The following is a 53,130-nucleotide window of genomic DNA, read 5'->3' as shown; positions in this document are numbered from 1 at the left end:
CTTGTTACTGCAATGCCTCCATATGTACCACCCAGTCTCTAGTTACTGCAAGGCCTCCATATGTACCGCCGAGTCTCTTGTTGCTGCAATGCCTCCATATGTACCAACCAGACTCTAGTTACTGCAAGGCCTCAATATGTACCACCGAGTCTCCAGTTACTGCACGGCCTCCATATGTACCACCGAGTCTCTCGTTACTGCAGGGCCTCCACATGTTCCGCCGAGTCTCTAGTTACTGGAAGGCCTCCATATGTACCACCGAGTCTCCAGTTACTGCACGGCCTCCATATGTACCATGTACCACTGAGTCTCTGGTTACTGCAGGGCTTCCATGTGTACCATGTACCACTGAGTCTCTGGTTACTGCAGGGCTTCCATGTGTACCATGTACCACTGAGTCTCTAGTTACTGCATGGCCTCCATATGTACCATGTACCACTGAGTCTCTGGTTACTGCAGGGCTTCCATGTGTACCGCCGAGTCTCTAGTTACTGCACGGCCTCCATATGTACCACCGAGTCTCTATTAACTGCAGGGCCTCCATATGTACCACCGAGTCTCTTGTTACTGCAAGGCCTCCATATGTACCACCGAGTCTCTAGTTACTGCAAGGCCTCCATATGTACCACCCAGTCTCTAGTTACTGCACGGCCTCCATATGTACCACCGAGTCTCTAGTTACTGCACGGCCTCCATATGTACCATGTACCACTGAGTCTCTGGTTACTGCAGGGCTTCCATGTGTACCGCCGAGTCTCTAGTTACTGCACGGCCTCCATATGTACCACCGAGTCTCTAGTTACTGCAGGGCCTCCATATGTACCACCGAGTCTCTAGTAACTGCAAGGCCTCCATATGTACCACCGAGTCTCTAGTTACTGCAGGGCCTTCATATGTACCGCCGAGTCTCTTGTTACTGCAATGCCTCCATATGTACCGCCGAGTCTCTATTTACTGCAAGGCCTCCATATGTACCACCGAATCTCTCGGTACTGCAGGGCCTCCATATGTACCACCGAGTCTCTAGTTACTGCAGGGCCTCCATATGTACCGCGGGACCTCTTTTTACAGCCGGCTCTTCATATTTACCACCAGGTTCCAATTTGAAGTCGTGCCTGCGTTATAAATATGGGAACTTGCTGAAGATATGGGCGTTTATGAGGGTAAATACGGTACAGCATCACCCCAACCGTCATTTAATTGTTTTGGACACCTTCTAGCCAACCGGAAACCAGTGAACAATTATCACAAAGCCACTAGGTAAAGGGAAATGTAAAGTATCAAATTAAACGCATAAGACAATATTTATTCCAGCTGCGTGACGTCGGTCTGTAAATAATCGAGTCTAGACGAGCAAATCCAGTGTTTAACATATATCATGAGCACCGATCTACGTAATTGGGATACGATGATATGCATCAATCAAGTCGTTGTTGTTGTTTGTTGTTTAACGCCGCACTCAGCGATATATTCTGGCTATATGACGGCGGTCTGTAAATAATCGAGTCCGGACCAGACAATCCAGTGATTGACATCATGAGCATCAATCCAAGCAATTGGGATACGATGACATGCATCAACCAAGTCAGCTAGCCTGACCACCCGATCCCGTTAGTCGCCTTTTTCGGCTGTCAACCAAGTCAGCGACTCTGACCACCCGATCCCGTGAGTCGCCTCTAACGAAGATCAGTTCTTACCCGGATCTTCACGGGTTCCCCATTTCGGTCGCCTCTTACCTCCAGTAATTAAGAGCTGGGGACATTTGTCCCCGGGTCCGGGGTATTTAAAGCTGACTCAAATCTAGTGAGTGAGTGTGAGTGAGTTTGGTTTTACGCCGCTTTTAGCAATATTCCAGCAATATCACGTCGGGGGACACCAGAAATGGGCTTCACAAATTGTATCCATGTCGGGAATCGATCCCGGGTTTTCCGCGGGACTGGCTACGGCACTGATCTAGACCTCTACCCCTCCCAACTCTTTTGAGAGGGGGGCGGTCGGGTAGCCTAGTGGTTAAAGCATTCGCTCGTCACGCCGAAGACCCGGCTTCGATTCCCGACATGGGTACAATGTGTGAAGCCCATTTCTGGCGTCCCCCGCCGTGATATTGCTGGAATATTGCTATTAACGGCGTAAAACCATACATACTCGCTCGCTCTTTGAGTGGACAACGCACAATTGATTGTTCCTGTAGCGGACAACCTCACCTGCACAAACGACCCCGGCAGAATGAAATAAATCTATTAAACAAAGGCAAAATGTTTCTATCGGCTGGGGAATATATGTATTTTAGGAAAAGAAAACAACAGGATTATAAAAAACGCCAGCCCGGCCTGCTCTATTTCACAGCATAAGGAAAGAAAAGTTGGTTGAAATAAATGCATTGTATCATAAAATATTTCATAGACTGTATTTTGTTTGTCTGGTCAAACAGGTACCGACGGAGAGGTTTTATATCAATTTAAAGTGGCATTAACGTTGACATTTATATAGCGTTTCATTTTGTACTACAAACCAGCATAACATCCCACTTAGCTTAGCAATACAAATTACAATGTACTACTCCATGAAACATTGTCACACACAGAGAAACAGCAATGAAGCTTCTTTGCAGACATATGCTATATTATAGCACCGAACTGTTAACACTGGGACATATATACGTTTTTATAACAACTTTTGCCACTGGGTGTTCTCGAGTTCATTTTTGTCACCAATGATGGTATTGTATGTGACTTATATAATAGATATCACGCATCGGATTCCTAGACGAATATTTTCAGTAAATACAGATGCATGTTTTGTTCCGTTTGTCATCGAATTTTGTTACTCGATCAGTTCCATAGCGTGCAATTTTAATACTTTTGTCATTTTTATATTAACTGTGTTTAAAGCATAATCAGTTGAAACTGAGACAAACAACGTTTCACAAGTATTGGGATCTTGGCATCCTTTCGATCCAAATCAACACTGTGTGCGTGTGACATTTCTAGGCAGTCGTAAGGGAAACACTTTGCCGCGATTAGCATAAAGGTTAATGTAAAGATGGTGACCCTAATGCAGGATACGACGTACGCGATACACACGGAATTATAACAGTGAAATTACCTTCGTTTGGGGAGTGTTGTGTTCAAATAACATATTCCCTTTATGTTTGCTGAATGTAAAGTAAGTATTCTGATTTTTGTTCCGTTTCACTTACTTTTGAGTCACATATTCACGATATTATATTTTTGTTTGTGACGAGGTTAAATGTATGTCGCGACAAGTCACGTTGACAGAACCGTGCAGATATGTTAAGCGACTGAAATTTATTTCTTCCGTCGGTTTCTGGTTTGGAGGCAGCATGAAGATTCTTTTAACCATTTGTGTGTAAAGGAGGGTTACAAAGGCATGTTTCGACTTAAGATAGGCCATGACAATCGCATAATTGTCAAATCTGTCGGCAGGTGAGAATTTGTATTGGGAATACGTCACTTGTTCGAGGATGCTTTTACAAAGGAAGGCATGGTGTAATCTACGTCTGGTATAGGTATATCGTCTGATTTATCCCAGTAGATGATATTTTATCATACTGGCAGCAGTTCGTACGATGTTTTGATATTTTGAAGGAAATACCATTATATCGCGTTATTATTTCAAAGCGGCCATTTTAGAACGGTATAGTGGGAAATCCTTGACCTGATTTGACTATCTAAGTATACATACACACACACACGTTTATATCCGTGGGACGGAGTGCATTTGATAACAGTTTGTGATCGCGAGGAAGGGAACTTATAATTATTGTTATATCATAATCTTATATGTTTATTTTGTTTCTATTTTGTATTTTTCAGTGTTATTTGTGTTTAGTGACAGTGGTGACAATGGTCCTAAGTTATTTGTGTCAGTTAAAATATGATCTCGCTCTGTATTATTCTCTTACGGCTAGGCACAAACATAACTTGTCGAAACCATTTAAATCATATCATGGAAATGGGTAATCTAGTAATTGTCTCACAATGATCTGCAGAAAGCAGCTGGTAAGATGTGGACCAGTTGGAACTCACTAATATGCACATGATGCAAGTTGTCCACTGATGGGAACATCCACTTGTTGCAAAACATGTGTTTCATTATGAGACAATTTGAAAAAGTCTATGTTTTAGTATGGGAGTGATGACTGTCTTTGCGCTAAGATGCGAAACGGGATGCAAGGAAAATGATGTATGATGCTTATATTTTATTTGGGATGTGGGTGGGGGGGAATATATTAATGATCAGCATTAGGTACCAGATTATCTTCTGTTCAAAGGAAGTCATATCAATGTAGTTCGAGCCCCGTGACACACCCCATCCCCACATCCCTGTGTCAACAGATTAACTTTGGGAACACAGTACTATTCCGCCTCTGCTGGATTTGAAACTGTTGCGGCTGAGTCCAAACTTTTTGTCTTGTGTAACAAATTTTTGTAAAGCAATCCTGGTTGATAGCATGGATTTTGAATGTTGCCATGTGAGCAGTTTTATTTAATCTTGTTTTGGTGGGTTTGCAGTTTAACCTATTGTATTTGCAATTGTAAGAACATGGGTTTGTGCTTTTTAGATATGTTTCCCCACATTTTATTATTTGGGGATTGACAGAATTCTTAGTGTCTGAAAATTATAATTCTTATACAATCTCATTTGACTTAGTATCCATGAATCCTGTAGGAGTTGGTCTTCAGCAATCCAGGCTTGCTGTAAGAGGCGACTATGCTTGTCATAAGAGGTGACTGACAGAATACTTTAGGTGGTCAGGCCTCCTGACTTGGTTGATGCATGTCATCGTATCCCATTTTCCTAAATCAATGTTCATGATGTCAATCACTTGATTATCTGGTCCAGACTAGATTATTTACAGACCTCCATTTAATGGATGGACTATTGCTGAGTGTGATGTTAAAGAACAAACAAAACGGTATTAAGTCATTCTCAGTGGTCTGGGAGGCAGACTATAGTTGACAACAAAAAACATTGAACTCCGATCTTAGTTACAGCTAAACAAGATCCAAGGACAACCCATTACATTTCACGTCACAAACTTTGACTGACCAATAAATGGACTGACAAGAAGCCGACATAAGCCAATCAGAAAGCAGCTTTCTTGAGAAATACGGCACATGTTTCAAAATGGCGACACCCATTCATGTCAACGCTCGGGTACAATGTCGGGTGTCCCCCTCCATTATATTGCATGAATATTGCTAAAAGCGGCGTAAAACAATGCTCACTCACTCACTCAAAATTTGAAAACTGAACATAAAAAATTCTGGAATGTCTTGTACTACAGATGGCTGAGATTGCATGGCAGTTTTGATATCATTTAAAATGAAAAGGAGCCCCAGTGTGATGGGGGATTCTGAACCTGGAAAACATTTGGGAAAATAATATGGTTGTGGGAAAGGCGACTATGCTTGTCGTAAAAGGCGACTAACGGGATCGGGTGGTCATGCTCGCTGACTTGGTGGATACATGTCATCTATCCCAATTGCGTGGATCGATGTTCATGATATTAATCACTGGATTGTCTGGTCCAGACTCGATTATTTACAGACCGCCGTCATTTAGCTGGAATATTGCTGAGTGCGGCGTTAAACAACAAACCAACCAACAACAGACCGCCGTCATATAGCTGGAATATTGCTGAGTGCGGTGTTAAACAAAAAATCAACCAACCATGTTCTCCAACCAGGCCATTGTGTGTTATCTGTAGATGCCCGGCTGCCTGTGTGTTTACTGTGAATAGATCATAACATCTCTGTACTGGGCTGCTCTGACCCAGTTTAAATCTAGGCCACAACACCACTGATCATGCTGATAAGAATAGGATATTGTGAGCAAATACTGAACAGTGTTTGGGTAGCTCCTGTACAGTTCACAGAAATGTCTAAGACTGTGCTTTGTCTCTGAAAATGTATAATTTTGACACAAACAAGCGCCTGTACTTAAATTGAAAAGGATCCCCAGTGAGATGGTGAAAAATCTAGACTTGCTTCTTTTTACATGTAGCTTTTTGGTAAGGGCTGGGCGGAAGGGAAAATAATATGGTTTAGGAACTGTGAGACAGACTAAAGATCTTGCTGCAATTCTAAGAAAATGTGTATTTAGAAGGATCTTAAATGGTAGTGAATTGTCAGCAGGTTAGAAACTTGTGGTTAGTAGATATTTCCAACTTCTCATTCGTTGGTGATCTTGTCCAAAGTAGTGTCATATTACTAGAAACAAGCAGACCAGTTAGGGACCAAAAGTTTGATGTCGGATAAAAATCTTAGATTCCTTAAGTTTACGGGTGGGCGTGTTAATGGCCCCGCAAGCCTTCTATCTGACAGGGGGGGCACGGGTGGCCCAGTTGTCTAAGGCGCTGCGATTCGCTGTTCAGAGTTGCGTCCCTTGGGTACGCCAGAAATCTATGATTGTGGGTTTCGAATCCCGGTTCGCCCCGATTAGGTTTGTCAGCACCATACCCGTGCTCATGGGTTTCACCGAAGTGGTAAACGTCTGAGACCTGCATCACTTCGGGCTTTCCTCCCACATTAAGCTGACACGCCGTGATATAACTGGAATACTGTTAAAAGCGGTGTTAAACCCAACTCACTCACTCACTCTATCTGACCTGATTTCTCAATGTTTTATGTAATAACTGAACTAGACCAATCCTATTTTCATCCATATTATGTTTAGTGTTGTCAATTAAGTACATCCGTTCTTTCCACAAGGTAGGGTTTTATCATCGCCATCTTGTGCAGTGCATAATATATGATGACAGATTTGATCCATAAAAACACTACAAATGATTGTCAAGACCTAGTAAATAAACTTCATTTAATACACATTCTGTAAAAAACAGGGAAACACGATAATGTGGGACAAAAGAGGCGACTAAACTTGGAAATTCATCATTTTCATAATTTTTTAATTGGGTGTGTGTGTATGTCTCAAAACTGAGGTCTTCATTTTTTTATAGACATCGACCTTTTGAATTGGTCCCTCAGAGGTACTAAGACTGTATTACACAAGTTTAACTTGCACGGTTCAAAGCACTCATACTCCAGTAATCCAACACAATATTATTTCTTAATTAAACCTCACCTTATTGTTTGCTTATTAATAATATTATGATGTTTTGTATTTGTTTATAGATCTAGCTGTTTGCTTTTCAGATTATTTTTTGTTTACTACATATATTTATTGTATAATTGCTGTTTAATTAATGTTTACTTACAATTATTATTTTTGTTTACTTATTGTAATTTAATAGTTGTCTAATAATGTTTACTTATGGGAATATTTTGGTTAACTTATTGCAATATTGTTTTTTTTGTTTACATGTTGTAATCTAATATTTTTTTCTGTTTGCTATCAAAATATATTTTTTGTTTACTTATTCAGGGTTTTACCATGACTTACAAAACTGGGGGTCCAGGCGACCCCCAATAATTACTTTAAGGGTCCTTGCAGGCAATATGAGGGTCCTGTAAAGTAACGTAATGGTGAAGTGCACTGTATGTTTAGATAATTACTTTAGAGCCCGGACTGAATCAAGGATCAAGAGACAGTGGTCATGATTGATGGATAGTCGTCACGATATGGCTGAAATATTGCCGATGTGACGTTAAACTTTAACTCACTCGCTATTGTTGGATGAAATAACAGACACCAATCACTGATCTTGATGCACTGTAACTACAGTGAATATTATTGTGCGTCCTTCGGGATGCAGTATATTTGTTTTCTGCATCCATTTTCTACATTTGTGCGTACTGGATGAACATTTGTGTTGCATGTGAAACCATGCTTATTGTAAATGTAATACCTTATTCAACGTAATAAGCGCCCCGCTCTAATAAGCGCCCACGGCGTTATTTGCTAAATTATTGGCTAGTGAACAATCCCAATTGACACCCCTTCTGATTGATCAATGTGCACAAGACTTATATTTTTCGCGTATAATGTGCACTCGTGTGTTATATGCACCCTTAATTATGGGCAATTAAATTCTGGAAAAATATATCTGTCGTACCTAAACATTTCAGGCTGTCAGCATAAACCACGAAATTTATCTTTCAATCTCTTTTTTTCACCAAAATAATATTCTAATAAGAGCCCCCTATTTCTAATTTTGAGAGCGCCCTGGGCGCTTATTACGTCGAATACGGTAGTTTTTAATGTTAATACATGGGCTTCTATGCTTATTGTAAATGTAATAGTTATTATTTTGGTTCCAGCTTACTTCCGTGGACCCATTATGTACAGGGGTTACAAACTACCTGAAGACAAATCTAAACCAAGTTCTTCAAACTATGGCTCCCTGGCACAAGGGTAAGTAGCAGCCATTGAGCAGCACATTTAGGGGTGGAAAACTATTCGACTGCTTTTCAGAATATATCTGCATAAACATCATAAGATACAGCATATACTCTTCATAAAAAAAAGATAAAAAAATTATTGATAGTGTGATAACACTGTTTGGATTTTCAACATTGACATTAACTAGAATTATGGAGATTTCATATTTTTTTTTAAATCATTGTTGCTGAAGTCTTTTTATTTATGTTGCCTCAAGTTGCTGTGGTGACGTGCGGTTGTCGTAATGGCATGTCAGATACTTCGGTGAGGTCACATTTGAATGGGTATTGATGTCAGGGTGGGGCGGTCGTGTAGCCTAGTGGTTAAAGCGTTAGCTCGTCACGCCGAAGACCCGGGTTCGATTCCCGACATGGGTACAATGTGTGAAGCCCATTTCTGATGTCCCACGCCGTGATATTGCTGGAATATTGCTAAAAGCGGCGTAAAACCATGCTCACTCACTCACTTGATGTCAAGGCATGTTAGTCATGCTCATGTCTGCAGCTTTAGCCACTAATCTGAAGCCAAGAGTCAAGTAAAATTCTGTTTGGACTACACATCAGCTATATTGTCCATATTCGGTGATATCACTGAAATACCACTGTAAAACATCAAATCTACTGAAACTGGTGTTGAGAGCCATGTAGAGCGAGTAGAGGCAAAAGGTTTTGGCTCAGACTGCATACTGTAAGGTTTTGGTTGATATGACTTTGGGCCTGAACAGTTAGATTGAGTTAGGATGACATCATTGGTCACATCTGCCCCCCAGAAATCTCTCTTGGTTGATATATGGCGTAGAGATTCTTCAGTTAATCAGCATTGAGGATCTCCCTTCAGGTGTGTACGGAAGCAGACGGCAAGAAACGTATGACACAAATTCAAAAGCAAACCAGACATGTCCAAATTCTACAAAGCTGTTTACATGAACTGTGCTGTTTGCAGCAATCAGATATTTCTGTCAGTCGAAGACAAAGCCATGTTTGTTTACTTGTACCCCAGTTCACAAACAAACTTGAAACCGACCCAACATATTGCAGCCAATGGAGATAACATCTTGAAAATCTACCAATAGGGTTGAAGGAAGTTGTTGACAGGAAATTATGTTGTTGGTGTGTATTGTCCGAGGCATGGAAGCCTGGTATAGCTGTAATATTGACATACACGGAGACTGCACCAGTCAGATGGCCCCTGCACCAGTTGCCTTGTGGGGTTTGGGCGGGTTCAGTCCATTCTTTGAGCCTTGGAGTCTATCTTCCTTCAGTCATGTCAGTCACAAACCTGTATACTGCGATAGGTGTACCACAAGAAGGCTCTCAAGATTTCCTGGTTCAGCGAAATCAGCAGTTTAACGATTATCAAGCATTTGCCAGGAAGGAAACTTACTTACTCTGGTTTGGAGATGACATTGGTGACAGAAGCTGAGACTTTTAATGGACCTATATTGAGTTGAACCATTGGATTTCTCCCACTGCTCTTCTGGAAATTTGTGACAATTTGCGATCCTTGATCATAATGGCAACTCAGATTGTGTTTTTCTTTACTTGTTTGTGTGTTTCCAATGGAGTTACCTTTTGAAAGGAAACACACTTGATTGGACTTGTCTTACTGGGACAAAACTTCAGCATATTTTTGAAACTTTAACTTTGCCATCTAACTTTGGTTGGTCATTACAATATAACTTGGTCAGTGACATTCCAAGACTTGATGATGACCGGTGTGTACCTGTTGGAGAGGGTGTTGTCCGACCGCGAAGATTCCACATCTTGGAGTTTTCACTCCGAATATTCAACCAGGTAACGCTGTGAAACTTCCCTTCTTGGCTCCTAGCCCAGGAGTGCATGTGCCACTGTCACGTACCAATTTTCTGTCTGATTCTTGTTCTTGTAAAACGAGTTCTGTGAAGATCCCGGGTTAGAATTGATCTTCAGCAAACTATGCTTGTAAGAGGTGACTAATTGGACCAGGTGGTCAGGATCGCTGACTTGGTTGATGCATGTCATCGTATCCCAATTGCTTAATTCAATGCGAATGATTTCGATCACTGGATTGTCTGGTCCAGACCTGATTGTATACAGACTACCGTCATATAGCTGGAATATTTGCTGAGTGCAGCGTTTACTTTGCAATTTGGATATGATGCAACTTTTCCAAGCTTTTTACACTTATAGACTTACACTTTCATTCACTTTTACACAAATATATTTGACAATTCTATTGTATTGATTATTAACAAGCTAATAAATTAATACCTGACAGCCCCTATATTTACTGGCTGCTGACTAATGCCCATCACCCATTTGAACCCTCCTCTTCAGGCCTCAAAGTTTAAATTTTTACCAAGTAGCCATATGGCTACAAGTATTTTTTTGCCAGGTAGCCAGGGGTAATATCAAGAAGTCAAGCCAATATTGTAGGTAGCCAAAAGCATTTGAAATTATCTTTTATCAAAAAACTATTTCAATATGTACAAGTTATAACACTATTCTTGGAATTGTATATTAGTGGAAACTGTACTTGACTTTTGTTACTAGTGACTCAGCAACTTATGTTACTAGATTATATAGGTATATCCTTGCTTATCCAATGAGCATTGTCAACTAAAATAAAGTACTAATTACATTAATATTTATGTTATTTCGATTCATAGTCATCTTTAGGAGGAACTTTGCGAGCACAATTATTAGCAGGCGTATTTCTAAGATCAACTGTTAAATATTTTTGTGTCTTCAGATGTGTAGAAATAGAATTTAGTCGCCACAAGATATTTTTCAAAATAGCCATTTGGCTACCTCTGAATTTTAGACAGTGGACAAATTGAAATTTAAGTTGCCTTGGCGACCATTTTAGTCGCAACTTTGAGGCCTGCTCTAACAACAACACTCCTGGTTTAAGAACTGTTTATTGATATCTATTTCTGTGTTATCTCCCACCTTTGTCAAGCGGGCGACACAGTATGAGATGTAGATGAACTGTTTTTTTACAAACACAAGATCATCCAGCGCATGAGAAAAACAAGGGCTTGTCTCCTGGAAACAACTTTCTAAAACAAACTCTTCTTTTGCAACAACCATGGAACCAAGGATGAGGTATTTATTTAACTGATTATGGCGGTAACCATGGCAATGGTAAATGTGATATATACTATTCAAAAGAAGAACACCCCATTCTTTCATATTACCATAGTTAATCTGTCATGCCAAAAGAAGTTTAAGAACACCCAATTCTTTCGTATTACCATAGTTAATCTGTCAGGCCAAAAGACAATGTGCACATTCCTTCTGACTTTTAAAGACAAAGCTTCAGTCAACTTCAGTGTATGTACAATCTGATTGTTTGTTACCATATCTAAACAATTTTTGTACCGAAATTAACGGGTCAGGTAATAGGGGGTCAGGTAACCGGGTAATAAATTTGGACTCATCCCAGCCCTACCCAGCAACCTATGCTGGTTGAAAGAGGCGACCTAATGGATAGGGTGGTCAGACTCGACGTTCTTGATCTTGTTTCATCGTACCCGACACTATTGGTCATAGCTCACAATAATGATCACTGGATTGTCTGGTCTAGAATCAACTATTTACAGGCTGCGTCATAAAGCTTTACAATGCTGAATGCGGTGTTAAGCCAAAAACAAAACCTGTAACAATGCATTCATTGGTTATGATCAATTGTGAAGAAATGTGTTATTTGATAAATAATGTTTGTTGAGATGAGATTCAAGTTTTTTAATCCTGATATTAATAGGTAGTTTGACATAGAAAATAAGTATTGATACACTTTGTGCCAAAAGCGTTTGAGTCTACAAGCCCGCTCATTGCATGAATGCATCATTGTCAATAGAGTTAATGTTAATGTATGGATCATAAGCTGAGGAAAACAGAATGTTACTGGACTCAGGCTTTGGACTAGCTGACTGATCTGTTTGATCAATGATGAAAGTAATTCTAAGTATGAATTGTGCCAAATAGCAGTGAGTATAAGCAGTGAACTCTGGGACTTACTGCTGAATTACAATAAATCGTGGAATTTGCCTAGTTTTAATTTTAAACTATTTTTCAGGATTTTCAAGATTTTCTATCAAGTTTTGCACATGGAATGATGCCAAAATATTGTATGCAATTCAAACAGACAAAAGATGAATCCTACAATAAAAAGAAATTTGAAAGAAATAATTCTCACTTTTAAACATTTTTGTGGTATTATGACTACATACCATGTTCACATCTTACCATAAATGTTTGTATATGAATTTTTGAGGAGCAAATGGAATTTACATTTTTTTTAAATAGTCTTATCATCATGGTTTTTGGTAATTTTACAGCAGAAGTGTGATATTTCACCACAGAATGTGTTTGGCATGACATGCTCATGCTTTGAATCAATGTTATATTGTCATTGCCTTCAGGTCAATTTTGGAATGTCATAGTTGGCAAGCTTTTTCACTACTGTTTTTTACTGTTTTCACATTTAGATAATTAAAATGTTAAATAATTCACAACATGGATTTAATGACCAGTTGATTACTGTATTCAATGTAATAAGCAGCCAGGGATCTCTCAAAAATAGAAATGGGGGCTCTTATAAGAATATTATTTTGGTGGAAAAAACAAGAGTTAAATTTCGTGGTTTATGCTGACAGCCTGAAATGTTTACGACAGATATATTTTTCCATAATTTAATCGCCCATAATTAAAGGTGCATACAACACACAGGTGTGTATTATACGCGAATAAATAAATTGGAATCGGAAGGGGTGCTAATTGGGATTGTTCACTAGTCAATATATTAGCAAATATTGTTGTGGGAGCTTATTAGAGCGGGGCGCTTATTACGTCAAATACGGTATGAGACTAAGGCTATCCAGGTCAGACGGGACTCCCTGATGGGCCACCTTGATAAGGGTCACTAATCAGATAACTTTCCGGACAAATCGGGAAGTGTCAGATGACATTGATTCTTTTTATATACCATACTTGGTAGTGTTGGGCCTTGGTCTTAATTGTCCCAGCCATGTGCATGACAGTCTGGATAAACGACACAAGATTTAAAATGGTGCAATGAGAAAAGAAAAGAGAAATGTTTGGGTTTTTTTTCAAAAGAGATTGTATTGTAAAACTGGGTTCAAATCAACAACTCCAGGGAATAACACGTCTAGATTACCTGCGACCCAATTCTATTTAATCTTAAAAAACAAAATAGTCATGAAAGTTATATGAAACGAAAACTCATAATCAGTTATGATGGCCTGCATGACTGGTAGCATCCACCATTCACACAATTTGCCCAACAACGTTATTGTTTGTTTGTTGCCAGACAAGTCAAATACAACTGTATCTCTGAAATGTAGCTTGCCTTTAAATTGTAAACATGTCCTAGTTTCTATATTTATAGGCATAGCAAACAGCAGACACTATTGTGTAAACATCTCAAAATAAGCCACACTGCAAGGCAATACAATGCACACAGACAGACATTGAGCTGTCGGTCAACAATATGTTTCAAAGCCTTTTCGTGAATGAGGCTATTAAAAACTAGGAATTTCAACTGTGTTGAAACAAAATTCAATTCGCCTTGTGAGTGATGGTATTCCTTGTCGTTACCGAGTTAACATTAACTTAACCTTTATCAATGGTAAGTTGCGCAGTTGCTTTGCTCATGGGTAAAGCTGGTAACGAAAATTATCGCGACCTGTTATGATGTTATTTAATATGACCACTTCGCTGTGTTTACATAGATATGCAAATGCAGTTATAACACCTGCTCTCTCGCGGGTATGAGTCAATATTGGCTGTGTGTGTGATTTGTAATTACTGCTTGCAGTACAACTGCTGATAAGTGCTAGAGCTACGATTGGCTGTTTGTGTGTTATGCAAATGCTGCTTGCAGTACTGCTGTTCATAGTGAAAGATACAGAGACATTTCTATGTACGAAACATTGATTGGAACAGTATTATGATATGTTCTGACATTTCTATTTCATTTTCTACTGTTACAAAATCTATCAAGTTTGTCTTTTGAAATACTTTGGAACTTTATAAGCAACTTCATATTTTACCTTGGCACAGGTGGCCCAGTAATTTGAGGCCATTTTGGATGATCTGCATTCACTGGTTTAAGGTGGCACACTTTACTGTGCAGAGTTGTGTCCCTTAGATGTGCAAACACCTATGATTGTGGGTTTAAATCCCGGTTCGCCCTGGTTATGTTTCAAGGTTTGTAAGCATACCTGAGGGTTTCACCAAAGTGTTAAGCGTCTTGACATGCATCGTTTCAGGTTTACAAGCTTAAGCAAAGCAGTGTAACACCAAACTCATTCACTCTCTTTCACTCATTCACCATGTTTACAGCGAGGTGAAATTTCAAATGTAAACAAACACATTATAGTACCGTACCTCAGCCATGAGAGAAAATATCTCCTTTCCCGCATCACGAGAGAAGAGGAACAAGCTATTTCACGAGACACACTGAATATCCCTATTTATTATGTACTTTGTGTGTAGTTTATAAATACACCGTATTCGTGCGTGCGTGATTCCCGTGCACCCTTTCGAGTTGTCTTTAAATGTAATATCCAGTTATGTATGACTGTTTAATAATCTCATACCAACTTTGACTGGAGTAGGTCCGATAGTTTTTCAGATATGGTAGTAAACGTCGGAACCTTAAATTACCTTCCAGACTATAGCTTGTGATGTGAAGGTTTTGAGTTTGGGTGATAAACGGTATATTTTTCAACACCGCATAGTCAATCATGCTAATGGTGATTATATCATTTTTCCTGTTTATCACTTTCAGCTAGACACTGAGTTTTGATGGAGGTAGTCTTTGTTTTTGTCTTAATGTTTGAGCTAGAACATGCAAGGCTGTTTAGACTGAAACTGGGGCACTGTCTGTGAGGCAGAGCAGAGTTGTGTCCCTTAGCCATGACAAAAACATGGGTACAAATCCCGATTTACCCTGACTATGTTTCCAGGTTTGTCTGCACCATGGGTTTCACCAATGTGGTGAGCATCTAGGACCTGCATCTCTTCGGGCTTTCCTCTGACATCTAACTGAAATGTCCATGTTATAACTGTAAAACTGTTCAATTTAACTCACCAAACACACTCACTCTCGTCTTAGATTGATACTGACAACTGTATTTCTTCTTTTGCAGTAGTAGCAGCAGCTTAAGTTTCTCCTTCAGCAGTATGGACGACCAACCTTCTACAAGCGGCTGCAGGTAAGACAAGAGAGACAACTCTCAGAGAATATCGCTCTATGCATCCATATGTCCATTTTCACAAAAAAAATTCAAGGTACCGTATTTGATGTAATAAGCGCCCAGGGCGCTCTCAAAATTAGAAATAGGGGGCTGTTATTAGTATAAAATTTTGGTGCGAAAAAAACAGTTGAAACATCGTAAATTATGTGGTTTATGCTGACAGCCTGAAATGATACAAAAGAAAAGTGCATATTATACACGACAGATATATTTTCCAGAATTTAATTGCCCATAATTAAGGGAGCTTATAACTCACGAGTGCGTATTATACCCGAACAAATGAGTCTTGCGTACATTGATCAATTGGAAACGGTGCTAATTCGGATTGTTCACTAGGCAATATATTAACAAATATTGCCGTGGGCTCTTAATAGCGCGGGGCGCTTATTACGTAGAATATGGTAATGCTAAAACTATGAGGGGAAGTGACTGTGGTCGGAGGCCAGAAGTCTCTTCTAAATGTGGCCATTGCAATTGAGATAGGCTCCTAAGATATAACACCACCACCACCACCAACCACTACAGAAGTCTCTCCCATTCATACAGGGGCAGCTCCCTTCGGCATCAAATTGAATACATGTTATTTGATTTCTGAAATCAACATTTTGCAGTGTGACTATGTATTATCTGAATGCCTCTCACGATACAAGTTCATATCAGAGTAGACCATGGTAGACACAGTTTACGTATAACATCTTTTATGTTAAGACTGTCTTGCTTGATAACAGTATTAGGATCTATGCTGAAGTGTTGTTCTTATGCCAATAGTATTTTGAAGAAGTAGTTATCCATAAATTGTGTCAAGTTTGTCTTCCGTCATCCCACAACTCAAGTGCATTTGGCAGACCATCTGACACGCATGTTTTAAAAGTTGACACTCAAAGGTGGCCCATCTAGGACAGTTGGGTATTATGACACTGGTTACAAATGTAGCTTATGTGACCAGTAACTTTTCACTCATAGTAGCCCATGTATTAACATTAAAAACTACCGTATTCGACGTAAAAGGCACCCAGGGTGCTCTCAAAATTACAAATAGTGGGCTCTTATTAGAATATTATGTTGGTGGAAAAAACAGAGTTGAAAGATAAATTTCGTGGTTTATGCTGACAGCCTGAAATGTTTATGTACGACAGATATATTTCTCTAGAATTTAATTGCCCATAATTAAGGGTGCATATAACATATGATTGCGTATTATACGCGAATATAAAAGTCTTGTGTACATTGATCAATCAGAAGGGGTGCTAATTTGGATTGTTCACTAGCTAATATGTTAGCAATTATCGCCATTGGCGCTTATTAGAGCGGGGTGCTTATTACGTCGAATACGGTATTTAGGATATCGTTCCAAGGTTTGTCAGCACCATAGCCGTGCTCCTGGGTTTTACCAAGATGGTGAACCTCTAAGACCTGCCTCACTTCACTTTCCTCCCAGATAAAGCTGACATCGCATAATGAAACTTGAATACTGGTCAAGTTAGGGCAGGGACGGGTAACTCAGGTACCCGGGTAGTAAATTTGGACTCGTCCCAGCTCTAGTTTGAGTTGCATTAACCCAACTCACTCACTCGCAAAATGTTGCAGATAGGTGAGTGGTAATGGACTCAAAAGTATTTGGCACAGATTGTCATTATGCAATCAAGGACCCAAAACTTTTGAATTGTGGGAGTTGATGTTATTTTGTTTAACATGTTTCGCAGTGCAGAGTTGCGTCCCTTCGGCACGCCAGAAACCTATGATTGTGGGTTCGAATCCCGGTTTGCCCCAATTATGTTTGTAGGTTTGTCAGCACCATACCCGTGCTCGTGGGTTTCACCGAAGTGGTAAACGTCTGAGACCTGCATCACTTCAGGCTTTCCTCCCACATTAAGCTGACACGCCACGATATAACTGGAATACTGGTAAAATATATTAAATCCCACTCACTCACTCACTCACTCACTCACTCACTCACTCACTCACTCACTCACTCACTCACTCACTCACTCACTCACTCACTCACTCACTCACAAGCATGTTGTAAGAGCGACCACAATGATGATCAGGGTCTGTGTTGTGTTGTGACAGATTGAGTGCATCATTCCTGACTCTAACGGATGCTGTGATGAAGCTAGAATGTTGGTGAATTTGTGAGAAACAACTCACTCAGCTTTGTTTGTTTCTTTTAACAGCAGCGACATGGCGTATGGTGCCCGCAACAGCCAGATGAAGAAGGAAAAGGTTAAACAATACTTAAAAACTCTGGTGTCCATGGTTGGCCCGTCCAACCGGCGCAAGATGAGCACTCTGTCTACACTACAGCATGTAGTTGACAGTGTCCGCAAGATCACTGGTGAGTTGTGTCCCTTGACCTGAGTTATTTCCCTTGTTTAATTTGATCAATTTTACTCAGTTATCTCCCTTGTGTAATTTAACCAGACGGCCTATTCTCGAAGCTGTCTTTGCTGAGAAAAATCTTAGCGACTATCCATAAGAATTACAACTGCCATATGAGCTATTTTTGAAGCTGTCTTAAACCTTTCACAATGTTATCTTACTGACAACACAAGTCTTAGCTTAGACAGTGAGTTCTTTTGTGACAGAGGTAACAAACTTGGGTGTTTCAGTGTGACGTCATTGATTAATCAGGTTATTCCCCAGATTGACCCATACTGTCAAATTGTTTTCTTAAACATGCCGTCTTTTGGGTGCCATTGTACCTGTTGTGAACTCCTAATTAGAGTTGTAACGGCTTCAAGATTTATTTTACAATGACACCTTTACGGTAATCTTAGTGCTATGACAGCTTAGTAAATTGGCCGCCAGAACACATTCATGTAAGTACTCCGTTGAAGTAATCTTAGCTGAAAATTCAAATATTAAGAGTAAATTGAAAAATAATGGTATGGTTTGTGGATAATCAAAGTTTACAACTACCAATTGACTATTGCAGATCTTGTTTGTTTGTACATGTACAACTTGTGTATTGTTAGAATGATGTTTGTCGACCACAGTTTCAAACTGTATGAATGTTTCACAGACATGAAGAGTGTCCCAACAAGCCAGATGTGTCAGAATGAACATGTCAGTCTGCCCACCCCCAAGATGGACAGCAGGCTGCTCACAAAATCGGACGTAAGTACCGAAAACTTTCTACACCATGAAACAGGCACCATGGTGTAGCTCATATAGTGTCTGGGGCGGTGGGGTAGCCCAGTGGGTGAAGCGTTTTCTCAGCCCAACTGAAGACCTGGGTTCGGTTCCACACATGGGTACAATGTGTGAAGCCCATTTCTGGTGTCCCCCGCCTTGATATTGCTGGAATATTGCTAAAAGCGGCGTAAAACCATACTCACTCATTCATGTAGTGTCTGTCTAGTGGAAGGTCGGGTGTTAATGCCTCCAGCCACATCATACCAAAGAGGGGGCACAGGTGGCCCAGTCGGCGAAGGCGCCGCGATTCGCAGTGCAGAGTTGCGTCCCTTCAGCGCGCCAGAAACCTATGATTGTGGGTTTGAATCCCGGTTTGTCCCAATTATGTTTGTAGGTTTGTCAGCACCATACCCGTGCTGGTGGGTTTCACCGAAGTGGTAAACGTCTGAGACCTGCATCACTTCGGGCTTTCCTCCCACATTAACCTGGCACGCCGTGATATAACTGGAATACTGTTAAAAGCGGCGTTAAACCCAACTCACTCACTCATACCAAAGATGTCAAAAGATTTTACCCAATCTGGCGCTCAGACACACCTGAAACAAATATGGTATAAATTTGACAGAATTCAAATTTGTTAGAAAGGGTTTGAAATGGGATTTTGTCTTGATAAATTGCCTACTACGGCAAGCTGGTTGGGTATGGACAAAATTCATGTTTTAAAATATGACCTGATTCAAGGGAGTTAACTCTGTGTTGCAGCATGACCTCATCATCCTGATTTCCATGAAGAAGCATGTCGTGCACCAGGTGACGCCCTCCTTGATGCTGAAACTGGAATATCCCATTGTAAGTAAAACTAAACAATTATATCAAGAGGGGTTAATTCACGAGAGTGTTTTAATGACGATCTGATAACAGGAATAGAAATGGTATTATGCAAGCCTTTTGCAAGAAAAATACACATCTTCCATTCCTAATACTGTAAACTACGTTAATATTTTTTTATTCCTTGCCATTTGCTGTATATATGCTCATGACGAATTACGGTTATAACGAACTAAAATTTTGTGGTCCCTTTGAGTTCGTTTACTGACATTATATTTACATTACAGATACACACAAGGATAGTAATCTCTTTTAACATAAAATGTCGTTCTTAAGTAATAGAAGTATAAGACATTTGTATCCTCCACAGCAAACAAGACAGTCAGGCAGGTGACCCATAAGTGTTGCCCGCCCATCTTCAAAGTTAACTGCTTGCATTCAGGCATTATAAATATTGAAAAATCACAAAAACTAAGTCAAATCTTGTCTTGATTCTATTGAAATAATGCAAACAATTACTTGATAATCGACCCGTGAAGATTCCGGGGTGGAATAGGTCTTCATAACCCATACTTGCCGTAAAAGGCGACTATGCTTGTCGTAAAAGGCGACTAACGGGATCGGGTGGTCAGGCTCGCTGACTTGGTTAATGCATGTCATCGATCCCAATTGCGAGGATCGATGCTCATGATATTAATCACTGGATTGTCTGGTCCAGACTCGATTATTTACAGACCGCCGTCATATAGCTGGAATATTGCTGAGTGCGGCGGCGTTAAACAGCAAACAAACAAACAAACAAACTTGATAATCTTGTAATAAAACCGAATACCTAAGTTGTCCTGTGTTATTTTGGACACCGGCCTTAGTGAACTGCCCCATTTATGAGGCCAAATAGTTTACAACATGTCTGTTAACATTGAGACACCTCCATCTAAACTTTTTGTGAACATGGTAGTTGATTGTGTGTACAGCCTTGTTTATGAAACAAATACACATGGTAATTTTAATATCTGCATATAAAGCAATGCCTAGCATAACAGGGATACAATTGGAATGGTAAACGATCAAGTCTAGTGATATTTTATTTCAAATGTTGGAATAATGCTGGTGTCTGACAATGGAGGGGCGCCCTTGGTCCCCAAGGCCAGCAGCATCACAAGGGACGGCTGTATGTGTTATTACTGTAAAAAGGGGCCATAGTTTCCAGATGTACCCTGTTTGTGGGAATGGTAATGGTGAGATGATATTTCACGTGTCTCTAACTGGGTTGTTTGAGAAATGCTGAAATTCTCTTTCTTATTCGTCCTTGATACAGGTAGTTGTAGATACAGTAGAACATGGATATAACGAACTACAAGGTACCACAAAAATCAGTTCGTTATATCCGTTGTTCGTTATATATGTTTTCGCTCGGAAACGTCAGCCATCTTGGATAAAACAAAACTCAATACACCTTATTGCAGCATTGACTTGTAGTAGCAGTGATCACTTCATAGCAATTAATTGATAACATTTCATAAAATTCATTAAAGTTGAACAAGGTTGATCCGTCACCGCTGATTGTGTTGATTTGCTGCGATTGTGTTGATTCATCGCTGATTGCATACAGCCAATTGTCAGTGACACTTGACACTGAGTGAGATTTTTTAGTTCGCTATACACGTCACTAATCAGTGGCAGATGGGCTTGTCGGTGATCAGATATCAGTTTGCAGTATCCGTTAGTTCGCTGTAGAGGGTTTGTTATATACGTAAATTTTATATGATATTATATGGGAGATAAATCGGGGATTGTTTAACAGTTCGTTGTATCCGTTTGTTCGCTGTATCCGTGTTCGCTATATCTGTGTTTTACTGTAATATCTATATACTCATTTTTTCAGGATTTCTGGAAGGGACGTATAATCACTGACTTCATCTACAGACGTGACATCCTGACTTTCAACAATAACTTGATGGTGGACTTCGACGTAGATGAACTTGCTCAGCTGTCAGGTACGGTTGATACGGCAATATAAGGGCAGTTTGAATCCCAGATTCTCACCGATTTCTGAGACAGCCATCAGATATTCTTGTGGGGAGGTGACATGGGATTTTTTAATATTATGATTTGTGTCAAAAATGCATCATTAAACAATTTATCACCCGCCAACATGAATCGTTAATTGGACATGCTGGATTGTGTATTGTGGTGAAATATATATATATTTCCGAGAAAGCCAAATGTATGTTTTGAAGCATGGTTGAAACAATATTCTGTTGCAAGTGAACATCCTTGGTTTGTCAGCACCATACCCATGCTTGTGAGATTTCCTGAAGCGGTAAGGGTCTGCTTTCTTCCGACAGTGAGTTGGTATAACTGAACTACTGTTCAAATCATGCTGTGGTGTGCAGTGCTGGAACAATGCAGAGTTGCTTCCCTTTGCTTGCCAGATCTGCTGGTTTTGGGGTTGATTCACATATTTGTCTCAATCATTATCAGTTGTCTACTAGCAGCAGACCCATGAAGAATAGGTCTTCAGCAACCCATGCTTGCCATAAAAGGTGACTATGCTTGTCGTAAAAGGCGACTTCGGGATCGGGTGGTCAGGTTCGCTGACTTGGTTGATGCATGTCATCGATCCCAATTGCGTGGATCGATGATCATCATATTAATCACTGGATTGTCTGGTCCAGACTCGATTATTTACAGACCGCCATCATATAGCTGGAATATTGCTGAGTGCGGCGTTTAACAACAAACCAAACCAAAAAAACTAGCAGCATGCAGTGCTTGTTGGTTTTGTCAAAGTGGCTAACTTCAATCTCATTGAAATCAGATCTTAGCTCTTGCTTTCGCCGAACAAATGATCTGAGGAGATCCCATAATGGGTCATGTCAAAGACCTTTCACCTGACCAGTTAGAGCGTTGCTTACAAGACCATTAATGTGATAGTCGGAAAATGTTTTCTAATCATGCAACCTTGAAAAGGTAACTTTGGGTATTCTGAATGACAACCCATGTTCTTTTGTTCACTTATTGTAATTTTGGATTGAGAACTTTGTCAAAATATTTTTCAAACAGTAGTCTGGAATGGAAGTCGCCAGTAACTAGTGCTGTCCAGCTTGAGAAAGCTGCTTTCTGATTGGCTAATGTCGACTTCTTGTAAGTCATTTCATTCATCGGTCGAAGTTCGCAAAAGGTCATTATGACGTGACCTGTAATGGGATATCATCAGATCTTTGTTTTGTGGAAGCAACCACTAAGATCTGAATTAGCAAGTCATGGATTGGGCAGTCACAGTGTGGGAACTACCCTGTTATGTGTCATTAAAAAAATTAGAAGTGATTCCCTAGCATTTGTTTGACTAACCAGCCAAATTTTTTCATCTTCCTGAGGCAAGGGAGTAAACTGACTGTAAAAGTCAAGTTTCCAACCTTGTCGAACTAGGCTGTAATTCCTGGGCTCGATGGTCGTATGAGTTACGTCCCTTCTATGTCCCTCCTGCTGTTTGGTTCAAACAGAATGGCGGCGCCCTGTGTAGACTATCTGATACATAATCAAGATCTATATTGTAATAGAACAGGTCTTACTTTGCTAACTATTAAATCATGTGAGCACCTTGATTAAAAACATGAAAAGATTCAGAAAATATCTGTTGAAGGTATGTTGACAGTACACATTCTTTGCAACTCCTGCAATCAACCGAAATCTGCAGGCAGTTGATGAACCGGACATCAAGTTCGTAACGCGATATTGATTGGACTATGCACAGACTTGTTAGTCTGGCCAAAATGTAACTCCATAATTCCAGCCGAGTTCGGCAAGGGTGGAAACTGGACTTTTATCGTCAGTTAACTTCCTTGCCCAAGGAAGATGAAATATTTTTTGTGTCTATGTGTCTGTAAACAACAACAAAATTAGTCTTTGCCCACTAAGAACTACCGGTACCATTTCCTGATTGGCTGATAATAGAATGGGCAGGGCTTGTACTGCATTACTGGTCTGAATGATGTTATTGCATGACTCCTTTGTATATATTACAGAGACCACAGAAGACAGCCAGGCTGATGCTCAGGATCAAACAAAAACATTCTACATTAGGTTTAGGTAAGCAAATGTTCAGTACAAGATTTGTTGATACAGCATTGTTAATCCCAGATATAAAATAACTGCTATGATGCTGTGACAGCAGTTTGTTATATCAGTCCCTGTTATATCAGTCCCTGTGGGGATTACGACGTAGAATAAGTCCCACTTCTCCTTGCCTGATCCATTCGAGGGGTGGTGGGATAGCCCAGTGGTTAAAGCGTTCATTTGTCACGCCGAAGACCAAAGTTCGATTCCCAACATGGGTACAATGTGTGAGGCTCATAATTCCTTTGAATACCTTACCTCTATTACATCATATCCATAAACCCACGTGGGTACAATGTGTGAAGCCCATTTCTGGTGTCCCCTGCAATGATATTGCTGGAATATTGCTAAAAGCGGCGTAAAATCATACTCACTCACTGTTCAATGCGAATGTGGGTACCATTTGCCAGTTTGTAAGGACCTAAAGACACCTTACATCAGTGTGTCACCTGCTAGTTATGTGTGCACTGTAGTTGATCATTACAACAAAGAGCCTTTGTGTTGCCTGGGTTTCCTACGTTTAATGGTGTATTGATTAGGGCTGTCACGATAAATCAAAATATCGATATATTGCTATTGGTAAGCACTTAAAGTCAATAAATCGATTGTTAAATTAGTTTCCAATCGATAATATTGATTTCAGTTAGGAATATCGATAGTTTCGTTTATTAACCATAGTTTTACAGTTTCAATAAAGTACATGCAATGCTGTTCAAATTTGTTTTTCTTTTGATCATGAGTAAGAGTAATTTACACTGGTAATGTGGAAGTTTCTTTTTCTTAAATTATTAGTGTAAAGAAAAAACAAATTAGTCATATCTCAAACTTTACTTTTTATTTGTTGTTATGGTTATCACATTCAAATAAACATCAGTTCCAAGGTTTAATTCACCTCTTAAATCCATCTAAAATGATACACTGAAAACTATCGATATTTATCGCAATAGTTGCTTGCAATATCAATAGTTATCGCAATAGTTTCTTTCAATATCAATAGTTATCGCAATAGTGATTTCCAGACCAATAGTCACCCCTGGTATTGATTCTGTTCATTTCAGGTGCTTTAAGACAATTTTGAAAGGGTACAATCTCAAGCGGCCAGCCAGTTTCCAGCCATTCCAAGTGAACATAGTTGCAACTTCAGCAAGCAAGTCTGGCAATGACTCGGTACCCAAACCCAGGAGAACCTTGATGCTAAAACTAGTGGAGCTGGAGTCGCCCTATAGAGGTGAGACACTCAGCTCATGCATATGTTTTTAAAGCAATAACATGACTACCGGACGCAATTTTGGATTATTTGTGGTTTTATTTCAGTTGAATTTAGGTCACACTCTTTGCTGTGCTTGCTGTTAAAGGGAACTCTGCTTGTCGTAAGGGGCGTCTTATGGGATCAAGTGGTCACGCTCGCTGACTTGGTTCATGCATGTCATCATATCCCAATGCGTGGATCGATGTTCATGATGTCAATCACTGGATTGGCTGGTCCAGACTCGATTATTTACAGACCGCTGTCATATAGCTGGAATATTGTTGAGTGTGGCATTTAAAAACAAAACTTGTTGTTTCACTAAAGTGGTAAATGTTGATCAAATGAAATTGGTCAGAGAAGTCAAAGGGAAGTTTTGGCATATGTCTGGATAAAGTACCAGTTTTGTGTAATGTAACAACCCATTGTCCTGTTCCACAAAGCTATCTTACACTACGTCTGCAGTAAGCTTATGTTAAAGTATGGGAGTAACAATCGCTGCGATAGCTTTGGGGAATGGCGCCCTGTGCTTAGTATGACTGGTGATGGTAATTTCTGGTGCCCTTGGAATCGCTATCACCTGACTCGACCAAACAGTAGATACACAGAGACAGGGGATCGCCATCACCTGGCTAGAAGAATGAGGCACATACTAGGCTGTGATATTGCTAAAAGCATCATAAAACCGTACTCACTCCCTCACTGTTTGTCGAGTCTTCCTACATTTTAAGGGGGCACGGGTGATCCAGTGGTCAAGGCACCGCGATTCGCTGTGCAGAGTTGTGTCCCTTGGGCACGCCAGAAACCTATGATTGTGGGTTCGAATCCCGGTTCGCCCCGATTATGTTTCTAGGTTTGTCAGCACCATACCCATGCTGGTGGGTTTCACCGAAGTGGTAAACGTCTGAGACCTGCATCATTTCGGGCTTTCCTTCCACATTAAGCTGACAAGCCGTGATATTATTGGAATACTGTTATAAGCGGTGTTAAACCCAACTCACTCACTCACTCCTACATTTTATGATTCTCTTCCAGTGTATGGCCAACTTCCAGAACAGAGGACATTCTGCATGAGACACACAATGTTCTGTGCAGTCTCTCACATCCATTCCAAGTAAGTACACTTCATTTCAGCTGAATTGTTACCCGCACAGATTCTATACTACCATCTTCCTGAGGCAAGGGAGTTAACTGACTGCAAAAGTCCAGTTTCCACCCTTACTAAACTAGCCTGGAATTGTGGAGTTTTATTTTGGCTGAACTAGCAAGTCCATGCATAGTCCAATCAAAATCATATAATGAAATCGACATCTGGTTTGTCGACTACCGTGCAGTTCGGTCAATGCATGAATTGTAAAGCATTGTGGACCGCCAATTCGGCATCAACAGATATTTTCCAAATCCCTTTTATAATCAAGGTGCACACATGATTTGATGCACTTCACGTAGTAAGACCCGTTTTGTTACAATACAGATCCTGAATATCAGGGAGATCTTCTTGTCTAGTGCTGCCATTTTGTTTGAAGCAAATGCAAGTGAAAAGAGAGTTGGAATCTGATTGGTCACTAGGAGAGATATAAAAGGGACAAAACTCGTTACAGCCAGTAGTGGCACTATGCTCAAGCCCAGAAATTCCAGCCTTGTTTGGCAAGGATGGAAACTGGACTTTTATGGTCAGTTAACTCCCTTGCCTCTGGGAGATGATACTTCAATGCTCATAATCACATGTGTGGTCTAGTGGATAGAGCGTCCACCTGCAAAGTGGAAGGTCATTTGGTTGATTCCTTGGCTGTGTCCTCCCAAAAGACTTTGAAAGATGGCACATGGTGTTCAGCACTAAATGGATAATATGTCAGTGTCAGTTGAATGTTGGTGATCCATGTTAAACTGGCATGGTATCTCAATGGGCTAGCACTATAAAACCGGCATATGTCCGGACTAGTACAAGCAACCACACACCCATGCATACACATCACTGTATAGGTGAAATAAGTTTGCAGACGGCTTTAAGAATATATTTACATACATGAACAATAGGCTGCCTCCAGTTAGGTTCCTCATTGGGATTGACATCACATACTTTTTTCTCTTACGTAATAAGACGATTATTATATTGAATAACATACTCGAATTACAGGTTATCTATTCCTCGCCAGTGATAGCCCTCCATTATTCTCTGGGTTGTTCTGTAATGTATTCAAATCTAACCATCTCTCTGTATATTACAGTGCTATTCCATTGCTTGGGTATCTGCCACAAGACATCATTGGGCTGTCAATCTTTGAAGTCTACCACCCAGATGACTTGCCGGTCCTGTACCAGATCCACCAACAAGGTAACAACATATCTATAGTGTTACACAATGTTATAGTTTAACAAGACACTATTAATGCAGAGCACAAAGATATAGCTGTAGAACAGACACCAGGATAAAGATAGTGGAAAATCATGTTTAACACAAATAAATCTTGCATTGCGGTGTGCTTGTAGTTAAATATAAGAACTTGGTAAGTTTCCTATTGAGAACATCCAAAGTGTTCTAAAACGTCCATCACTAATCTGTCAGTAAGAACAAAAACTCGGTTTCATGTAGCGTATGATATAAACTAAGATTTGGTTTGCTCATTGCAGAGTTATCTCCCTTTACTTCCAGGGTCTGCCTCTCATTGTTTCTAGACAATGACTGTTGGTCAATCAGAACCACACCTATTCTCGTTAGTTGAACCAAAGTGTTAAATGTCTACGATCTGCCTCATTTGGGCCATGTAACCAGTACCAGACACTCCCTATTGCACACTTGTCATCCCATAGTAGTTTCTTGACTATGGGGGAGGTCGGGTAGCCTAGTGGTTAAAGCGTTGGCTCGTCACGCTGAAGACCCGGGTTCGATTCCCGACATGGGTACAATATGTGAAGCCCATTTCACTCACTCACTCACTCACTCACTCACTCACTCGACTATGGCCATGAGTCGATAAGCACACACCAAAGTGTAAAACGTCTACAGCTTACGTTATTTTGGGCTTGTACGATTGGTGTTATTTATTTCTCATTCTGATCTGTCACGGGTAGGAGACAGCGGGTAGGGAATACCTATTTCGTTATACCCTGTTGGCTCTTTTATTTTGTTGAGATTCGATATTTCACGTTACCAAGTGGCTGTGATAGATTTTTTTTCCAAACAGTCTAGTTACCATGAATTTACCAATAAGTTACACGTTTCGTTTGAAATGTCTTTTCTCCCTCTCTCAGGAATTGATATTATGTGTTATCAATTTTTCTGCTGAAACCGGGAATACTTTATAGCAAAATGGGGGACAGTTGCCCTAAAATATCAAGTATCGCCCAAGATGGACCATCTGACAAGTTGTCCCCACGTTTATATGTTACAATGAGATGCAGTCGTAGTTTATACATTCAAAAACATTAACTTGATAATGATATGGTTAAGTCACTATCAGATTGATAAGCAAGAATGGATTTTTTATTATCTCTATAAAATAGGAACTAATTTACATGATAATTATCTGTGATTGTGTATGGGAATTACCTGTGAAGAGTTATTGGGTAGGTATTCCCATCCCTCGAGACATGCTCCTTCCACTGTGATATGTTGACATCGTGTGGGAAGGTTTTGAATGTATCACTTTTGTTAATCTGTTTAGTCTTAGAGTCTAAAGGCAAGCCAATCAAAGAGAGCAGAATGAGACTGAAGGCTCGGAATGGAGAGTGGATCGAGGTACAGACTCAGTGGTCCAGCTTTGTGGACCCTTGGACCAAGAAGCTTGAGTTTATCATGGGACAGCACACTGTAATCAGGTGAGAGGGGAGATCGGGTTTCTCCAAGAGAGTCTGTCGTAAACCTACTTCTGTGAATGATGAACCCAATGATTTGAATGATGAATGTTTGTATGTCTGAAACTCTATTATTTAAAAGATGAACATTTGAGGGGGTTCAAATTTGAATGAAAGATGTTTGTCAGGTCCAGACTTGATTATTTGAATGATCAACATTTGTTTGGACCAGACTCTATTATTTGAATGATTGATGTTTGCAACAGACTTGATTGTTTGAATGATTTGGACCAGATTCGATAATTTGAATGTTTCGACCTTTGTAGTGGACTTGATTAATTTATTGATTGACCTTTGGAGCAGACAAGAATGTTTGAATGATTGACCTTTGGAGCAGACTGGATTGTTTAGATGATTGACGCTGGAACTGACTGGATTGTTTGAATGATCAACATTTATTTTTCTTTCCAGTGCCCCTGCTGCTATTGATGTGTTTGAGGAAAACTACACAAATCGACGACAGTCCTCTGACCAACTCTCTGAAGCTCACAAATACCAGCAGATGATCCGTAACCTTCTACAGACAAAGGTTTGTATTTTTACTGGTTTCCTTCAACACTGAAACATCCTCAACTATCCAGGTAGATGTTTGTCTTATGATACCCGGGCCCAATAGCCACCGATGCTTTGTTTTGCGTTTGGTTCGAAGGACACAATGCTGTAAGCCATTCAAATGATGCTGTACGTTCATGATCCATTCAAGTAATGATCACTCCTGATCGAAGGGTAGCCTAGTGGTTAAAGCGTCAGCCGTCACACCAAAGGCCCGGGTTCGATTCCCAAAATCGATACAATGTGTAAAGCCCATTTTTGGTGTCCCACGCTGTGATATTGCTGGAATTTTGCTAAAAGTGGCATGAAACCATACTCACTCACATTCACTCCTTATCGAAAGCAAGAAGCTATGCCACCAGAACTTGACACTCCTGATGGCAAAATGACTTCCTTCCACTTTCTTCTTTGTCCTGGAATTATATCTTTTCCTACCAATGGTAGATTTATTGCAGTCTTTTGATAGCCCCAAAGTCACACAGACACACTCACGCACACACAGACACACTCACGCACACACAGACACACTCACGCACACACAGACACTCACGCACACACAGACACACTCACGCACACACAGACACACTCACGCACACACAGACACACAAATTGTAAATATTACTTTTAGTAAATATTTTTCTGCCATATTTTTATTTGTAGAATATGTAAATGTATTCTTTGGCTAAATTTTAAAATAATTGCCAACACCTGAAGGGATGATGTAAATCCGGCTGGGGTGCATGCAGGTAGCAAAGGTACTGTAAGTCCCCATGGACCCTAGCATGGAGATCTACCTTCAGCTGCTGGCGATCTGAAATATTGCCGATGTGACGTTAAATATTAACTCACTCACTTTGAGGTGGGGCCTCATTCTGGAAAGGTTGTTTTGGTATAATAGCTACATTGGTGTCTGCAGCAATGTGTCATTTTTATGTTTTGTTCAACTCACTAACCTAATAATTAGAAACGTTTTGGATGATCTGTAAACAAAGTATGTAAATAACGCCTATTGAACAATTCATTGCTTCTTTTTCAGAACCCACCCACTGAACCGCTGGAAATCAAGATCGAACCCCAAATCACGACCTTAGGTAAGCCCTTATAAGTCTGTGTTGATCAAGAATGGTTTGACGAATTATACAGCATCTTTGACAAACACGGACATGGGATCATAGTAGACCAAGTGTTAGCACTGAGAACTTGCATAGTGGACTAAGTGTAGGCACAGTGGACTATGTGTAAGCACAGTTGACTAGTAGTTGTACTGGACTATGTGTAAGCACAGTTGACTAGTAGTTGTACTGGACTATGTGTAAGCACAGTTGACTAGTACTTGTACTGGACTATGTGTAAGCACAGTTGACTAGTTGTTGTACTGGACTGTGTGTAAGCTCAGTGGACTAGTAGTTGTACTGGACTATGTGTAAGCTCAGTTGACTAGTACTTGTACTGGACTATGTGTAAGCTCAGTTGACTAGTACTTGTACTGGACTATGTGTAAGCACAGTTGACTAGTACTTGTACTGGACTATGTGTAAGCACAGTTGACTAGTAGTTGTACTGGACTATGTGTAAGCACAGTTGACTAGTACTTGTACTGGACTATGTGTAAGCACAGTTGACTAGTAGTTGTACTGGACTGTGTAAGCTCAGTTGACTAGTACTTGTACTGGACTATGTGTAAGCACAGTTGACTAGTAGTTGTACTGGAGGATGTGTAAGCACAGTTGACTAGTAGTTGTACTGGACTATGTGTAAGCACAGTTGACTAGTAGTTGTACTGGACTATGTGTAAGCTCAGTGGACTAGTAGTTGTACTGGACTATGTGTAAGCACAGTTGACTAGTACTTGTACTGGACTATGTGTAAGCACAGTTGACTAGTAGTTGTACTGGACTATGTGTAAGCACAGTTGACTAGTAGTTGTACTGGACTATGTGTAAGCACAGTTGACTAGTACTTGTACTGGACTATGTGTAAGCACAGTTGACTAGTAGTTGTACTGGACTATGTGTAAGCACAGTTGACTAGTAGTTGTACTGGACGATGTGTAAGCACAGTTGACTAGTAGTTGTACTGGACTATGTGTAAGCACAGTTGACTAGTAGTTGTACTGGACGATGTGTAAGCTCAGTGGACAAAGTACTAGTTATGTGAACAGTTTTATAGCCAAAGCACTGTGAAGTTTGTGTGAAAACTGTGGACTAAGTGTAGCACTGGACTTAGTATAAGAAGTTAGTAGATAGTTGGTGTTGTTTGAGTGGCTGAGATTGCTGATTTACCAAAACGTTTTGAAGATTAAGACGATTGAACACATGACGTTGGCAAGACTAACAATTTCTCTTCATTTTCAGTCCAAGACAATACTTTCTTGGTGCCAGACAAAGAGGTTATAAAGAGCAGGGTAAGTCTCTTCACCCCCTTCAGTAACACATTTTGCCCACCAATGATGACACCCCAAATGCTCAATTCTGATTTTTAATATGGCCAACATGGCAGCCATTTTGAAAAAGATCAGTTATGTTTTTACTCTTCCATTTTTATATAATGACGGGGGGATATAGCCATCAGTATGTCCGTCTGTCCGTCCGTCTGTCCGTCTGTAATCATTGTTTGTCTCGAGCATATTTCCTAAACCGTACAACCTAGCTTCCAAAAACTTGGTACACTTAACAATCAGGCTCAGTAGAAGTGCCTTTTGCTATTTGGAGATTTTTAGAATTTTATATTTTTGTCGTTTCCATGGAAATATGATGAACTTAGGAATATTTGATGTTAGTGCTCTTGTCCATGATATTGCTGGAATATTGCTAAAAGCGGCGTTAAACCATACTCACTCACTCTTTCAAATTGCCACACTGTGGTGACATGTTTGTCAACACTAGGGATTCCAATTTAGTTTCTTTTCTGTGATTTTTGCCCATTCTACATCTCACTGCATACAATTTGTTGTAAAATTTACAATTCTTACTGTGAAATACTTTGAGGGTCTTGCTTTCATCCAAACCCTAAGGGGATGGGGTGGTCAGCCTCACTGACTTGGTTGATGCTTGTCATCGTATCCCACATTGCTTGGGTTGATGCTATGATGTCAATAACTGGATTGTCTGGTCCAGACTCGATTATGACAGACCACTGTTTTATAGCTGGAATATTGCTGAGTGTAGCGTTAAACAACAAACAAACAAAAAAAACAAACACTGTACATGTTCAATATATGGCTGTTGTGTTTCAGGAAGCCAAGGAAGTGGTGAAGTCAGAAGAATCCGAGGAGGATACAACTGTCTTCTATAACCAGCTCAACTACTCTCATAACATCAAGAGGTAGACTTCATTCTCTCGTATAGTTTTTGTCCCTGTGGTGATTCCGGGTTAGACCAGGTCCCCAACAACCTATGCTGGTAGTAATAGGCAACTAAATGGATCAGGAGTCATGCCTGGTGATTTGTTCATTGCATGTTAACTCACCCAAGTGACATAGATTGTTGTTCATGATATCGATCACTGGTTTGTCTGGTTCAGACTGAGTTGCTGAGTGCAATGTAAAACAGAAACATAGCATTGTTTTTCTTAGGTTTCTTTGAATAATGACACTGCTCTTTGTACTACATTGCTTTATCAAAGAAATAATCTTGTAGTGCAGAAACTCTCTGTATGCCTTAGTATTCTGAAACACAGGGAGCTAATGGAATATTGCCCTTGCAGGTATCTGATGAGTCAGCGCTTTCCAGGGAACCTGTTCACCCCTGCAGAAGGACTCCCACACGTCTTCCCCAAATCTGAGGCCATCCCCCAAGTCAGCGAAGGATGCATGGCCCCAATTATTGAGGGTAGGTTCTGATTTTTAGGATCCCTAATTTTAGGATTTTTTACAGAGGTCACCATGCGCCACATGCTTGTCATAAGAGGTGACTTCTGAAGATTGGGTGGAATGGCTGAAAGACTATTGATGACTGGGTGGAAGGGCTCGAAGACTATTGACGCTTGGGTGGAAGGGCTCTAAGACTATTGACATTTGGTTTGTAGGGCTCTAAGACTATTGACTATTGTGTGTGTGTGTGGGGTGTGTGTGTGGGTGTGTATGTATGTGTGTTGGTGGGAGGGGGGAGGGGGGGGGACAAGTCAGTGTGGATGTAAGATAAGGTCTTCAGTAACCCATGCTTGTCATAAGAAGCGACTATGTTTGTTGTAAGAGGCAACTAACGGGATAGCGTGGTCAGGCTTGCTGCCTTGGATGATGCATGTCATTGTATCCCAATTGCGTGGATCGATGCTCATGATAGCAATCACTTGATTGTCTGGTCCAGACTCGATTATTTATACAGACCACCATCATATAGTTGGAGCAAAGCTGAGTGCGGCGTTAAACAACAAACAAATCAAAACAAATCAAATCAAATCACAATCCAAGTCACAAAGTGACCAAAAAAACACATAATAGAAGGACTTCCACAGGTTTACAGGCCAATCAGACCACTTCCATTCTTATTTGAGTAACCCTCGATCTTGCTGACTGACATTTGGAGCATGGACGACTGTGTTTGTCGGCCGCGTCATACCAAAAGACGTTAAAAGATGGTACTTGTTGTTACCCTGTCTGGCGCTCGGCATTAAGGGGCTAAAACAATTACTGGTCGGCATAGTGTCCGTATACTCTGTCTGAGTGGGGTATTCATGTTAAACTGCGGCATGGTATCTCAGTGAGCTAGCACTATAAATCGGCATCTGTCCGGACTAGTACAAATAGACACACACACACACACACGTACATGCACGCTATATAAGTGCAATAATCTTGGACGCAACATTAAACCCCATTTCACCTCACCTTCACCTGTGTTTGTCAAACCCTGCAGCCAGAGTATTGGTCACAGTTTGAACCTTCAATACATGTATTGTTTTGTTTTTCTTCAGACATCGAACCTCCAGATTTCCCAGTCAACATTAAGTTCACCAAACCTCCAAGTTATGGCAGCAGTACAATTGTAAGTAGATCATTGTTACCTTGGGTATACATTGGTCGTGTCTCTTCATGTACCATAATTCCTCCCATAGAAGCTGATCTAAAGCTGATTAACTTCCCCTTTGGAATTCTTGGTCAGAATACCGTATTCGACGTAATTAGCGCTCCGCTCTAATAAGCGCCCACGGCGATATTTGCTAAACAATTGGCTAGTGAACAATCCCAATTAGCACCCCTTTCGATTGATCAATGTATCACAATTGATTAATGTAATACGTGTGTTATATGCACCCTTAATTATGGGACATTAAATTCTGGAAAAATTATATCTGTCGTATATAAACATTTCAGGCTGTCAACATAAACCACGAAATGTATGATCTTTCAACTCTGTTTTTTTTCACCAAAACAATATTCTAATAAGAGCCCCCTATTTCTAATTTTGAGAGCGCCCTGGGCGCTTATTATGTCGAATACGGTAGGTCCCCAGTAACCTATGCTGGCCATGAGAGGCGAACAAGTGGATCCAGTAGTCATGCCTGATGACGAGGTTCATTGCATGTCATTTACCTTGACAGCGTGGATTGTTGCTCACAATATCAATCACAGGATCGTTTTGTGCAGGCTTATTTTTTTACAGGCCGCTGTCTTATGTCTTATGGCTGGAATATTGCTGAGTGTTGCAAAAGACAAACAAATTGCTGATAATATTAGTCACTAGTTAACACCATGCTGTAACAGTGTGGGGCATTGCTAATAATGACTGTTGATCCAGATTTGATTATTTACAATCCGCAGTTGGATTATTGCTGAGTGCGGTTTTATACAAGAAAGAAAGAAAATCATAGAGTAACTTATTGTCTGTTTGCAGGTGCATGTCTCTGAGCATCGTGAGGACACCATTCCTAGTCCTCCCCAGCCGGAGGCCGTTGAGGACCCCACCATACCATGGAGGGTCCCCAACATGATCCTCGGGCCGATCCCACAGTACCCCCAGGTGGAACTCACTCAGGAAGTGCTCAAGAAACACACCAAGCTTCAGGAAAAGCTTCTCTTGCAACAAGCCGAGCATGACGACAACATCCTCTTCCTAGGCAAGCAGGAGAAAGAGGAAGTGCGAGACAAGAAGCGATCTCTCTCGGGCTCGGCGTCACTAGGAAACGAGCCATCTCAAACGAAGATCTCAAAATTGGACCGTGGAAAGCCTGTTGATACCCCAGTAACATCAGGAGACGTGTTCCCATCGCCGTTCAGCTTCCCCATGTTGCCGCTATCCACTGGGAACATGATCCCCACGAGTCTGGCGCCAACTCAGTCGCACCCGATCTTCACACAAAACCCTCCTCCAGAGTTCTTGTCGATGGGCCTCCCTGGGATACAACAGAACATCCCCATGTACATGCAGCAGATTCCTATGATGCAGGTGGATCCTAACACAGGGCTGGCCACGCCCGTCATGCCGATGTACCAAAACACAGCTCCCATGGAGCCCCCCCGGTCAGCACAGGGCATGCAGTGGCCCTACTTCCAGCAGACAGGTAGAGAACAGCTTCAGTACATCTCTCAGTTAGTTAAATGTGTGGTTACAGTTCATGCTGCAAAAAAAGAAAGGTTTCTTTTCCTTATTAATTAGTTGTGTTACAGGCACTATTACTGTATTTGCCACAGTAAGCGCCCTACTTCCAGCAGACAGGTAGAGAACAGCTTCAGTACATCTCTCAGTTAGTTAAATATGTGGTTACAGTTCATTCTGCAAAAAAACGAAAGGTTTCTTTTCCTTATTAATTAGTTGTGATACAGGCACTATTACTGTATTTGCCACAGTAAGCGCCCTACTTCAATGATCAATCCTGACCATCTTCTTGACCAATCTGTACATGCTGAATATAACCTTTACATTGTTTTCAAGCAGCCGCTACTGAGACCAAAACTTTTTATGACAGTTCTTGTGTGTGCTGCTACATATTTGTTACAGAAACATATAATCACCTTGAAACTATTATTGAAATGTTTTAGTTTCTCACGTTCCCCCTGAAAACGGTATATTGGCAATTATAGCTAAAATGGATAGAATTATTATTTAAGCGCCCTCATGTAATCAAAAATGAGCAGGCCACTGTAACTTGATAATGCCCTCATATTGCTTGACGACTGGCCACTATCAAGCCCGTTGTTAGGTGACGTCATAGAAATATTAGAATAGGGATAGGTGAAGTCACGTTCAATACTGACGTCATCTGGTTTGTTCTATGATGTTTCTATGTTTGTAAAAGTGGGTCAGTGACGTTCATGTTGATTGCAGTAAATGTTTCTAAACCGATATTGTAGTTTCATTTTATTTGATAACAAATTCCATCCATTTTAGCTATAATAACGGTAATGCAGTAATAACGTTCAAGGCATTATCATTTGCAGAAGCCCTGTCTTTTCAACTGCCCTCCTTCGTCGGGCAGCTAATTGAAGGCCGAGGGTTTCTGCAAATGATAATGCCCTGAAAAATAGCAAATGTACATCCAAGTTCTGTATTGGTAGGGGTGTAATCATTCTTCAAATATTTGATGCACCACTCAAGTTGTTGCATTGAGGGGAAACACGTGGATATTGCAGATGTAATATTGGTTTTATAAATGTTTGTTCATTGAACTCTTTCAGGTGTGTCATTTGTGCCCCAAGTCATGGGGGGCTTCTACCAGACCCTCACAGGGATGTTCCAGCCGTTTCCGATGCCGAGGATGAACGTGGAGATGTCGGAGACACAGCGCCAGTCTACTCAGCCAATACCCACATCTACTTCCACGCCCATGAAGACAGGAGCACAGCTGCACCCACAGTTTCCCATGGTAACCCTCCATTTCATGAGGTCCTGTGTTGAGTCAAGGATTAAATGTCGCCTGAAGCTGCGTGCGTGCGTGCGTGTGCATGCGTGGCAGGTCCTGGCTATAATCTTTCGGCCCCCATTTAACAAACTGCAGCTTATTGCGACAAATAAATACACAATTTAAATTTACTGCAGGCCATAAGGACCCATACACCTTTGAAACTACGGGCCCGACATGAAATCTACCATTCACGAAATCTACCATTCACGGTCCTACGGGCCCGACACGAAATCTACCATTCACGGTCCTACGGGCCCCGACATGAAATCTACCATTCGCGGTCCTACGGGCAGGTGCTTATTTCAAACACTGGTGGTGGGGGTGGTTGTAGCTTGATTTTGGCCCTGGTGATCATAGCCTGATGGTGTGGATTGTTATTCCTCGCTTTCAATCACAGATTTGCCTGTTTCAGACTCGTACAGGCCATCATGAAATAGCTGGAATATTTATTCATTATGACGTCTTATGATGTTCATTTACTCACCCATTCTCATTTTATACTGGGGCCATGGGTGACCAAGTCGTCTAAGGCACCATAATTTGCTGTGTAGAGTTGTGTCCCTTGGACACGCCAGAAACCTGTGATTGTGGGTTTCGAATCCCAGTTCACCCTGATTATATTTCAAGGTTTGTCAGCACCATACCCATGCTCATTGGCTTCACCAAAGTAGTAAATGTCAGACATCTGCATAGATATGGGGTGGTGGCTTAGCCTGTAGTGGTTAAAGTGTTCACTCGTCACCCCAAAGACCCAAGTTCAATTTCCCACAATGGGTACAATGTGAAAAGCCCATTTCTGGTGTCCCTGGCCATGATATTGCTGGAATATTGCTAAAAGTAACGTAAAACCATATTCACTCACTCACTCATACTAGATATCACTTCAACTAAAGGAACAAGGCACAAATGCAGACCTGCGACTTTCAATAAAGGCAAGTTATATTCATGAGTCACAAGCCCCCCTGGTTCAGTGGGACCAAAAGTTACTTCAGTCACTATAACAGCAAACTGTCTGGTGCCAAGAACCCCCTTAATGTCTATTATAGCTAAAATGGATAGAATTATTAAACCGCCCGCATGTTATAAGAAATGAGCGGGCCACTGTGACTTGAAAATGCCCTCATAGTGCTTGACGACGGGCCATTATCACGCCTGTTGTTAGGCGGGATAGGGATAGGTGACGTCACGTTCAATAGTGACGTCATCTGGTTTGTTCTATGACGTTTCCATATTTGTAAAAGTGGGTCAGTGACATTCGTGTTGATTGCAGTAAATGTTTCAAAACCGATATTGTTGTTTCTTTTTATTTGATTTACTGTCTTTTCAACTACCATCCTTCGTCGAGCAGTTAATGGAAGACCTCGGGCTTCTGCAAATGATAATGCCCTGAAAAATAGCATTACCCTTATAATACCATTTCTTCATCGTGTTCAAAGCAAACGGTTTAATGTTGTTTCGTATGTTCAAACGAATTGTCTGTTTTGCAGGGAGAAGCTGAAGCAACACGTAACGATTCGTCGAGTCGCATAGAGTCAAGTCGTCTGGACTCCAGCACCGGCAATGACACAGATTCCTCTCTCATGTACATCCTTGAAGCATCGAGCAGCGTCAACAACAGCTCCCGAGAGGTACTGGCTGCTTCACCTGTATCTATATGTGCAGGGATGTACTTTGGATTCCAAACTAAGTGCCCTTGGCAGACAAGTTGGGGAAAAAATTCATTATTTTGCTCAATATTAGATATTTCTTTTTTCCTAAGTTCAAAGGTATCTTACCAATGTATTGTCAGCATGATAAGTGCCGCAGACTTATGTCGACTTCCTGTTAGTCATTTCATTTGTCGGTCAAAGTTCACGAAAGGTAATTCTGATATACTCAGCGGTAGCAAGAACTTACATTTGATTTTAATATGATTGAGGTAATCTAAGCATGCTCGTCTCGCAGCAAAACACCGCCCTGTGGACTCGTGGGCAGATGTCGGATTAACGAGACTGAATAATCAGTGATTTCGGTAACTTGTTGCAAATCAGGGGTGTTGGAATTGGAGTGCGAGACTGTCGGATTAACGGGTCTAAATAGCAATGATTTAATCGGTTCCAATTATTAGTGTTGGATAAAGACGACTGTCAGAGTGACGAGTGTTGGATTAACAAGACTTGACTGGGTTTTTTTTACATGAATTGGAAATGATTTTTATTACAATTTGGGATTTCTAGACATTTGCTGCAGACTTTGGGCCAAATTTTGGACTCTGGGCAGGTCCAGATAAATCCCTGGTGTGGCACATATCTGTACATTGACTTTGTTATTTCAGGTTTATCACTTTGGGTACTCCTCCCACAAAGCTGTAATTTTTGGAGAATGACACCTGAGTGTCTTTTGACATAAAAAATATCAATACAAGTCGATAAATCCCCCACCCCAGCGAAGTTGGTGGGGGATATTGAAATGTGTTCCGTCCGTGTGTACGTGCGTCCTAAAATTGTTTCCGGAGCATAACTCAGAAACCGTTAAATATTTCTCTATGAAACTTTGCATGTCTATCAGACTCGTGCTGATCCAGTGCCTTTTGCTATTTATGAATTTTAGACATTTTTATTTTTTACGTGATTTAGGTTCTATAGGGTAAGTTTCCGTTTCTGAAGCATAACTCAAAACCCATTCAATACTTTCTTACAAAACTCTGCATTTACCAGGCACAGACATACTGAACTGACTTTTGATATTAGCACTTTTAGACATTTTTATTTTAGAATTTCCACTGCTTGACATGGGCTTAGAGAAATGTTTTGTCAGTTACCTGGTTTGGGACCAGAACATGGGAAAATGGGCGGGGGATATAGCGTCGGCTATACGCTTGTTATGATTGTCATAAGTCTAAAATACACTGCTCACCAGCTCCCAGGGCAGAGAAATTTGATTGTGATGTCATGGTAACTGATGAGGTCATAATGCTCTGCAATTGTATTTGAATGATATCTCCTGTAGAAGCCAGTTTGGGATGATAAAACTGCAATACTGTTCAGAGCTGCATCCTACCCAACTCACTCACTCACTCCAACATTTGCTTCATTTCAGGATCCTACTTCTGAGGTCAAGCGCGAGATCCCTCATCGAGTAGTGAAGGCCTCCAAGAGGTACTGCCAGCCTTTCTGGTTAGCCAAGAGCAAGTGGACGAATGATGTCAAGATGAGGTATCAACTTCCTCAGCGCATCCTGAAAAATGTTCTGAAGGCAGATCGGGAAGCCATGAAGAAGCTGGACAAGGGCAACAATACTGTGACTGAACAGCTGGAAGAACTCCTCACCTTCATTGCCAAGAATGAGAGAGTCATGGTGAGTCAGCTGAAACATTCTCACATTCTTAGAACACTCCCAGCTTGAGCAGGGGCGGTCGGGTAGCCTAGTGGTTAAAGCGTTCGCTCGTCACGCCGAAGACCCGGGTTCGATTCCCGACATGGGTACAATGTGTGAAGCCCATTTCTGGTGTCCCCTGCCGTGATATTGCTGGAATATTGCTTAAAGCGGCGTAAAACCATACTCACTCACTCACTCACTCCCAGCTTGAGCACTCTCAGGCAGAATTTCATCAATAGAATATTCGCAGAATGTTCTCAACAAGAACATTCTCAAGCAAAATGTTCTCAGACATAACGATCACAAAAATTAAGTGAGAAACAAGGAGACATAACTTTTGTTTTGTCTCGAGTGAGTAGGTCCTGAGTCTATGGCATGAGAATAAGCATTAGGAGAGACAGAAAAGAGGTTTGGGATAGAAAATGTGATTTTGATTGGAGAGGCATGAAAATCAAACGTATACCTAAAAGGATCATCACGAGTTACAGAATATCCTCCACGGGGATGAATGGTATTTATCCTAAGCCATAGCAGAGGTGTCTAGAACAGTCATTCACTCCTTATAATCCTTATTTCTCTGTTAAGTGGTTACTCTGTACATAAGCTTGGCCAAAAATGGGCGGCGGGGTAGCCTTGTGGTTAAAGCATTTGCTCTTCGTGCCGAAGGTTCGTGTTCAGTTTCCCACATGGGTAACAATATGTGAAGCTTTTTTTCTGGTGTCCCCTGCCGTGATATTGCTGGAATATTGCTAAAAGTGGCGTAAAGCCATACTCACTCACTCACTATTCCTTGACAACCATGGGAGTACATGGAACCTAGTTCCTGGAATCCCCAGGGCAAAATCTAAGTTGATCGTTTATTGTATGAACTTGAAACTTATTCTATTTCTCAACAGGATGAAGAGGCTGGGTTCCTGCTGTTCGAGAATGAAACGGTGGATGACAACGCGTCCGTGAATAGCGAGTCAAGCTTGTGTTGCACCGACCATGCGGACCAACTTCTCGGGCTGCAGCTTGACAACTCCAAAGGTGAGCGCCGATCTACGCTGACAGAAAGCAAGGAGGAAAATAGTCCCGACATCGAGGAGGTGTATCGCCAGTGGCGAGAAGAGTGCAATGACGAGATGATTGTGTCTGTTTCTCCACAAGAGTACAAAGACAGCACATCAAGTGATGAAGATAAAAACGATTCAAAGAAAATGGGGGAAAATGACTCCAATGTCTCCAACAACTACAAGGATACAAGTGACATAACACCGAGTGACCAACGAAGCTCGGAAGAAGCAGGAAGCTCGCTCAAAGAGTCGTCAGACTGCTCCTCCAAAGATCAAAAATATTCCTCATGTGATTCAGACACAGAGCTGCGTCCAGAGTGTGCGTTGATTGATTGTTTGTTTGTGAAGTTGCCAACTGGACAGAAAAGTTCAAAGAAGTGTCTTGCGGAACCGTTCTGGCGCCAAGAGGCCGAACACGATGAAGACATTGCCAAGACATATCAGTTAAGTGAGAAAAGTGAGGCAGACATTTTACGCCGCGACCTTTGTTCACTGGACCATCTTAAACAGCCGCAAACCGTGATCGAGCAAATGAGAGAGCTAAGTCGGTACACAGAATCACAATCAGTGCATCCGGAAGGCACATCTGATGTGACCCAGGAAAACATGATGGAAGGTCCATCATTTAACATTGATGTCAATGTGTTCTCAAACCTATTCCTCCCAACAGGAGGTGTCCACACCACTGATGCCTCTAAAGGCTCCCAGCCCATTGAAAATGAGTTGAGTGAGGAAGAGTTAATGATGCTTGATTAACACCTCATGCGTATTCCCTTCTACATAGTGCACTGGATTAACAATGACATTGTGCTTGATTAACTGATTAGCATTGTGGTTTATCCAGTTTGTGCTGTGCTAGAGTAACTGATCGGGATCTGGATTCAACCTCGGGACTGTTCGTTCATGTGGGTACAGGATGATGACAAAATCCTGTGACAAAATAATTTCCCCCTTCAGAAAAAGTTAAAGCAACTGTATCAATTTAGAATCTATAAAAAAAACAAGCAACCCCCTATCTTAATCCGAAGCCAAGTGACGCATGACGAAATTCCCAAATCTCTTCAACAAGGAAACAAAAATAGCCTGGTTTGGCCACACTTTTTTCATTTTATGTTTCACTGATTTATTCAGCTTTTCAACTAAAGGTTTGTCGGAATAAAAATGAAAATATATAGCTATGTCAATCATTTATTTATTTATATGAAAGTCATTCTGCTGTCGAGTTAAAACTGCAGCTGGCTTCTTGAATCACTGATAGTGATGGGGACATGGAATGTCTATTAACATTTTATATTGTATATGAGGGTCTATATTACTAGCAGAGACATAATGAAAATAAATATTGTTTTGTTTAATTTATTTCTTCTCCAGCTGCTTTTCAGTAGGGGCGATGGGCCTATGAAACGAAAAATAAAAAATGTGTGGCCTTAACCTTAACATCATCACTTTCCCCCATTTATAATGAACAGTCACCCATATGTTATGGACAGTCCCCTGTATGAAATGAAAGGACCCTTCAAGGATTGTGTTGCATTGTGGTTGTGAGTATTCTGGGAGACTGCAAATGCTGTGCCTTCAACATGAACAACATGAAAATGGCATTGAGCGCTCCCAAACAAACATGCTACCAAATGAGGCAACAAGGTCTTCGTACACACCTAAACGAGCACTGCAGGATGCATTTAATAGCTTCCAAGGTATTGTGACTGTGGATGTGTTGTGAGGATTACATTAACACTGAGGACGGCCGTCACAGAGAGTTTGTCAGAGCTTTTGGCCTCATGCCTGCAGTTAAGCAAGAAACATGAATGAAGTCCTAAACATTCTATCTCCTGATAATATATTTGTGTGTAAATATGGTTTCCACGGCAACAGTTGCTATGGAGACAACTACGTTATATTGCCAAATAGTTGTACAATTTATACTTATTTATGTTTAAGTGTGATATGATATACGTCTGTTTTGACATTTGTTCTTGTTTTCCTTGTTACCCCAGCTATTTGTTTTAATTTCTATGTTAAGTGTTTCCATGGTTACTGAGAGTTTGTGTGTCGAATGTGGTTTGTTTGTGGCTACCTTTATTTGTCAAGATGTCAGCCAAATAATTATTTGGAAAATTATTTGTATTTTCAACACATTTTCATTTGATCTGTTGATTGGATAAGATCAGATCACTGTAAATTAATGAACATTGGAAAAAGAGCACATTGCTGTAATCCGTCCATTTCAAAATTGATGTGTGTGCGATATTTCTGACACTAAAAGTAATTATCCTTTTGTTAGAGTTCTCACTTGTAACTGTACCAAGTTTGTATTTATTGAACAGTGTTGTAAGTTAAGGACAGCCTCCATGGCATTGATGATAGAGCATCTGCCTGGAGAGCGAAAGATTGGTGGCTTGATTCCTGGCCATGTTTTAGATGGGATTTGTTGTCTGACACTCTGCATTAAGGGGATAAAACAAGGACTGGTCGCCTCGGAGTCAGTATACTGTGTCTGAGTAGGGTATCCATGTTAAAACTACAACATGGTATATATGTGGGCTGGCACTATAAGGCCTGCATTTGTCTGGACCAGTACTAGTACTAGCTACACTGGTACACAAAGATACACAGACAGACACACGAACAATACTTAATACCTCCTTTATCTTTAACATTTAAACTGAGGGTAATGACAAGGACACCCATCTTCCTGAGGCAAGGGCGTTACCTGATTATAAAAGTCCAGTTTCCGCCAAGGCCGAACTAGACAGGAATTTTGGAAGTTATGTTTTGGCTGGACTAACGAGTCTATGCAAAGTCGGATGGCAAGTGGGTGTTGACAGATATTTTCCAAATCTTTTCTTGTTTTTTGTCAAGATGCTCATGTGATTTGATGCACTTTGCAAAGTAAGATCTGTTTTATTACAATAGAGATCAGATCGACTTGACTGGGAGACTCCATTTTGTTTGAAGCAAATGCAAGGTGGAATCTGATTGGTCAATAGGAGGGACACAGGAGCGACATAACTAGAAACTGGATTTTTAAGTCAGCTGCCTTCCTTACCTCAATAAAATGAGGACCCCTTGCTTGTTTGCTTACTTTTGAATACCGGGGTATTGTGGAATGTGTATTTAAAGAAGGACTATGCTCTACTATAGGTTGCCAATATTTGGTGAATCTCCAGACTTTGTTATTTGTACCTTGTTTGAAACTGGTACATTGTGTGTGAACAAGTTGGGACTGCCAATTTGTCTAATGGTAGCCCCCTTTAAGAATATCTTCATCAAAATATGAATGTTGTTTGAATTCAGGCTTTCACTGTCTTGATAACTTGATGCAGTTGTGTACAGTTTGACATCAATAATATTCAGTACAGCTGTTCTTATCATCAGCAAGATGTTCCTTATCCATGTCATGATTGAATCATACGTTCATTTGAACTAGGGGCTTTGGGGTAGCCTAGTGGTTAATGCGATCTCTAGTCACGCTGATGACACGGGTTCGATTCCCCACATGGGTACAATGTGTGAAGCCCGTTTCTGGTGTCCCCAGCCGTGATATTGCAGGAATATTGCTAAAAGCGGCGTAAAACCATACTCACTCATAATGAATCCTGATTATCATCCTTGGTTTGTCAGCACCATTCCCTTGTTTGTTGCTTTTACAAAAGTGGTCAACAGTTGTTTTTAATGAATTGTTTGATGGCAGCTAGCTAACCCACGAGGTCAATTAAGACAGCACTTCACAATTCAAAAATATGTATGTTTGTCACCTGATTAATTAATTTGTCATGTTTGTCAGGACTGATATTACATATTTGTGGTCAGTATTTAGCTTCTTGTTGAAGACATCTTGATTGCCATGGCTTTTCAAAATACCACTCTGAAAAAGAGTTAGCTGCCACCCTATTCTTTAAAAGTGCATATTATACAGTATAGATACGGTACTATAGTTAATATGCCATGCCATATAAAAGAATTGGGTGATCCTTAACTTTTTTTCAGCTGTATACTTTGGAGAAGAATAAAACATAATAATGAGCCATTCCTATTTGATTGCATGTTAATATACACCAATATAATACATGTGTTACAATTAATGACATATTCCACATTATCAATCTCACTATGTGCGTCAAGGGTTTGACATTGTAAGGGTATTGTTATTACATATTGTTTGTCTTGAAAACAGGTCACATGGAAAGGTGTGAGTTTGTTTTGTACTGGTCAGTTCTTTATGTTTTATAGGTTGCACATGTTCATTTTAAATTTCAACATTTAAATGCTGCTATTTGACCCTGATGAATCCTGTTGAGGGTGGTGAAGTGGGTGATTCTGATTGAAAGAAATACTTAGCAACCAACTGTTTGATATTTGAGGGGAGTGGTGGGATTATTTTTTTTAACTTAATTTGTACCTGGAAAAAAGTGTTTTATTTGTCCTCAGGTTTAAGCAAAATCAATAAACTTTTCTCTGGAAATTCAGGATGTGCTAATAATAAATTGTTCGCGCTTTTCACAGAAATAAATTGCATGTTTTAGAGCTGCGACCTGAAAAGATCCTGTCTCCCCCAAAAATTCCCAGACTCCCCAGAACTCTAAATAGTGGGTCCCTAATACGCCAGGTGATCTGTCACCTGTAAGTGTAATGGGTCATGTGTAAGTAATATGCTGCAACATGGAGGGTTCTTCCTTTTCAGGGGTCAGTGACCACGGCATGTGGCAGTCCAATCTCATTAAAATCAGATCTTAGTTTTCGCTACCGCTAAACAAAGATCTGAGGACATCCCATTAGGGTCACATCAGAACGACCTTTAGCAAATTTTGACCGACCAATGAAATGACTGACAAGAAATCGACTTTGGCCAATTTGATGGCAGCTTTCCTCGAGCTTTACGACACTAGTTTCAAACTGGCGACTTCGCTTCAAAACATATTTTGACGTATTCTTGATTAAAAAGTTTAAAACTGATAAGAGGAACATGCTGGAATGGATTATAGATGGCCCAAATTGTATGGATATAATAATAAAACCCGTAACTGTCGTTCGGAATACCCCGTGTTAAATATATTGTGGTTGCATGATTAGAAAACACATTTCGACTGTCACTTTCATGATCTGGTCAGCGGCGCATTTATTGGTTGGATGAAAGGTCGTTCTGACGTGACCCGTAATGGGATGTCCTCAGATCTTTGTTTAGCGATAGCGATTTGAATGAGATTGTCTGTCAGTCTGAAGCACTGGGTCAAGTGGATCAAGGACCACCACTCCCACGCCCAACAGCCCTAACCTTGTCACTTATCATTAATTTTCATTCTCATTGAAAACGATAATGAATTTTAGCTGTCACACAGTTTCACTGCTTGATCTGAATATTACATTTCCACAAAAAGTGCCTCTGGATTAAAATCAGATGAAGTTAAGTTTCAGTGAAATGCTTGTGAGATGTTTGTGTAGGATTCAACTGTAGGGCCAGTCCTTTATGCCTTTGTTTGTACAATATATATTTGAACTGTGTCGCTAACAATTCCCAGGATCCAGTTAATACTACGCAACATTTGCCAGGTGAGGACTGAATGTGACTGATTGCTTGGAGAAGTTGTCATGTAAATAGTATTTGATATTCACTTGGAACTGACACATTTTCAGCTTCATTTCAACTTAACATAAGTATGGTATATATTCACTGGTGACTCGAGATTTGTTACAGTGAATTATCCCTATGAAAAGTTAAGTAGTGTAATTTAGGGTATATGGTACTGTTGCAGGTGGAACCTGTTGTGATGGACAGTCCTCATCTCTGTGATATCATCACAGGTTGTGGTGTGGGTACTTGTTACCGGTGAACTTCACAGGCACGAAATTAAATCAGGAACAAAACAAGGCTTGAAAAATGAATGACAAATATTGAGAGAGCTTACTAAAAAAAATTAATGACATAGGATGATTTTATATTGAGGAGAACGTGGTTCAGTGATATTAAGTAACAGTGGTATGTGTTTTTGTTGTTGTTTTTTATTTTTTTATTTTTTGAGGGGGGTGCTTTATGTATTTTGGGCTAAAAATAATTTAGGTCTGTAGGTAAAAAAAAGTTATTTTAAAAATCCAATTTCAAATTATTTTTATTTTATAAAAATGTGAAGTAGGTGGAGGGGATTGGGTTCAAGAGGAATAGGGATTTGTCATAAATTGTTGTGTTTTGAAGTTTTTGAGATACATTTTTAACAGGATTTAAGTATAGTATTTTAAATAACTTATTTTATTTATAGCAAGAGTTAATGAGTTTCATTTGTTTACATTTACCTTATTATTGGTTGGTGAAATGAACAAAAAAGCTGTATGAATTATTATTTTCCCCCATTTCAATTTTTGGGAGTCAGCAGATTCATAAACAAAGTTTTATAAAAAGTCTTAAGATATCTAGAAACATTTTAAGCTGAAGTTATACTATGTTGCAGTCTGATTGTGATTTGTGACAGTCAGTATCAACATATGTGTAATATTTTCAGAACAGAATCTATGTGCCCTTGGGAACTATTGAATTATTTTGTATATCGTTTGATATATTATGTTGATAGTCATGAAAGTAACCTGAAAATGTGCAGCCAGAGCATTTATGTCCAATCCCTCATGCTGTGTGTCTACAGTGTCCTCACAATGCCAGTGTTGAAGCCATAATGCTCCTTGTTCAGTGTAGAGGGATATATTGAAGTTGGCAACAGTGTGCCCTTGGGCACAGTGGAGAATCTACATGTGACTCTTTGTATATACTTTCCTCTACATTGTGAGATATATGCCAAGTAGAATATGTTCCCATGGGCACAATGTTGGAGTCTACATGGGATGTGTGAAACATGTTCTTGGCCTATTTCTGATATTTCAGTTCCTAATATCTGTATGTTTAAAGACGTATCTATACTATGGTGCTTATTTGACATGTGTTCATTTTATAATGCCTTCAATCCCATACAGAGGAGCTTTAAAGTCCAGGAAAATTTCAATGGAAATACCACCTATTTTTGTATATATCTCACAAATATTAACAGACAAAAGTTAGATTCAGCCTTGTGAATACGTTGGAAAGTGACAGATAATGAGAGGTATTTTATTTACCATAAGGGTTTCATAGTGAATTTACACAAATTAGTGCTCTTTCAGAAGCTTGAATCTTTGTTCTCAATGTGCCCAACTTGAAGTTCATATTCCATTTGACAAACATGCTTTGATTCAAATGTGATCAGTTTTCCGAAGCAAACTTTGGTACAATGTGTGAAGTCCATTTCTGGTTTCCCCCATCCCCTGCTGTGATATTGCCCAAAGTGGGATAAATCCAAACTCACTCAATCAGAAGCTGACTATAATTCAAAGAGAATGTACAAGCTTTTTCAGTTTGGGAACTGAAAATATTTGTTGCCTTGGTGATTTTGATTCCGTTTTGTAAAGATTTAGGGCATTACTGTCAATATATTTTGGTAACAGTGAACTGTTTCTATACATGGAGACCACAGTTGTTCTCTCGTGGTCTCTTTGATGAATCGCGTGCAATCTTGGTTGAATGTTGTATCTTGTACAGAGTTGTTCATATGATGTTTCGTATTTGTGACGTTGTCCAAGTCCTCCATTGTTAAATCCTTTTGTGAATAAAATCTGTACCCTCAGAACTTTGATTGTTTTGACACCCCTTGTGGGTTTTTACTGGAATGGTACTGTTTTATTTAATGCTGCAATCAGCAATATTCCAGGTTTATGACCATGGCCTGTAAATAATCTGGTCCAGACTGATGTTATGAGCAACGTCAAACATGTATGGCCATGAAAACATGCAATCAACCAGACTCTACATCCATTGTGTCGCCTCTTTCGATAATTTATGGATAACTTCTTTATTACCTGGAAATGCGAAATTTCGGTATAGATCCTTATATTGCTTGACAATGGTGTAAGGATCAATACCAAAACGTAAAACATAAAGAAATTATCCATAAATTGTTATACTTAGAAGTTGACGGATGACAATTCTTTGGACAGGCCGCTGTCATATAGCTGGGATATTGTTGAGAGAATTAGAAACAAAATATCACCAGCTGCCTTGCATGTGAAATTCACATCACTGGTTTGGTGTTCATGGACCATGGATAAACCATTATGATGACGTCATGCTATTGTTCTTGCAGTTGTTTCTGAGCCAGGAATCCACTGGCAATTTAATCAAGTAAAACTGTCTGAACAAAAGGTCATCATGCAAACTTATAGAGAAATTATACATCAACCATAATAAGACTTCTCCATGCTCATAGTGAATCTTTGACCCAACAACCAATAGATCCTATCATCGCTATGCAATCAGCTGTAGACTGTCAAGTTCAGAGTGGGTCCATGTTAAAAAGATTTGATAAAACTAATTAAATGTGAGCCTTTGCTATGTTAAAGAGCTTGAATTGGGATAAACATTTGAATGACCCGTGAAGATCCGGGGTAGAACAGGTCTTCAGCAACCCATGCTTGCCGTAAGAGGCCACTAATGGGAATCGGGTGGTCAGGTTCGCTCACTTGGTTGATGCATGTCATTGTATCCCAATTGCGCGGATCGATGCTCATAATGTCAATCACTGGATTGTCTGGTCCAGACTTTATTATTTACAGACCGCCGTCATATAGCTGGAATATTGCTGAGTGTGGTGTTAAACAACATACAAACAAACATTTTAATGGGCCATATTTTATTTCAGATCCACCCAAGATTTCCGTATCCTAGTCCTGGTTTTAAATTAAAATAACAGTGTATGAAGCACACTCCATAATGAATTATCACATGAACCTCCAGGTCAGGAACCAATATCCAGTGAAGTTGTTTTAAGACATGTGAATTAAGTGTGTCCCTTCCAACAATTTTGATTTGTTTGTCAAGTAATCTTCATCCAGGTGAGTTATGCTCCATATTTGCTGTACAGAGCATGCCAGAAACGTTCGAATCAGGTTCACCCTGATTATATTTATATGTTTGTCAGCACCATACCCGTGCTCGTGGGTTTCACCAAAGTGAGTGAGTGAGTATGGTTTTACGCCGCTTTTAGCAATATTCCAGCAATATCACGGCGGGGGACACCAGAAATGGGCTTCACACATTGTACCCATGTCGGGAATTGAACCCGGGTCTTCGGCGTGACGAGCGAACGCTTTAACTACTAGGCTACCCGACCGCCCCTTCACCAAAGTGGTAACATTAAGCTGACACACTGTGATATCTGAAATACTGTCCACAGCAGGGTTAAACTCACTCACTTCAAAATCAGGAAACATGTCTTGAGTCATTGTTGACACGGTGGCCTCCGTGCAGAAATAACAATACAACACCAGCATTAATTGATAACATTTTAATAAACAAACACAGAAAATCACAATAAACAAAGAAACTGTAAGGTTGCACTGTTAACCCTGCTAATTTTGCTGTTTTATTTTACATGGAGACTAATCTCATTAAAATCAGATCTTAGTTCTCGCTACCGCTAAACAAAGATCTGAGAACATCCCATTACGGGTCACGACAGACCGACCTTGCGTGAACTTTGACCGACCAATGGAATGACCAATCAGAAAGCAGCTTTCTCGTGCTTTACGGCACTAATTTCAAATTGGCGACTACGCTTCAAACATATTTTGACAAATTCTCGATTACAAATTTGAAACCTAAACAAAAGAACGTTCTGGAATGGCTAATAGATGGTCTAGATTGTATGCATCAGTCGTTAAACTATCGTTTGGAATACCCCGTGCTAAAGTTCCCGAGGTTGTATGATTAGAAATCACATTCCGACTGTCACTTTCATGATCTGGTAAGCAACGCTCTGATTGGTCGGATGAAAGGTCATTCTGACATGACCCCTAATGGGATGTCTTCAGATCTTTGTTTAGCGGTAGCGAGGACAAAGGTCTGATTTTAATGAGATTGACATGGAGACTTGCATACTCGTAAGTATACTTAGCGCAACTCATTAAAAATCAAGCTATCTGACTCTTGAAAGAACCCAAACAGTTGGCTCTGCGTGTACAGACATGATGTTATTTATGTTTGAAGTGTTGCCATTCTGTGAGTCAGACACATGCAGCTGACATCAGATAGATCTAATTCTCTCACACGAATATGTCACTGACATAATTTGTTACAAATATGTTGCAAGCGATTCCATGGCATTTTGACTGGCTAACAAAGGAATTATTTTTGCGATATTTCCACAAACCGAAAATAGATTAGGCCACACCACTCACAAAGCAGTTTTCTGTCTTCAGTTTTGTTGTTGTTAATCATTAAAAAAGCAGTTTGTGAAGTTATTATTGTTGACATAATTAATTGTATGAACTTACTTCAAATATATTTGTGAATTATGGAGTTATAAACATAAATAAATGTGTTCATAAATGGTAAAGTAATTGAAGTCAATTCTTAAATAATTTGTTATTCCAGCCAAAAAATACTGGTAACTCATACATTCCAGTCTAGTTCGGCAAGGGTGGTAACTGGACTCCAATGGTCAGTTCACTCCCTTGCCTCAGGAAGATGTTAATGCATGTAACGCATGTAATACCACCAGCCTATCAAGCATATACAAAATTGTTGCACGACCACTCACCGTTTACATATAAATTACACCGGACTTCATAAACAGTAAAACTCTGGTAATCCAGACAACCATTCTTAATCAAATAATGATTGAGAGAGTTGGGTCTCATGCCACTTTGACTAGTTTTCCAGTTACATCACAGTGTCAACGAGATGTAAGAAGAAAGCCCAAAGTGATGCAGGTCTGAGACGTTTTCGAACCCACGATCGTAGGTTTCTGGCATGCCCAAATCACGTGAATTGTGGTGCCTTAGGCGTCTAGACCACCCATGCTCCTTTCTCAGTGAAATAACAAGTATCAACAAATCTTCATACTTAGGAATGATGGGAAGAGAGTTATGTCCCTTGATACATTACAACCTGTCTGGGCATTGCGGACCATCAGAGTCCAGACTGGGGGTTTCACAGTACGGGGAGAATAGGTCAAAGCTCAATGCTATGAAGCACATCTCTGTGTCTGTACGATTTCAAGTATCATTTGTATTAATCATAAGAAGTCATTTATTCAGTGACATCATATGTTGGTGTCCAGTCAGCACTTTATCAGATTGGATGGCCTTTTATAGGGAATAACTATCAAATCAGGATGGACATCTTACGCTATTCCACTTGAAATGATACTCTGAAGTTGATTAAGGATGCTAACAACTGATCCAACAGAACAGTTCAATCCCTGACTGTAATCACTAGAGCATCATCACACAGCATAGTGAACCATGGGATGGTCAAAAAGCTGTCACACCTAGAATTAAGAGTTACCACACTCCACACCTAGAATTGAGAGATACCACTGTCCTTACCTCTCAATTCTGTCCACACCTAGAATTGAGAGGTACCACTGTCCACACCTAGGATTGAGAGGTACCACTGTCCACACCTAGAATTGAGAAGTACCACTGTCCTTACC

The 53,130-nt window shown here is 40.3% G+C and overlaps 1 protein-coding gene across 2 annotated transcripts; it reads left to right on the top strand.

Moving 5' to 3' along the window:
- The first annotated feature begins 3,029 nt into the window (after positions 1 to 3,029).
- Positions 3,030 to 49,263, top strand: LOC124111201 (period circadian protein homolog 1-like). 2 transcript variants are annotated; one of them, XM_046470825.2, is made up of 23 exons: positions 3,030 to 3,165; positions 8,247 to 8,340; positions 15,524 to 15,589; positions 17,806 to 17,966; positions 18,654 to 18,748; positions 19,529 to 19,615; positions 21,480 to 21,591; positions 23,623 to 23,686; positions 24,772 to 24,941; positions 25,995 to 26,073; positions 27,188 to 27,294; positions 28,625 to 28,778; positions 29,226 to 29,343; positions 30,403 to 30,457; positions 31,721 to 31,770; positions 32,602 to 32,690; positions 33,072 to 33,196; positions 34,281 to 34,351; positions 35,201 to 35,867; positions 36,982 to 37,169; positions 38,696 to 38,836; positions 40,287 to 40,544; positions 41,462 to 49,263. In XM_046470825.2, the coding sequence occupies exons 2-23, from the start codon at positions 8,267 to 8,269 to the stop codon at positions 42,374 to 42,376; spliced, it is 3,846 nt and encodes a 1,281-aa protein (XP_046326781.2). In that variant the 5' UTR covers positions 3,030 to 3,165; positions 8,247 to 8,266; the 3' UTR covers positions 42,377 to 49,263. The 2 variants fall into 2 exon arrangements, with proteins under 2 accessions (XP_046326781.2, XP_046326782.2); XM_046470826.2 differs by lacking the exons at positions 3,030 to 3,165; positions 8,247 to 8,340 and adding an exon at positions 11,218 to 11,453.
- The last annotated feature ends 3,867 nt before the right edge of the window (positions 49,264 to 53,130 follow it).

This window comes from Haliotis rufescens, unplaced genomic scaffold (genome assembly GCF_023055435.1).
Source record: "Haliotis rufescens isolate VD_foot unplaced genomic scaffold, xgHalRufe1.0.p SCAF_13, whole genome shotgun sequence".
Taxonomy (NCBI): Eukaryota; Metazoa; Mollusca; class Gastropoda; order Lepetellida; family Haliotidae; genus Haliotis; species Haliotis rufescens.
This window is presented reverse-complemented; position numbering and strand designations above follow the sequence as displayed.

Bases quoted from the DNA above. Each gene is read 5' to 3' on its own strand.
- LOC124111201 (XM_046470825.2), top strand. From the start codon at position 8,267: ATGTACAGGGGTTACAAACTACCTGAAGACAAATCTAAACCAAGTTCT. The intron at 34,352-35,200 runs GTAAGTAGATCA...GTCTGTTTGCAG, and splicing joins GTTATGGCAGCAGTACAATT to GTGCATGTCTCTGAGCATCG. The intron at 35,868-36,981 runs GTAGAGAACAGC...GAACTCTTTCAG, and splicing joins GCCCTACTTCCAGCAGACAG to GTGTGTCATTTGTGCCCCAA.